The sequence below is a fragment of the Magnolia sinica genome, chromosome 10 (assembly GCF_029962835.1).
Source record: "Magnolia sinica isolate HGM2019 chromosome 10, MsV1, whole genome shotgun sequence".
Classification (NCBI taxonomy): Eukaryota; Viridiplantae; Streptophyta; class Magnoliopsida; order Magnoliales; family Magnoliaceae; genus Magnolia; species Magnolia sinica.
Window position 1 is genome coordinate 76839537 of NC_080582.1, and position 72089 is coordinate 76911625.

General features: G+C 40.8%; 3 protein-coding genes across 8 annotated transcripts; all 3 read left to right on the top strand.

Annotated features, from left to right (window-relative positions):
• The first annotated feature begins 11271 nt into the window (after positions 1-11271).
• LOC131217052 (DNA-directed RNA polymerase 3B, chloroplastic) lies at positions 11272-43237 on the top strand. 3 transcript variants are annotated; one of them, XM_058211757.1, is made up of 19 exons: positions 11273-12199; positions 13369-13578; positions 14040-14173; positions 14250-14319; positions 14659-14717; positions 15806-15923; positions 25767-25880; positions 26213-26344; positions 26829-27245; positions 34819-34869; positions 35093-35163; positions 36198-36282; positions 36415-36567; positions 36693-36767; positions 37313-37402; positions 39683-39730; positions 40426-40540; positions 41569-41672; positions 42189-43237. In XM_058211757.1, exons 1-19 carry the CDS (start codon positions 11705-11707, stop codon positions 42297-42299), a joined length of 2652 nt encoding a protein of 883 aa, XP_058067740.1. In that variant the 5' UTR covers positions 11273-11704; the 3' UTR covers positions 42300-43237. The 3 variants fall into 3 exon arrangements, with proteins under 3 accessions (XP_058067741.1, XP_058067742.1, XP_058067740.1); XM_058211758.1 differs by lacking the exon at positions 36693-36767 and having other exon boundaries at positions 11272-12199; XM_058211759.1 differs by lacking the exon at positions 26829-27245 and having other exon boundaries at positions 11272-12199.
• Positions 43238-46258: 3021 nt separating this feature from the next.
• Positions 46259-51873, top strand: LOC131217051 (pentatricopeptide repeat-containing protein At4g30825, chloroplastic). 4 transcript variants are annotated; one of them, XM_058211754.1, is made up of 4 exons: positions 46259-46333; positions 46502-46549; positions 48310-51529; positions 51652-51873. In XM_058211754.1, exon 3 carries the CDS (start codon positions 48505-48507, stop codon positions 51460-51462), a length of 2958 nt encoding a protein of 985 aa, XP_058067737.1. In that variant the 5' UTR covers positions 46259-46333; positions 46502-46549; positions 48310-48504; the 3' UTR covers positions 51463-51529; positions 51652-51873. The 4 variants fall into 4 exon arrangements, with proteins under 4 accessions (XP_058067737.1, XP_058067738.1, XP_058067736.1 ...); XM_058211755.1 differs by lacking the exon at positions 46502-46549 and having other exon boundaries at positions 46270-46333; XM_058211753.1 differs by lacking the exon at positions 46259-46333 and having other exon boundaries at positions 46376-46549.
• A 10280-nt stretch (positions 51874-62153) lies between these two features.
• On the top strand, positions 62154-67150 carry LOC131257547 (probable folate-biopterin transporter 6). Its single transcript, XM_058258342.1, has 5 exons — positions 62154-62622; positions 63493-63752; positions 63997-64095; positions 65164-65334; positions 66511-67150. Exons 1-5 carry the CDS (start codon positions 62232-62234, stop codon positions 67105-67107), a joined length of 1518 nt encoding a protein of 505 aa, XP_058114325.1. The 5' UTR covers positions 62154-62231; the 3' UTR covers positions 67108-67150.
• The last annotated feature ends 4939 nt before the right edge of the window (positions 67151-72089 follow it).

A 72089-nucleotide genomic window follows, 5' to 3' on the forward strand; every position in this document is an offset into this window, starting at 1 on the left:
TTGCAATGTGGACGTCAAACCAACATTGCTCCCAAGGCACGACTGTCATAAATCATGTTGGGATTGCACATTGCAATGGACCTTTGGTATATCCCATTGGGCCTTCAATACATCAAATGGGCCGTATCATATGGGCCTATAATCATTAAGCGGGCCGCACCAATGGGCCTTATGTACATTGCAATGGGCTATAACCCGTGGGCTTTAGAACGTATCAAATAGGCCTAAGCTTATGGGCCTTACATGTGTCAAATGGGCCTCGACAGTTGGGCTCCATATGTACATCAAATGGGCCTACTCACCTGGGCCTTATATGTATCAAATGGGCCTCGCCAATTGGGCCCCATATGCACATCAAATGGGCCTCAACTCATTGGCCCCATTACATCTTAATGGGCCTCGACCCATGGGCCCCTAATACATTAAATGGGCCTCGACCCATGGGCCTTATATATACATGAAAGTGGGCCTCAACCATGGGTCACAAGTACTGAGGTGGGCCTCCCACCATCAATAAATTATATATAATATAATATATATACACACATATATATATATATGTAACATATAATATTATATATAATATAATATTATATATATACATATAACATATAATATTATATTATATAATATTATATATATAATATAATATATATATACATATTATATTATATATTATATATACGCACACACACACACACACACCGTGGGCTCCACCGTCCAGGCGGACGGTGGAGATAAAACACATACATCTGTGTGGGCTCCATGTGGGGCCCACCATAATGTTTATATTCCATCCAAACCATTAATAAGGTCAAGCAGACCTAGATGAAGGGTGATAAAAATTTTCACCTTGATCCAAGACTTCTGTGGGCCCAAAAAGGGTTTCAAAGGTAAATGTTCAATCCCACTGTTTCATACGGTGTGGGCCACCTGAGTCTTGGATCAAGCTGATTTTTGGGGTGGGCCCACGTCAGGGGGTGGCCCACCCTATGAACGGTTTAGATGGTGTACAAACATCAAGGTGGGGCCCACAGCCACGGCCGTGGGTGGTTGGACGCACGTCCGTCCGCCCGGACGCTGGCGCAGGCAGCGCTGCCTGCTGCCGTCTGACATATTTTATTTTTTTATTGTTTTCTTATGGTTTTCACCGGTGGGGTCCACATCTAGGCAATCCGCTCCGTCCAACGGCCTTCTACGGCTCAACACGAGCAAAACAAGTCCAATATTGGACATATTTTGGCGTGTAAACGATCAGGGAAGGTTTCAATGGGGAAAACCACCATCTGCTATGGTATGGCCCGCCCGAAGGTCTGATTGATCCCATCTTTCGGGTCAACGCCTAAAAGAGGCTTGGGAAAGGGATGGATGGTGTGGATTTAACACATACCTTAAGGTGGGGCCTACATGAATGGACCACCCCCAAACCAAGCTTATATTTGCATTTCCCATGAAACGTCCAGCGTCCCTGGACGCTGGACTCTGTAAATACACTAGAGGTGGGCCTTGCTTATGTGGGCTACCTCATGGAGGATGGTGTGGATACTACACACAAAGTGGGCCCCACTTGTAGGTGATTTGGATGGAATACATACCCTATGGTGGGGTCCATTCAAGTGGGCCACACAACCTCATCATCATACAACAAAATAAAATAAAATAAAAATAAAATAAAAAGGTAGAGAGATAGAGGGTGAGACCCGCGTGATGGAGGGACCCCGGCACTATGGGCCCTCCTTGCACTAAATCATACATCAAGTGGGCCCCATTACATATGGGTCTATTAAAATTAGATCCAACGGTGGAGATCCCTTCTCCACTAAATTAAATGGTCTAGATGACCCTAAGCATGTAAAGAAATAAACATCATGATGGGGTCCATGGAGAATGGCCCCATCATGGAATGATCATGATGATCCAAGTGGGCCATCGGCCACATCTTAGGGTCCAAAGTGAGATCCAAACCATTGATCGGTTGGCCTCACTTGGCCCAACTTAAAAACATCAAAATCTACCCTATAAAAACACCCACCGCTTGATCTTCTTGCTCCCTTGGCTTCCTTAGCTCCTTGTGCTCCTCTTTGATGGAGGAAGATGAGAAATGGATGGTTGAGATGAGAGATGAAGGGGTAGGAAATGGGCCACACTTGAAACTTGGGAGAAATGGGAGAGGGTCTCATACGTATGGAATTGCTTAAGGGAGAGTTGAAATGAGAGAGAAAGACTTGTAAGGGAGAGAGAGAGAGAATGATGGGTGATGGAGTGATGGATGGGAGAGAGGGATGGGTGTAAGAGCTCTTTTTGACTTTTTTGGCAAAATGTGTAAGAGGAGTTATGGTTGTGTAAGAGCTTTTTGACTTTGGGGCTTGCTTGGGAAAGGGTGAAAAGTGATGTGTACTTGACATGATGGGATTGATGGGATTGATGTGACACCTTGTAGAGATTCTCTCGGGATTCACACGCGCGGCGTTTCCTCGCACCGAACGCTGGCCCACAACTCCCGACCAGAGCATCGCATCGGCGAGTCGCGGCAGATCGAATCGCGGCGACATGCGGTCGCTAAGGTATAAGTCCCGAGTCAATCGACTCGGGTTGTCGCATGAGAATCCGTGTCGCGCACAAATACCTAAGTAAGGGTCGAAGGTTGCCGAAATTCGACCGAAGACCGCTGAAGCCTATGGAATGGTCACTTCAGATACGGCTTACATGAAATGCACGAAAATGACCGTGAAGTGAAGGGGCATGACCGTGAAATGCGCCGAAATGACCGTGAATCAACACGGAATAGGCGGGAATGACCGTGGTATGCATGGAAATGACCGTGAAGTGAAGCGATTGACCGTGAAATGCATGGAAATGACTGTGAAGTGAAGGGAATTGACCGTGAAATGCATGAAAATGACCGTGAATCAAAACAGAATCGCTGGGATTGACCGTGAAATGCATGGAATTGATCGCGAAGTAAATGAAATGAATGAAATTGACTGTGAACTGATTGAAATTGACCGCGAAGTGAATAAAATGGATTTTCGACCATAGATTGGTTGGCTAAAGTAGCTTCTCCTACCCCAAAATCATATAGGGTACGTCAAGTAACTAATTTTGGTTTAGAAGATATTCTTGTTAAATGAATAGAGAAATAAATGAAAAAAAGAGAATTTTTTTTATATGCTTATATATACATATTTATATAAATATGTATTAGAGAAAATTGTAGGTAGAATAAATTTATCCATGTAAAAAATAAAAAATAGAAAATAAAAAATAAAAAAATAAAAAAATTTGCATAGACTTTTATGGCTATGGTTATAATCTATAGCTATTAGTCATATCACCTTTGATACATATCGAATACTCTTCGATATATATCGAAAATTGCAGGATTTTTGAGGCAAACTCGCTGGACAGTTCTGCACCTTTTTCGATTAATCGAAATACCTTCGATACATATAAAAGGACATATCGAAACGGCAGGGGCTACGGCTATGGCTACGGCTATAATCCGTAGCTATAGAAAACACCGTAGTCATAAGTTCCTGGCCTATTTATTTATTATTATTTTATTTTTTTACTGTTGTAATCCCCACCGCTTTTTGTGGGTCCTATTATGAGGCATGTGTTATATCCAAACCGTCCATATATTCGACAAATTCGTACTAACGCTTGGGAAGAAAAATAAGACAGATTTAGTTATCAAGTGGACCACACTGTAAAAGGCAGTGGAAGATTGAACGTCTACCATTGAAACCCTTTTAGGGGTCCCAGAAGTTTTGGATCATTACGAAATTTGTTTTTCCTCTTCATCCAGGTCTTTGTGACCTTATGAATAGATTGGATGGAAAATAAATGTTATGGTGGGCCCTACAAAATTTTTAACGGTGAAAATCAATTTTCCCGTTCCACTTTGTGGTGTGGTCCGGTTGATCTTTGGATATGATTTTTTTTTGATAATGCTCCCAAATGATCTCGAAATATGGATGAACGTTGTGGATATAATAAATATGTAACTGTGAGGCCCATGTAACTTTGATATCCTTTGAGCGGGGTAAACATAAAAACTGAGCAGGGCAAATTAGAAATTGAGTGGGACAAAGTAGAAATTGAGCAGGGCAAACACCAAGTTCCGATCCTAGGATGCTACAAGGAGGGTTTCAAATCATCAATTCAATTGTAATGAGCATAACCAAAAGCATAACCCACGAACAATAACTACAAGAACACCACCACAAAATCCACTATGATCAAAAACTTTTGAGTACAATGCGTCTGAAAGGGAAAATACAATGTAATGAAAGAAACAAAACTCCAGAAGCTCGGCTGCACGCTCCTGTTGCTACTATGCTATGGCTGTGTCCTGGCGTCACCTGCACGCATCAATCGTGCATAAGCTTATAGGAAGCTTAGAGGGTGGTGTAAGTGTGTGCGCAATATAAGCGTGCTCGAAATGCAATATCAGAGTAAGGAATCATCGTGATGAGTACATGAATGCAATCACCGTATCAAGGCTATGCGGTGCAAGATATGAATGCCATCACCATAACATGGCCATGCGATGCGAGATGCACCTCAAGCATGCCAATCCTCATCATATATCAAGACAGTTCCATTCTGGATAATCACCATGGTTTAGTACACTCCAAGAGGCACCGCCGCTCTCCAGCCGCACAGCCCAAATGAGCGTAAGAAACCTCACTATCCGCCCGGCCAATAGTCCGCTAATACCTATCCGATGTCGATAACGGACTCATTCACGAGCCGGTCAAACTCGGCCTAGTATTGCCCCCTACCCTCGGCGAGTAAGGCCACACTCCTTTCCAACCGACCACGACACGCTGGGAGACACGGCCTCCTGGTATTCGGCCCTCGTGCACTCATATATCCACTCGTTCTCGACGTTGGAGTCATCCTCTGCACTACCATCGGGTTTAGGGATTTTCACCCAGTGGACATCTATGGCGCCTATATGCTAGAATCAAATATTTTCAGATTCAATCCCGCCATCCACGATGTGTCTATGAGGCCATGACCCGATGTCGCTAGGGCATACAAGAACTACAATCACACAAATGCAAGTGCATGAGTCACACTATCACCATGCAACAATCCTGCGTGTACCATGCACTTATATGGGGCAACTCCGCCTATCGTGAGCCCATAAACAGTCTGCCCAAGGCATATGCTATGATCGGTCACTCCTCACATCGTGCATACATATGATGCGGATGATCATGAATCATGGATCTATACTAAACATGTATAAAGAGATGAGCCTAGACGGCCTACTTACCACAAGTATGGGCTTATCACCACAAGTATGGGCCTATCAGTGGGCCTCAGGGAGAGTTATAATATGGACATTTAACCAACATTATCAATGTGAACGTCAAACCAGTATTGCTCCCAAGGCGTGGCCCGTTATGAATGTCAATACATATGCTATGGTGGAGTCACACTACAAGGGACATTATGTACATCCTATTGGGCCTCGACCCATGGGCCTCTAATACATCAAATGGCCTCATACATGGGTCTCACATATACATATCAAGGTGGGCTTCAATGACGGGCCACAAATGCATCAACATGGGCCTAGTCACATGGGCCTTGCATACATCACAATGGGCCTCATAATATGGACCTTATACAAATCAAGGTGGGCCTTGTATGTATCAAGGTGGGCCTCAATGGACGGCCCACAAACATACCAAGATGGGCCTTATCACATGGCATAAAAATATTTTCCAAATGATTGGATGGTTTGGATGAAACACATGCATCATGGTGAGGCCCACCCTAATGGAGGGTGTGGATTACAATACATACTTAAGTGGGTCCCAAGTGGGCCTACCATAATATTTATTTTCCATCCATCCCATTAACAAGGTCACTCGGACCTGGGGCCCATTAAAATGTTTATTTTCCACTCAACTTGAACACATGCATCATGGTGGGGCCCATACTAATGGAGGGTGTGGATTACAATACATACTTAAGTGGGTCCCAAGTGGGCCTACCATAATGTTTATTTTCCATCCATCCCATTAACAAGGTCACTCGGACCCGGGCCCAACCTGGGCCCATTGAAATGTTTATTTTCCACTCAACTCGAGCCCACCGTAATGTTTATTTTCCATACAACCTGCTTGATAGGGTCACGTGACCAAGGGCCCACCGGAATTTTTATTTGCCATCTACACTGACCATAAGGTCACAGTGAGGGGCCCACCGTAATGTTTATTTTCCATCCAACCTGTTGGTGAGGTCACGTGGACCAGGCCCACGTAATGTTTATTTCGCCATTCAAATCAGCTGATGAGGCCACTCGAACTGGGCCCACCGTGATGTGGTCCATAGATCCAGCTCGCCCATTATGCGTGTCCCACTTGCATGGTCTGACTAAGTTTCAATCGCATCCAAATTTCAGGTAGGCCCACCAAGCGATTTTATATGTTTAAGCATGTCTTCACATGATTTTAAATGGTGTGGCCCACCGAGTTCTGATTCCTAACCGTACTGGGGTAGCCTCCCGGTCCGAGGGGACCCATCAAGTGCATAGGGTAGATGTTCAAACGCATCACGGTGGGGCCCATACCGGGCCGTGAGCCAGCCCGCCCCCCGTCCGTCACCGCAGTGCGCCGTAGCAGACCGACGCAAGATCCATTGCTCGAGTTTTTTTTATTTATGATTTTCTACAGTTTTTAGTAGATGGGGCCCGCATCAGCAAGATCCACTCCATCCATTGGTCACTGTGGCTCGATACAAACCCATGGAGTCCAATATTGAGCTGTTTTTGATATATAAGAGCATTAGGGAGTAAATTGAAGGTAGGAACACTGTTTCCTATACCATGGCCCGCCAGGAAACCAGATCAACCTCATTTTTCGGTTCAACGCTTAAAATGATCTAAGGAAGAGGATGGATGGCTTGGATTGTATAATAACATCAAGGTGGGGCCTGCATGAGTGGTCCACCACTCCCTCCTCTTCGCTGACTGCTAGTACACTCCCACGCCCGTTTACACTTCACTCGCCACAACGCCCGGCCCGTACGCTGGACGGCATACGTAAATGCATTATTGTGGTGGGTCCCACGTGGACATGGCCCACCAACATATACATATAATATATATCTTATATTATATATATACAATACATATTATATTATTATATATATATATTATATAAAATATAACATATAAAAAAAAGATGAATTGGGCCCATCCAAACAGTGGATGGTGTGGATCATCACCTACAATAGGATGGCCCACACCATCTAATGTAGATGGACGGGTAGATATAACACATATTGGTGGGATCCACACCATCACAAAGAAAGAGAGAGAGAGATAGAGAGAGAGAGAGATACAATGAGATAGAGGAACCCCGCCACTATCGGCCCTCTTGATTAAATCACATACATCCAAATGGGTCCCACCAACAAGTGGGCCCTAAAATTTAAAATAATGGTAAATCACCCACCTTATCTTCCTTCTTTTTGGTCCCTTAGACTCCAATGCTCCTTAGCTTCCCTTTTAATGGAGGTTGATGGGAGATTGATGGTGTGGATGAGAGATGAGAGGGTGGGCCACACTTGTGGTTTGGGAGAGAGGAAGCTTGGACGTGGGATGTTGCTTGGGAGATTTGAGAAATGAGAGAGAGAATGAGAGGATGGGAGTGATATGGATGGGTGAGGTGTGATGGGTGATGGGTGATGTAAGGAAGGTATGGGTTGGGTTGAAATTTTGAGAAAAGAGGAATGGGTGAAGAGAGAGAGAGAGAGAGAGTTGACTTTGTGGAGAAAGAGGGATGGGTTGTTGTACTTGGGTAAGGTGTGACTTGACTTGTACTTGACATTGATTGATTGGACATATCATAGAGATTCCCTCGATATTTGCAACGTGCGGCATTTCTTCAAAACAAACGCTGGCCTTCATCTCCTAGCCTGGGTATCGGTTCGGTACGCAAGTCACAGCGTTGGAACTGCGGCGACGACGCGGTCGCTATGATACAAGTTTCGGATCGAGCCGGTGTGCGGGACCTGGCTTAAGATCGCGGGCAAACGTCGGATACGGTGCGAAGGTTGCCGAAATTTGATCGGTAGGATCGCGGAAGCATACGCAACGGTACGGACTAGGACGCGAGTCTCACATCTTTTGAACCGTTCGTACAACTCGGAGCTCGAGGAGTGTCAACATTCGTCTTCGAGCACCACCGATCCGCTTGAAGGAAAAAGCAGGGGCATTTTCGACCTTTGGCAAGCCATCCGTACAGCTGGGGCTTATTTTTGCAAGGTAAAATAAGGTGGGCTTAGTCTCGTAAATGGGCCATAAATGGGTCGTACAGTCGCAAATTTAAGTTATTATATAAAAATCTCCCTCTTCGTTGTACTGGACGCGGTTTGGCTAGCGATCCAGCACCAAGCCACCAATTGGTGCCAAAACTGCTTGAGACTGTATTTAATCCATGTTGTCCATTATTTATTCAGGTGATTTTAGAATATGATCCTAAAAATAAAGTAGATCCTAATCAACGAGAACCACATCACAGGAAAACAGTTTTGATTGAACATCCACCATTAAAAACTTTCGAAGAACCATTGAAATATTTATTTTCCATTTAATCTATTGATAAGGCCACTCTGGCTTAAATGAATTGAAAACCAAATATCAGCTTGATCCAAAACTTTTATAGCCCAAAAAACTTTTCGTTATAAGTGCCCAATCTCCATTATTTCTTATGATATAGTCCACTTAAGAGTTAAATTTGATAATATAAAATGATTTTAAAAAATAGATAAATAATATAAATAAAACACATATCATAGTGGGGTCTGTGGAACTCTAAAAAATCATCTCATGAATAACATGGATACTTTGGCTGAGTATGACAATTGACAAAGTGCCATGTAAAAAGGAATCGGATTGTGTACTGACTAACTCAATACACTAAGGCCTACTAAGTTGATGTATCACGAGCTTATTGGCTCTAAGATGTGGGACCACTTCCCTCCTCCAAATGCTAAAACAAATGCCGTTAGCTTCTTTTTCCCTCTATCTTCCGTGCAAAGAGGAAACTTGGAAGGATCTGCAGCACCTCTATACCCAGCGAAAATTGGATTGCGCACCAAGTTACTCAGTACAGTTTTATCATACAGAGTAAACTTAGTTGAGCCCACCTTGAATGTAAGTGGTCTATCCACGCCATCCATTAGTTCTTACAGCTAATGTAAGGCTTTCAGCTCAAAACTTAAGCATATCCAGAGATCAAGTGAATCATACTATAGGAAATAGTGAGAGTAACGATTTCCACTGTTGAAACCTTAGTAGGCCTTATAGTGATTTTTATTTGTCATCTAACTTGTCCATGATATCATGAAGACATGGATGAAGGGAAAACACATATATAAGCTTGATCCAAAACTTCTGTGGCCCTAAGAAATTTTCAACAATAGACATTCAATTCACACTATTTCTATGGTGGCCCATTTGAACTTTATATATGATTCATTTTTGGGCTCAAGCGTTGAAATTATATGGTAAAATGGATGAACAAAGTGGATAAGACACATAAATCATGGTGAACGTCACGGAATTTAATCAGGACACAAAGTGTGCTGAGTTACCCAATATGCAATCCGCTTCCTCTCCAGCAGGAAAAAAAAAAAAAACCGACTACCTTTGGCTCTCTCCCATCAACCTCCTGTCTCCTTTCATGATCGACCTTCCTCTCTTTCAAATCTACATCAACCCATTTCTCATCTATCTTTATTGTGTCAAAAATTTAGTGATAAAAATGAAGAATTGAGTTTCATGAATTTCATAGTTATGGAATTATTTTTGGTTTAATTTGTAAACAAATTGTGTATTTTGGGGTTTTTGATAAAGCGTGATAAACTGTGCTGTTGATGGTAGATAAGCGAGGCTCCTTATTGTACACATGACATAAATAGCGAATCCAAACTGTGCAAATAGTGGGAAATGCTATTGATTTGTGGTGTACTCAAAATCTAGTTAATTGGACAATTCAAATCTCTGATTAGTGGACATGGGTACGTGGAATCATTTAATGCTGGGAAAAAAAAATATCAATGTTCTATCAAGAATTCTACGATAAAAATGAAGAATCGAGCTTTTGGCTTAATTCGTGAACAGATTGAAGTATTTTGGGGTTTTTGATAAAGCCTGATCAATTGTGCTGTCAATAGTAGATAAGTGAGGTTCCTTACTGTACACATGGCATGAATAGCAAATCCAAACTGTTCAAATAGTGGGAAACACTTTTGATTTGTTGTGTACTCAAAATTAGGTTGATTGGATAATCCAAACCTCTGATTAGTGAACATAGGTTTGTGGAATCTTTTCCATTGACTACTTTCTTTTACACTTTTGCAATGCATCATATGTCTGCCAATTGACCGGTTAAGAACATAGTTTAAGTGTAAATTTTGAGTGATAATCCATCTACAGTGGGTCCCACAATTGGATGATTGGGATTTGAATTACAAGTTATATTTATATCGGAGGGGAGCTTCAGCTGTATCCTCGCTACAGCTTAGTTGACTATATTATTTCAAAACCTTTAGTTTAGATAAAGAAAAATAATTAAATAAACTGAATTTCATATCATTATTATTATTTTTTCTTGCTAGGGAAAGAGGAGCAGTCCTTCTACGTTTTCTCCTTGCACACAAGAGAGACAAAGCGAGAGAACCTAATATTATTTGTTTTAACGTTTGAAGGAGGGATGCTGCCCCACATCTTAAATCCAATACACTCTTGACACGTCAACCGAGTCCATGTAAAAATAGTACACGTGGCATATATTTATCCAAAATAAATTGAGTAAATTATGAAAATCACGTTATCTATAAGTTAAATATAAAAATCACGGGAATTTTAACACCGGCTCAAGGGTTCGAGTACTCGGGTTGTGAAATATCATTAAATTATACGTGTAGGTGTGTGCGCATGATAAAAAAATTTAAATATAAAAATTAGATTGGTTTAACAATCCTAACCACTGATTCATGCACACTTGTTTAAAATTAGGCCATTGGTTTTCTTGATTTCTACCGTGCAATAAATTCTCGTAAATCTATTATTTATATATTAAGATAACAGTATTTTTCTGTTCACGGTACATTTAAATTTATATTCATGTTTCTAATGGTCAATTTGAATAAATAAATGTATGCCACGTAAGCAATTTATCGGAAATATCTAACTGCCAGAGTATCATACGACAAAATGCAGAGTATTTGTCATCTGTGTGTGAATAAAAGAGGAGAAAATATCAACATTCACAAAAATCCCATTTCATCCCAAAGCCCAATCCTCCGAAGGTTTAAGGGTGGTTTTCCAGCTCTCTCTCTCTCTCTCTCTCTCTCTCTCTCTCTCTAATCCAAACCTCTGGCTTCCACAACCACCTTCCTTCCAACTCCCAACCAATGGAAAAGAAGAAGAAGAAGAACACTGCCACCATCCAGTCCATCTCCATTTCAGCAGAAACCAATCCACCACCGTCGAATTCGCAGATGGGCGCCCTCCAATTCAATCCAGTCCTCTCCCTCTCCCTTCGGTTTCGACCCCCACCAGCCCACCCGTGCATTCCCGACGCCGTTTTCCCAGTTGTGTTCCCTCCAATTTCCACTCCTATCGGACCCAGCTCAAGAACCTCGCATCGGGACCCATGAAGACCTGTCGGATATGGCGTCCTGGATCCCTGGGCGTGTTTTCGGCGAAGACCAATCTTGGATTTCTAGCATTTTTCCGATCAGTACTGACGCCCAGAAGCCGTTCGAAGATTTGGGTCTGAAAAAGATTGAGAGAAGCAAGTACAACAGGCTGCGGAAGCGGCAGGTGAAGCTGGAGACAGAGGCGTGGGAGAAGGCGGCCGAGGAGTACAGAGAATTGGAGAGGGAGATGTGCGAGAAGAAGCTAGCGCCGAACTTGCCATACGTGAAGTCTCTGTTCTTGGGCTGGTTTGAGCCATTCAGAGATGCGATCGTGGAAGAGCAGAGACTGCAGGAAGTGAAGAAACAGAAGGCTGCTTATGCACCTTATATTGGGCTGTTGCCAGCGGATAAGATGGCGGTGATAGTCATGCATAAGATGATGGGGTTGTTGATGACTGGGCAGGATGATGGGTGTGTCCGGGTTGTGCAGGCTGCTATCCACATCGGCGAGGCCATCCAGCAGGAGGTGAGTGTTGCTGTTTTGTTTTCGTGGGTCTTGTTGGCTATTGAGGAGCTATACAATGCCGACCATGAACAGGCGTTATCTTGATTTTGACCAGCATTTTCTACTATGGCACTCACCATAAATCATGCGGGCCCTTCATTGCTGTAAAAATCACCCATGCTGTGTGATCCCAGCCATTTAATGTTTTACCTGCACATGGATAGCTAGAAATGAAATTTCTCTACAAAGAATGAGACTTTTGGTCCTTTATCATATTGAAGCCGGGTAGATGAATGATCTGTATAACTGAAAGATGGGCCACATCCACAAAGAATATCACTGACATGAAATAACATAATTTGGATTGAGAATTGAACAATACTTCACGATTCTATACATCCCATGTATCGCTTTGGAAGTAGCTGTCATTTACAGGCAGATGTGCAATGTGACATAACCAAAAATCAAAACAAAATCTTTCTACAAGCAATTTGGTAGTACACAATATCATATGGAACTCTGTAAAGCCACATAACGAGAACATAACACATCATATAATTAGAAAATTTCATACGTTCCACAGGTGGGAGATTTCACTTGAGGAAAGGCGGATCGGGATTCATGTAGCCAACCCTAATTACTTGGGATATGACTTAGATGATGATGAATGTGGTCATGAAGTTGATATTCCCCACCCTGTAGGTTGAGGGTTGTTCCATTGGGGAGATTTTTGGGGGCATGGTCAATATACAGCAGGGTCCACCAGATCAAAGGTCTGGATCAATGAACAATGGCCCCACTTTTACAAACTAAAAGGACACTTTATTTTGGATCAATTCCTGCTTGTAATGGTGAATACTGGAGCAAAACTGGTAATGCAAGCATGAGAAATACTTTCAACCTCTCTCAAACTGTTTTTATATCAGCATCATGGAATTCTTTATTGGAACCTGCAAGTGAGCTTTGGTCAAAGAGTCCTTTAAATGACTATTTTTGAGTTCATGCATCTTGACACGTGCTGAACAAGCCTTTCAAGGGGGAAAAAAGACACAAGTTGAACAAAGGGCATTGTAATCTTTTTGAAATGTTGTAGTTTTTCTCACCTCATTTCAATTCTTACTTCTGAATTTCCACGGGCATTGTAAGAGGTCTTTCTTCTTCTTCTCTCTCTCTCTTTTTTTTTTCCCCAGGTTAGAATTCATATTTTTCTGGAGAGAACCAAGAAATCTGGAAGAGGGAAAACAGTTGAAGGGGGTGAATGTGAAGCTTCATCTAGAGATGAGGATATCCTTCGGAAACGTGTCCAAAATCTAATGAAAAAGCAAAAACGGAAGGAGTTGCAGAAGCTGCTGAAAAAAAAGGATGACATGGAGTCTTGGGGTCGGGATGCCCATGCTAAGGTTTGTGACATTCTATGCAAGGACACTCAATTTTCTTAAAGATTGTTCTGTCTCGAACGCTGGTTTCAGATGAATTTCTTTGGGCACATGTTGACGCATCTGTGGAAAATATTGTAATTTATATGTTGTTCTGGTATTCTAGTGCTATTTATGTACTATCAATATGGTATCGTTCAAACTTTTCTGGTTATGTGCATGTCATTTATGGATGAACTAACTTTATAAAACAATACACTTTTGATTTTTTTTTTCTTGGTACTTTTATTGTACAGTCATGTTACAATGTTGATTGTTGAGTTTTATACGATCCCCTATCTTGTACTTGTTTCTGAGTCTGACAGATACTGCGTCCGTCCAAGTTACATGGACAACCTTTTATTTCCTCAATCTTAACTAGCTGAATGATGTTGCTGCTTCTCTCTACTAAAATTTGAAGAAGCTTTGTTTCTACAATTTTGCAGTTGGGAAGTCGTCTTATAGAATTGTTAACGGAATCAGCATGTGTACTACGTCAACCTGACCAGTTGGGCGATGGCCCACCTGAAATTCGACCTGCATTTAGGCACACGCTCAAAACTATCATAAAGGAAGCAGGGTATGATTGCAATCTCTGCATCACCCAACAATTTGCTTTTAGTGGTGATTCATAATTGTCTTTTGAATCCTTGCAGGAGGAGATGCGGAAAGAGGTGTGGGGTTATAGAGTGTGACCCACTGGTCCTTAAAGGGCTCGATAGAACTGTAAGTTAAATCTTCTCTTGTTTTTGCCGAGTAGACATGTTTGTGCTGTCCACATAATAGTTTAGATGCATTTTCCCATTTCTTTTTCATCATGACACACTGGCTATGTGAATTTGTTTGAACCTTGCAAGAGCAACTATCTTATAGTTGACTATATAGGTTTGTGTACATGCATGCACACACATGGGCACACGCGTATGTGCACCCCATGCACCATGCATGCACACAACCTACACGCGCAACCAACCATGCACACGCACACGCCAAAGCAACACCAACACCAACACACACGTGGCAGTTCCTGTTTTGCTTTTCACATAGACATTTGTGTGTTTGCAGGCTAGACATATGGTGATTCCTTACATGCCGATGTTGATACCGCCAAAAAAATGGAAAGGGTATGATCTTCAGACAAAATGAATTACAGTGATCTATGAAACTGCTACAGGAGAGATTGACCGCACCGATAAAAATAAAAAAGGAAATGTTGACCTTTCCAGAGAATTAAGTCCAATGTGTTTCTTTCATTGCTATTTAAGTATTACTGTACATGATAAGATCCAAGAAAGTCAAGAAATGATATCAAGGACTTCTGATGTAAAATAGACTTGATCCTGTTTCCCCCTTCTGGAAAGTGAAAAAACAGAGAGTAAAAAGGAGTAAACTTAATGGTTGTTTATTCTTTTATAGGTTTGCTAGGCACCATGGTTTTAATTATTGTTCAATATGACTTGGTATTGTTTGAGTTGTGTATTGGTTTTGGTGGGAACCGGTCCTAGTTGGACCACCTATGCTTTAAAATCTGTCGATTCAGTCTGAATTGGGGCGATTCAGACCAAATCAGACCAATGCGGAACGAGTCAGGCTAAGTCAACACTGATATAGACAGACCAATCTCATTTTAAAGTATTTTTCTTCATTTCATTCATGTGACTCATCTTGTATTGGGTGAGTTGTATCAGTATTGATGATACTACTTTCCCATACCAAAATGAGTCACACTCCAAAATGGAGATTTATAACCTTGCTGTGTATGCGGGTTCACACTCACCCCTTTCAACACTCTCCTTAGATGTTGCATGGTGATGTGCCACTCTGCCATTTGTTATGTACATCTGAGCCATGCATCAGGTGGGATCCATGACCTGGTTCAAAAATTAGGCCAACGAACTCATTAGGTGGGCCCCACATGTGCATTAATAATGGATGGTCTGCTGAGGGCCACATTCAATGTACATGTGTGGCCCACCTGGTGAGCTGACTAGCACGAGTTTTTTCTTGTTAAGGTATGTCTTGGATTGCAACTGGCTGCAGGTTTGTGCGAGCATGGCAAAACCCCTTATTTCTTTATGTGAAAGGAGCTCAATCCTCTCATGCTTCTGTGAGCATCTGTATGACATGCAGCACCTACTGAGCTGGATCCATATCTAATCAATGTTTTCTCATGTGTTTGTATTTTCATATGCCTAATTCTCTTCTTCTACAGTTATCATGATGGTGGGCACTTATTCATGCCTTCTTATGTCATGCGTACTCATGGAGCGAAGCAGCAGCAGGAAGCCATTAAGCGTGTTCCCAGGAAACAGCTACAGGATGTGTTTGAGGTAATACAAGTTTATCACTGATGCTTTTGCCATATTGTTTATGGTTATTGGATGAATCTTTCTTGATAAGTGGACAAAACTTTGTCGAGCGAGATTGCTAAGACCCCACACTGTTCCTTGCTCTTATTCAAAATGTTACTTTTGTGACTACTGATAAGATATATGCCATGGCTACTTGCGAGAGTAGGATTTCTCATCCTCCTCACCTTAAGTGGCATGTGTGTGAGATATAGGCTATTTATCAGGTGGGTCCTGCAGTCTATGTCTGTTGTCTAGAGACAGTCTTCAGGTGGGCATATGTATGAAGTGATGCTTATGGCACTTGATGTTTGTAAACATGTTAATCTTTGCCCCTTCAGTCTTTAACCCTGTTCAGTTAATCTAATGAGAACCGATTATGTTGATTTTGACATTTCTAATTTACTTAAGTCTGGTGTATGCTCACTTGGTAGTTGTATTACTTGTGGGTTAAGATCTGATTCATCCTTGTAGATGATGTTCCAGCCAGTACACTGCATATGTGCGGTGAATCAGTCTGTTTTCCAGTATAATTTGATGCATTAGTATCTTTCCCTCTTCGTACTGGTGGGCCCTGATGGTGACCGCTCAGTAGGAGTCTATCTATCAGGAACCTGCCCCAAAATCAGGATTAAATCTTCCATATTCTGGCTGGGTTCCCTCATGACAACTAGGGGCACAGCTCGGGCAGGTTGGGTCAGGTTGAGGGTTAACTTGACCACGACCCGACCTGAATTCCAACCTGAGGTTCCTAACATTGAACCCAACCCAGTTTCCTCTATACACAACCCTAAACTGACCCAACCTGACCCAACCCAAATGCATGTGATTATTCTCGACCCAACATAACCCAACTTGAATTTGTTCAACCTGAACCCAACCCGATTTCAAATCAGGTTGGAGTTTTCCAAACTTAACTCGACCTGAGGACCCTAACAACTTGACCCAACTTGACCTGAACTCGGGTTGGGTTGATCCACCCATTTGCAGAATAATGATGACAAACACCTGCGGAGCTCTGAAATACTATTTTGTCTTGATTTTCTCCTACTCAATGTGATGCAGGACATGAAAATTAAATATGATATGCGAGATTTCAGGCTTAAGATCACGTTAGTTCAGAAACAATTACACAAATTTCATATCCCACATAAAAGTCTAAACATTCAATTAAGGGGAATCTATGCGGGTCCAGGCCTACACATGATAGGGCTGGATCAATAAAAATTATGAACCAAACGATACTCAAAGATAAGAAATAATTACCCACACATGCATAGTAATCAGTCCTTAATCCAACGGATTCAGAAATTCTAATTCGGGGAACCTTAGGGTAAGAAAATTGGCAAAATAACTTAGGGAAAACGTAATCTAGGGCTAAGATTCATGAAAAAACGGCTATGAGAGGATAAGAGAGGATAAAAATCTGAGCCAAAAGACGATCCCGCATATAGACAGCGGGCCTGGGGCGCTCGCACGTGCGCAGGTACCTGGCCGCACATGCGAGGGTGCGTCAACTGCAGAAAAGCCTTCCTTGGCCCTAGTCGGCCAGGGGTATGCTCCAAAACCCCGAAGTTTCGGGTTGATCCGAGCTATGGCTTGTGCGTGGTGCTCCGCCGAAGTTTCAGCCCTCCTGCAGGCCGAAATCTGGAAACCTGCTGTAATGAAGAAAACTGATGCAACAAAGGACGAATTTTGAAGTACGGATGGTGGTGGAAGATGAAAAAGGAGATGGTGGATGATGGGGGGTGAATCGGGATCGATGTGGCTTCGCACCACGGTAGTTAGCCCTTCGAAAAGGGAGGGCTTCGCACCCACTTTTGAATTTTCCACAACTCACGAAGAGAGTAGAAAAATAAAGCAGGAATTTTTTATTAAACTTGAATGGAAAAAAGAACTACAAGGGGTGCCTATTTATAGGGAAAACCCTATACCCCAAAAACTCGCACCATGTGCCCAACCTATTACTTGGCGATGAAGTAAACTAAAATAAAAACCAAACAGAGAAATGTAAAGCGTTCACGATGTTCTAAATAATAATAATAAGCAAAACCTAAAATATGAACTCAATCTGACGAGTAGGCCACGATCATGAGATCCCATGATGGACTTTTCTTGACTATCGGGCCCACTTTTTGAATAAAAACTTGTCTTCTAGCTAGGAGGCCCTCCCTGGACGTCGTCATCGAGTCAGATCGATGGTGCGGTCCTTCTCCTACGTACGTACGTGCATAGGGGTGATGGTGTGCGGGTGTGCGTGTGCACGATGTCTTCATCAACTCTCCCTGGTTGCGAAGATTTTGCCACTGGCGAAATAAAACTCCTGAACTGCTGTAGGATTTCGGGATCCAATCTCTGAAGCTCCTCAGTGAGCCACGTGCTGTCTGAAGCTGGGCGTGACTTCCATTTAACTAGGTATTTCTGAAGCCCGCCATCCGACGTCGATACTATCTGATAGTCTAGAATATCCTCTGTCTCCTCTCTGGGTGTGAGAAGGGTAGGTATGGGAGGTAGAGGCTGGGAAGATGGGTCGGAAAGGGGCCATGGATCAAGGGAAAGGTCTGAAGAATCAGGATGGTTAGGTGAAAGGCTGAACAATGTATCGGTGGTCTCTTGAAATGCAAGTAGATCCTCCACATTGAATGTGGAACTAATTCCCATGGAAGGTGGAAGATCTACCTCATACGCATTGAGACCGTTTCGCTTTATAATTTTGAAGGGCCCAGCGCTATGCGCGTGTAACTTACGAACGGCCCTTGGAGGGTATCACTCGGGCCTGATGCGGACTATTACAGTCCCCAATATTAAATTCTTTGAAACGTTTATGTTGGTCTGTAGAAAATTTGTAATATTAATTACTAGTAGTGATCTTTCGCCTGATTTTTTGATGCAATGAATGTATGTGATGCACAAAAGACTCTGCAGACTCTGATGGCTTATGAGACAATGACATGGGGATAAGATCAATAGGCTTCTTAGGCTTGTAACCAGTAACGACTTCAAAAGAACTTAGACATGTGGACCTATTGACAGAACTATTGTATGCAAACTCAGCTATGGGTAGTACGACGTCCCATGCCCTGGTATGCTCCCCCACTAAACATCGAAGTAAACTCCCTAGGCTTCTATTAACCACCTCAGTTTGGTCATCCGTCTGAGGGTGGTAGGCAGAAGAAAATTGGAGCCTAATATTCATCATGTGCCATAGTGTCTTCCAAAAGTAACTCATGAATCTCACATCACGGTTAGACACTATGGTTTTTGGTAACCCATGCAGTTTGACAACCTCACTAAAGACAGCTTGGCAACATGAGATGTGTCGGAGGTCTTAGAACAAGGAATGAAGTAGGTCATTTTAGAGAAACGGTCCACGACAACAAATATGGAGTCATGCTTTCGAATAGTCTGGGAAGTCCAAGCACGAAGTCCATACTGATGTCCTGCCAAGGGATGAATGAGACTGACAAAGGTGTATATAATCCTGTATTCTGTTTTGTTTTGCCAGTTGACAAGTACGACATTGCCCTATAATTTTGGTCACGTCCCTCTTGAGGCTTGGCCAATGAAATCTATCCTCCACTAGGGTAATGGTCTTGTCACGACCAAAATGACCCGTGACCCCCCTGGATGTAACTCCCAGACAAGAAAATCGTGAAGGGAGGTGTGTGGTATACACAAGCGGTCACTCCTAAACCAATATCCGTCCAAAACCAAATACTCACTGTTAGCTCCTGACGAACTCTCTAATAAAGACGTATACACAACCCCCAAATCTGGACACTCAGAATACTCTTTTTTTGATGCGCTCAAGGCCTGTAACTTCAACGCTCATGGAGTTGAGTAATGTGACCTGACGACTCAACACGTCGGCAGACTTATTCTCTACACTGGCCTTGTGCTTAAGCACAAAAGTGTACTCTTGAAGGAATTGAACCCACTTAGCATGCCCGGGGCTTAATTTTTTCTGAGAGTTCAAGTATCTCAAGGCCTCGTGATCTGAGAACAAGACGAATTCTTGCGGTAACAGGTAATGTCGCCAATGGCGTAGTGATTGCACTACTGCGTAGAATTCCTTGTCGTAGGTGGAATATCTTTGCTTCGCTTCATTCAGTTTCTCACTAAAAAAGGCGACAGGGTGCCCTTCCTGGCTAAGTATTCCTCCTATGCGGACTCCTGACGTGTCACATGTGATTTCAAAAGCTTTTGAAAAAATCTGGAATTCGCGTGACTGGAGCTTCGGTCATCTTGACCTTTATTTCCTTGAAGGCCTTTGAGGCGGCCTTTGTCCATTGAAACTCTCTTTTTTTAATGCAGTTTATGATGGGAGCCACAATGGAACTGAAGCCTCGAATGAAAGCTATGCAACTCATGAATATTGCGGGGTTTAGGCCAATTAACAATGGCCTTGACCTTTTCGGGATCCGCCGATACGCCCTCAGCTGACACAATAAAACCTAAGAACACACTACTAAACAAGAACGCGCACTTCTTTAGGTTGGCGTACAACTTCTCGGCCCTAAGGATCCTACAAACCTGCCTCAAATGGTTGAGGTGTTGCTCCTTAGTCATGTTATAAATCAAGATATCATCAAAGTATATGACCAGGAACTTCCCCATAAAGGGTCTCAACACTTGGGTCATCACACGCATGAAAGTGCTTGGGGTATTAGTTAACCCAAAAGGCATAACTAGCCACTCATATAGCCCATCTTTCATCTTAAAGGCCGTCTTCCACTCATCACCAGGCATATACGGATTTGGTGATACCCACTTTTGAGGTCAATTTTTGAGAAGATAGTAGCATTGGCCATCATATCTAGCATGTCATTAAGATGCGGTATGGGAAACCGATACTTGACTGTAATTTTGTTGATGGCCCTACTATCAACACATATTCTCCATGTGCCATCCTTCTTAGGCATAAGAAGGGCGGGCACGACACACGGACTCACGCTCTCTCGAATGAAACCCTTCTCTAGGAGTTCATCAATCTGCCTCTTCAACTCAGCGTGCTCGTTTGAGTTCATTCTGTAATGCGGGAGGTTTGGTAGAGTTGCCCTGTGGATTAAATTAATGGCATGCTGTAGATCATTAGGAAAGACATAACGAAACTCATCTACTACCTGAATGGCCTCAGTGGGTAACTCTATGCTAGTCTCTGGTACACTTTCCCTAGCTACAAGAGCGTATATCATCGAGTCCGCCTCCGTCTCTTACTCAAAGTCTTTGGCATTCAAAATATGGAGTGGTTTGGACTTGGACTTCGACTCCTTCACTTCTTTTGGGCCGCTCACACCACTCTGTGGTGAACTCTTTTCCAGTTGTATTCTTTTGTATCAAAGGATTTATCTTGACCTTCTTGCCCTCAAACCAGAATGTACACACATTTGAATGACCAAATATGGTAAATCCCTGTCATAGAGCCACGGCCTACCCAGAATGATATGACCCACATTCATAGGAACAACATCACACCAAATTGTCTTTATATAATCCGTACTGAACAGGGACAAGACAGCGGTGCGAGACTGGAATGGATGTTTCATCAACCCAGGAGACTTTATAAGGCTGAGGATGAGTTTTCAGCTTCAAGCCCAAGCGACTCACAGTACTAGTTGATGCCACGTTGGCACAACTACCACTATCCACGATCATCTTACATCTCTTTTCCCCATATTTTGCATAAGTGTAGAAGATCGTGTTGCGGCGCCAGTCATCAGTGTTCTTGGCTTGAGACAGGGCGCAACGCACAATTGCGAGGGTCACAGACGCTTGTGCTCCCTCTTCTTTATCACTAGGGGTTTCGATTGGCTCATATTCCTCCTCCTCATTATTACTCTCTGCGGGCACTACTTCTACTTGCCCATTAATAAAGAGTACTTTGGTGCCCTCTCTCGTGCCGCACTGGTGAGCAAAATGACCAAACCCTTGACATCTAAAACACCTAGTGGCCCCACTTCCACGTGAACTAGACCCGACAATCTCTTTACCCTTATCATCTCTAGGTCTGGGCTGAACATTAGGGGAAGGTTTGTTTTGGAATCCCGTGTTAGGTCTAGCCCCAGAGGGATTGGCCTTAGCACTAGAATCGCAAAAATCAAACCGCATTCCCACAAACGCTTTGAGATATTGCTCGACGTCTAACACTACTTGATACAACTGTTCGATAATGTCTATGTCTTTGGCGAGCAATTCTCTCCTAATGTCAGGATGGAGGCCCGTTTTAAAACGAGCAAGGGTGAGTACGAGGTCCTCATCAACCTCACAGCGGGTCAAGTACTCTTCGAATTTCTCAATATAATCAGCAACACTCATGGAACCCTGTCGAAGAGATTGCCACTCCTCAATCAACCGCAGGCGATAAAAGAAAGGGAGGTACTTCTCTTTCAACATTTCTTTCATTTCTCCTCAATGGACTATTGGGAGTTCCCTCGCTCTTTCTTTCTTTCGCTCAACCGTCGCCCAAAACCTTTGCTTGACCCACGAGCTTCATCTTGCCGAATCGGACTCGTTGAGCATCCGACATATCATACCACTCAAAATAGTGGTCCATATCTGCTAGCCAATTTAGGAAGGCTTTAGGGTTCAAGTGGCCATCAAATGTAGGGGCATCTACCCTAACTCCCTTGAGGAGTTGTGCATCTGGGTCATATTGATATGATGTCCCTCACGGGGTGGGTGCACAGGTATGCACCCCATGACCAACTCCGTAGCCGCCTCCATTCCTTGGTCTAACCTCTTGACCAACTGCCTGAGATTAGGCATCCTCCCTGGTGGTGGGGTTTGCCCTGAAGGAGGACTCTATTTCTTCGAGGCGTTTATGTATGCGTTGTTTCAAATGCTTATTCAAGGACTCAACCTGCTGGGCTAACTTGGCCACTGTTTCTTGTAGTTGCTCCATGTTTAGTGTGGGGGTGTAAACCGAAACCACGACCCGTACGTGTGGGCATACATTGACTTGCTCAACCTAAGGACCTGCTACGACAACTATATGCGTCTAAAAACTAAATGACCCTACGAGACTCTATATGAAGGAGACTACACACTGTTACTAAAATTCAGCTATATATGATGAACTGAATGCATGAAAGACTCAAACAAACTAAACCCTAAATATGTGGTGAATTCCCCTACAAGAACCCTAGGCTTTGATACCAAATTTGATGCAGGACATGAAAATTAAATATGATATGCGAGATTTCAGGCTCAAGATCACGTTAGTTCAGAAACAATTACACAAATTCCATATCCCACATAAAAGTCCAAATATTCAATTAAGGGGAATCTATGCGGGTCCAAACCTACACATGATAGGGCTGGATCAATAAAAATTATGAACCAAACGATACTCAAAGATAAGAAATAATCACCCACACATGCATAGTAATCAGTCCCTAATCCAATGGATTCAGAAATTCCAATTTGGGGAACCCTAGGGTAAGAAAATTGGCAAAATAACTTAGGGAAAACGTAATCTAGGGCTAGGATTCATGAAAAAACAGCTATGAGAGGATAAAAAAAGATAAAAACCTGAGCTAAAAGACGATCCCGCGTATAGACAGCGGGCCTGGGGCGCTCGCACATGCGCAGGTACCTGGCCGCACGTGCGAGGGTGCGTCGACTGCAGAAAAACCTTCCTTGGCCCTGGTCGGCCAGGGGTATGCTCCAAAACCCCTAAGTTTCGGGTCGATCCGAGCTACGGCTTATGCGTGGTGCTCCGTCGAAGTTTCAGCTCTCCTGTGGGCCGAAATCTGGAAACCTGCTGTAATGAAGAAAACTGATGCAACAAAGGACGAATTTCGAAGTACGGATTGTGGTGGAAGATGAAAAAAGAGATGGAGGATGGGGGGTGAATCGGGATCGATGTGGCTTCGCACCACGGTAGTTAGTCCTTCGAAAAGGGAGGGCTTCGCACCCACTTTTGAATTTTTCACAACTCACGAAGAGAGCAGAAAAATAAAGCAGGAATTTCTTTTAGTAAACTTGAATGAAAAAAAGAACTACAAGGGGTGCCTATTTATAGGGAAAACCCAATACCCCAAAAACTCGTACCATGTGCGCAACCTATTACTTGGCGATCAAGTAAACTAAAATAAAAACCAAACAGAGAAATCTAAAGCGTTCATGATGTTCTAAATAATAACAATAAGCAAAGCCTAAAATACGACCTCAATCTGACGAGTGGGCCACGATCATGGGATCCCATGATGGACTTTTCTTGACTGTTAGGCCCACTTTTTTTAACCAAAACTTGTCTTCTAGCTAGGAGGCCCTCCCTGGACGTCGTCATCGAGCCAGATCGATGGTGGGGTCTTCCTCCTGCGTACGTACGTGCGTAGGGGTGGTGGTGTGCGGGCGTGCGTGTGCACAATGTCCTCATTACAATGTTACCTAAAACATGAAATCTCCCATGTTTTCCGTTCCAGATTGAGCAATCCGGATTATGGGTCACATGCGATTCAGAACACTATTTTTAGCGACCCGAAATTATGGCTCTATATTCTATTACGAATAATTTAATGCAATTTATATTTACAATGTAGAGATTTATACTCTTTTATTTAGTTGTGATATGACAATAAGCAAGCAAGGTCTATAATAATAATAGTCATAATTTCATTTATAAGTTACAATACGAGTTCCTATATAAAACTATATTGCATACACAACGTATGCATTGGAGTTACACATGAACCTACCCCTAGCGTACCGTGTATTGGAGGAAGTAGAGTATCGCATACCTATTCCTATACCCACGTACACAAGGACCCATGATCTAGGTAAACTGCTATCCATGATGAGATTATACAGAGATATCTTACTGAAGTAACTGAACGGCCCCTCATCCAAACAACAATGATGCAGGACAATTGACCACTTGCTCTAAAAGCTCGAACTGATAGATAGTGGCGAATCAATCCCTTTATCTCATAGCCCAGGCCCCACATGTCATGGATTAGGACCTTGGCTGACCCCCCTTGTGGGCCCCACTTCACATGGGTTTTGCTTCACACGAGGCTCCTCACACGGGCCACCCACCCTGAGTGTGTCCCCACATCCCACAGGCTACCCCACTCGAGCCCAGTGTGAAAATGCCCTTTCATTAAACAAACTCTAAGATGTTGCATTACATCACTTAATGCTTGGATTGGATTGGATTGGGCTGTCAATGAGCCTGAGCTTGACCCGAGCCCAATCCAAGCCTTCTTAGTAAAGAGCATAAGCCCGATAGAAATTGCTCAGGCCCAAGCCCTACCCGTCATGCAATTTTTAGTCATAATCTTTAGCCATATATATTAGTCATAAAGTTATGTGATTAAGATACATAACTATCATCATGGCTTATATCCAGCCCGGCCAGTTCCAAATGGAGCCAATTACCCTTAATCGGGCTGATCTTTAGACTCAGCCCGACCCATCAGTCATAGGAGTCGAGGTCCGTTCCTGGCCCAAAGGCCCAATGGGCTGGCGCTATCTTTTGACACTTCTTCAACGTTCTCGGTCCTTGCTCACATGAGGATAAAGCTCTTAATAGTTCTCTGCAGCGCTGATAGTTTGTGTAATTTTGCATGTGCAATAAAGAACTGACAATATTTTATGTTGTAGCGGGTAGTGTTTTTGTTGTTTCTGGTTTTATTTTGTAGCAGCAGCTTGCTGCGTCCTGTTTTCATGTATTGTTTATGTGTGATTTTGGCTGCCGGTCCGTTTTCTTGTATAAGCTTTCCTCCTATTCATTTGAATAAAGCTCTTCTGTTGTCCATAAAAGGAGAAAAAAGGTTAGTTAGACTCGGAGCTGCATTATGGTCTAATGCTGCACCCTTTCAGGCCCTAGATACACTTGGCAGAACCAAATGGAGGGTGAATAGAAGAGTACTTGATGTGATAGACAGTCTTTGGGCTAAAGGAGGCTGTGTTGCAGGCCTGGTTGATTGCAAAGATGTAAGCCTCTCCCAAACTTGTAACTCTCAACAGACTAGTTTTCTGTGCATGAATTATTTAAGGGTGTATTTGGAAGTTACACACTTTTTAACAGCTTGTCGAAATCATAAGTATTCCCTTTCTTACCACTTGCTATTGGAGTTAGAAAAATTGGGAAAATTTGATCCTTGATTACTGCAGTTATGTTTTCCATGCTGTCTGAAACACAAAGCTGATCAGTTGCTGTCGAGTTATGGAACCAATCTTGATTTGGTGATGCTTCCAAATGAGCCCTAATTTGTTGCGTGCATCATACATTATTTACTGAATTTTCACTTCCAATTGTCATGTAGATTCTGCTACCAGAGAAACCAGACTCAGAGGATGCAACGGAAATCCAAAAGTGGAGGTGGAGTGTCAGAAAAGCAAAAAAGTGCAATGCTGAGAGGCATGCTCAGCAATGTGATATAGAGCTCAAACTTTCTGTAAGACTTTCCACTGCCCCTGATCATAGAATGCACATTCTACTGTTTTGGTTTGCACCATTTTCTGTAATTCTTTCTAGACCAATGCAGAAGGGACTCGCTCGAGTGCACTTGTGGCTCAAACATTGGGTCCCAATGTTGTTGCACACATATGCAAAATCTAATCCACTCACCGGGTCAGCCCCACCATGTAGGTGCCCTCTCAAAGGGACAGGTTCTCTCATCTGGTGGGCCACAGTCACATGGTTTTTTTTTTTTTGGGTTCATTTCTTCCGCACACATTTGGGCCACCTGATAGGCAGACTGGGCTGATTTTCAGGCCAGGGCATCTAGATGCAGTTGCCAACCTGATCAGCAGATTGAATCTCAGGCAGGTGTGATGCAATGGCATTTGTGACTTGTGAGCCATTAGTACACTTGCATGACTTCCATTAACAGGCTCCTTTCTGTGCCATTAATGCTAACAACACTCATTTGGAAGCAGGTAGCAAGAAAAATGCAAGACGAGGAAGGATTTTACTATCCCCATAATCTAGATTTCCGTGGCCGTGCCTATCCCATGCACCCTCACTTAAATCATCTAAGTTCCGATCTTTGTCGAGGAGTTCTAGAATTCGCCGAAGGACGACCACTAGGAAAATCTGGGTTACGTTGGTTGAAGATACATTTAGCCAACCTGTATGCTGGGGGTGTTGAAAAGCTATCATATGATGGGCGTTTAATGTTCGTGGAGAATCATTTGCGCGATATATGCGATTCTGCTGAGCGACCTGTTGATGGAGAACGCTGGTGGTTAAATGCTGAAGATCCTTTCCAGTGTTTGGCAGCTTGCATGAATCTTTCTGAAGCCTTGAAGAGCTCATCACCACATTATGTAATCTCTCACCTGCCCGTTCATCAGGTGACTGCTTCATCATAAGCCTTAGTTCATCGAAGTAAAGCAGTTTGCTAGCTCCACACTCACCCCTCCAAACTCACCACTGGTGCCAATCTGGCAATCGTGTGGGGCATTGCAGGGTGCATAAGGTGGCTTCCACTGTGAACCATATGCACAAAACAGGCTGCTCAACTCATCATGAGGGCCACACATGCACGTTAACTGTGGACCACTGGAAATCTTTCTCTAGATTGTCTACTTTTTTCTTTTAGGGGTGGCCCACATGATTAATGGGCCAGCATGATACTTGCATGTGGTGTTCTTCATGGTGGTTGCCAGTGCCACCTAATGCACTGCTTGTGTAACACACTTAACTGTGCAAGCAGGTGCATGTGGAGCTACTAACCTCTAAAATAGGGAATGATATAAACACAATTTGCGTGTTCCTTGCTAGAATATATTGCGTAGTGACTCTTTATAGAGAAGGCTACTTGGAAGTTGCCATTGCTTCTTGAGGATGGTATTATATGAAGTCGTTATTGCTTCCATATATAAGAAACTAGGTGCATGTTTTGCCGTAAAACAACTATTTAAGGAAAAAGTTGCTTATAGATTGTTTAGCAGTGTATTATGTAAACCATTTCATAAAGCAATTTACTGGGAATAGATATCAAGAAACTGTAATTGTAGAGACTAAACGGATCCAGGAAAGAACAAAAATATCTTTATGCTCCTGAGCATTTTTCATGGCTTAGTCATAGTGATGCATGGTTCATGATGCTCAATTAATGCCTCAAAAAAACCGTTTGCTGCTCTTATATCCATTATGTCCATAGAGAAACTGAGATTTATCTGGAAACCAGTTTGGCTGATGATTGATAATTAAAATTTTCTTGTCTTTTTCTTTTTCTTCGTATGGTTTAAAATTGTGATTGATAAGAAACATGTCTTGGCTTTAGTTCAAATAATTTCACGGAAGTGATTCAAGGAAAGAACTAAAGATTATCCACTGATATTCTCTTGGGTCTTGTGCATAGTGGATATAATCCTAAACCCTAAACTCAGCCCGTCTAACCCAGTCAACCCGGTCAGCCTAACCTGATGTAGGACAATTAACCACTTGCTCTAAAAGCTCGAACTGTTAGAGTATGATGAATTAATCCCTTTATCTCATAGTCCAGGCCCCACATTGCATGGGTTAAGACCTTGGCCGAACCTCCTTCGTGGGCCCCAAATCACATGGGCCGCCCATCCCGAGTGTGTCCTCGCATCCCACGGGATACTCCACTCGAACTTGTTGTGAAATGCGCATTAATCACCCTCGGTGAGGAGTCTCGAACATGAGACCTCCGTGGGCCGCACCCACCCCGACTATGCCCCTGCATCCCACAAGCGATCCCATTCGAGCCTGGTGTGAAAATGCCCCTGCATTAATCACCCTCAGTGAGGAGTCTCGAACACGAGACCTCCTGCTCTGATACCAATTTGATGCAGGACAATTAACCACTTGCTCTAAAAGCTCGAACTGTTAGAGTATGACGAATTAATCCCTTTATTTCATAGCCCAGGCCCCACATCGCATGGGTTAGGACCTTGGCCGAACCCCCTTCGTGGGCCCCAAATCATATGGGCCGCCCACCCTGAGTGTGTCCCCGCATTTCACGGGCTACCCCACTCGAGCCTGGTGTGAAATGCGCATTAATCACCCCCGGTGAGGAGTCTCGAACATCAGACCTCTTCCGTAGGCTGCACCTATCTCGAGTGTGCCCCTGCATCTCACAAGCGACCCCACTCGAGCCCGGTGTGAAAATGCTCCTACATTATAACCCGAAACCCTAGGAACCCAAAACCCTGAAGCCTTAAGTCAGCTTGGTGAGTCAACTCACCTGGTTAGCTTACCCAATCCAACAACCCAGTCAACTCACCTAGTTAAGCCCAAAACCAAGCCCAACCAGACGTGTTTTCTTCTAATTTTCCAACAGTCTGCACCATATGGCATAGCTGATTGAATAGTTGCCTTTTAAAATTTCCCTCAAGTTTCGAATGGCATGTGATGATCACAGAAGTCCAAAGTGACATTTCAACTTCGTCTACTTAGTTCTAATAAGTGTTCTTAGTATCGATATCAACGGATGTATCGCATGCTTGGGATATGTAAACATATCGGGTATCAAATGGAAAATATCAGATGATTGTGTAATGTATCGTTGCTTTTGGTAGACATTGGGAAATTGATCAAATAATATTTCAATGAAACTTCTGGGGATGTTAAAAAAGACATCACTACACACTTAGAACTTAAAAGATTACAAAATCAAGTACACATAATCAAGTATAGGGTATTAAACTATGCGCTGTTAGATAGAAGTGATGCAACTGTATTAAAAATCAGTTCATAAAATAATAAATAAAGAAATTACTATTATTTCTATAATTCACATCATATTAGCACATTCATTGTACTAAATATTGACACTAAATATGTCCTACAATATGTGGTGCATTTATTTGAAAATATATTTTTAAATGATCTTTTATAAAAAAAAAATTAATTAAAAAAAATTGAAAATGAATAAACAAGTGTGGCTGATGCTAAGATCAGTATACACCCATAAATACAAAATATTGGGCATACATCACATTTAGTCAATCTAGTTATTTTCAAATAAAATTATTTTTAATTAATTTTCAACATTTTTTAATGAAAAACATATTTTTAAAAAAATTCAAAAAGTTCTGTCAATTTGTAAATAAGTCTTGAAGCACTATAATATGATTTTGTCTAGGAAATTTTGGAAATCTCCAATTTCCTTCAATTTTCCCAAATTTGAAGATCGAAGGTCAAAACCTTGATTGAGCATGCACAATCATGTAAAATCATAAATTATGAACTTCATTCTACTGATTCTAAGGATTTTAAACAACAAAAAAAATTGGTTCAAATTCATAAAAGCTCACCAATTTGGGTTCCGACATTGCACACTCTCTGATCTTGATTGCCACCACCAAATCCCATTTCCTCTCCGAAAAATTGACAAGGAGTGGTCGAAATTTCTTAGGGATGTAATGAAAGCAAAAAAATTCTAGAAGAAATAAACTTTTTGGGATTTTGGCTATTTTTCCAATATTTTCGTTAAGGGGATGACTTACTTAAGGGGGCTTTTGGTGCATGGTATTGGATGGGATTAGGTGGGATGGAATTGCATTTAGTCCCGGGCCAATTCCACTCAATGTTAGCAAGTTGTGTAGGTCCCACCATGATGTGTGGGCTATATCCACACCATCCACCTATTTTTCGAGATCATTTTAGAGCATGGGCCAAAAAATCAGGTAGATCTAAAGCTCAAGTGGACCCCACCATAGAAAGCAGCGGGGATTGAATACCTCTGTTGAAAACTTCTTTGGGGCCACATGAGTTTTGGATCTACCTCATTTTTAGGCCCATGCCATAAAATGAGGTTACAAAACAGATATAACACGTGTTATTCTCAATAGTTTCAAAAGATGGTGGGTATATCCATTTAATGTACCACCGTATTACAAATATAGCATGGAATTAAGCCTATCCCATGGTAACAGGGGACAATCCCTGCCATATGTAATAATTACGTTTTTGGAATCCCATCCTACCTAATCCTTCCCAATACAATGCGCCAAACACCCCCTAAGGTATCGTTGATACGTTGCGATACATAAGTATATAGTGTGATAAATTACGAATTTACGATACATAGCGATACATTGCGATGTATTGACCGATACTAGGGGAAGTTTCTGAACAAAAAGCCTAGTATCCTATCAGGATTGCACGGTGTCGATAAAATTGTCTAATATTGCTGATACTGCAACGATTGGCTCTAACTGTGGTGGAAACATCCTAAAAATCAAACTTCCCATCCTTTAGAATAGTAGCGCCAAGGTAATTAAATAGATCGCTTTGGGGATTCTTTTTTTTTTTTTTTTTGAGACGATAAGAAAGCTTTTATTGAAAAAGGCCAAAAGGCAAAGCATACAAAAGAAACAAAATAAAGCTACAATGTACAACTCTAGCCAGCTAGCTAGGAAATGATCAGAAGCTAGAATATTTGCTGCTTGTGCCCATTCATTTACATCCCTTATTACTTGATTAAACACTTCAAAGAACCATTCCCTTCGATTTTTAAAACAACGGTTATTTCTCTCCTACCAAATACTCCAAAGACCTGCTAACAATGTATTCTGTAACAGTAACGGTGGCTGTAACAGCCATCACTGTTACTTTTATGATACGAGTTGTAACAGCCATTACGGCTCCCGTAATGACCATTATGGTCTCTCTTTTTTATTGAACAAAAAACCTAAAAACCCGTATCGGCCCCATCAGGGACCATTACGGCCTTTACGAGGAGCGTAACGGGCAATTATGCTGGTTGTAATGGCCTTTATGGGTCATTTTTTCCGTAATGGCTACTATGGCCTTTACAATTGCGTAACGTGTAACAGTTGCCACCGTTACCGTTACGTAACGGCCTTTATGGCCCTGTAACGGCCATTACGGCACACCTTGCTTGCTAATAGGCACATATGCCATATTTGTTTCTTGATCTTGTTTTTTCCACCTCCATCCCGAACCAAAAAGAATTGATTTATTGATATTGGAAAAACCCATGAAACTTTGAACAAATTTAGGAAATCAGACCTCAACTTTTATGCCAAAAAAGCTATGAATAAATAGGTGATCAATCAACTCCTCATCGCTATAACATAAAAGAAGCATTTGGAATAATCATGCCCTACAATTGAAGATTATCAACTGTAAGTAGTCTTTTCCTCCCCACCAACCATGTGAATGCCGCCACCTTGGATGGAGCACCATAATGCCAAACATTGGTTGTATGGCACTCGACTTGCCCAACTTCATTGCCATCTAGTCTTTTATAAAAGGATTGTACTGAGAGTTTCCCAAATTTGTTGATGACCCACACCAAAGTGTCTTCCTCTGATGTGACTGGGACATCTTGATAGAAAATCCAACAAACCATATTAACTCATTCACGTCTTCATCGACCAAATTCCTTATACAAGGAGGAGCCAAATAACTTCTTCGCCGAGAATGGAGAAACACATATCAACCAAAATATTTGTATCTGAGGTGAGACATGCTAGCTGAGGATATAATGAACTCAAATTTTGATTTCCATCCCACAAATCATCCCAAAATTGTATCTTCTTGTCATTTCCTAATGAGAACCCCACACATTCCCAAACTTTGTTTTTTAATAGATTCACTGATTTCCATAATGATTATGCCCTTTACAAGGAAGAAGCTTCTATCCATCTACCTCCCTCCTTCACACCATATTTTCTACCCAACACTTCTCTCCATCAACGTTCGAAATATTGGTATTGCATTACGTATTGCGTCCTTGGGATACAGATACATATCGGATATTGCATGGGATATATCGTATGTATTGGGTAATTTATCACACTTTTTGGGAAACATGGGGAAACATTGGGAAAATGGTTGAATTTTTCAATGAAACTTTAGGATTTGCTAAAAAAAAAAAAAAAAAAAAACCCTTAATACACACTTTTAAATCATAACATCTCAAAAAAGAAGTGCACATAATAGGTTTCTTTGTATAGGGTCCTAAGTTATGCGCTATCTGACTGAACTAATGCAACCATATTCAAATTGAATGCATAACATTTAGAGTGTATGCGATGATCATTTCATCAAACACTCCTAAATACTTCGAAATTAGTCTCAATAGATGGTTGAATGGAAATTTCAAAAAAATAATAATATTTTAATCATTTTTTTATTTATTAATCTTTAATTAAAAAATTATTTTTATTTTCCAAAAATCGACTTAACAAATCAATAGATCAGCCCTTATACATGCTTGATTTCATGTTTGGAGTGCAACATTGCAAGCAATTTGGGAGAAATTAGAAAAAAAAAATTTATTTTCTCCAAATTGGACCACCTACACTCAAATTTCAAAATTACAGTGTATGTGTTGATCATTTCATCAAATACTCCTAAATACTTTGAAATTAGTCTTAATTGATAGCTGGTTGAAGGAAAATTTCGAAAAAAAACATAAAAAACATGAAGAACCAATGGATATCGAAATCAAAGCTCTAATTCCATGTTTTTTCATGCAAAACATGAAGAACCAATAGATTTATAACCATTTGACACTAATTTAATATAATTTCAATAAAAAAAAGGATCGAAAATTGAAAATTTCACCGGATCAAACATATGGGATATATTGGCACTACCCGTGCGTTTCGTATCGCACAGGTGGGATACAAGATATATCATGGGATATATTGGCCAATATCATCAATATTTAAAACATTGCTCTCCATAGACTTCCATCCTCAACCCCAAATCTCCACACTCATTTACCCAACAATGCCCTGTTCATGGTATCCAATTTGCGCAAACTCACTCCTCCCTAAGACATTGGTTTACACACTTCTTCCCATTTCACTAAATGGAATTTATGCTTTTCTTCCGATCATAGCCATAGAAAATCCCATTTAATCTTTTCTAATTTGGCTTCAACGGAGTTTGGACATTTAAAAATAGACATGAAATAAATCAGAAGATTAGCCAACTGACTTAATTAGAATCAACCTTCCACCCAAAGAAAGACACCTCCTCCTCCAAGATGATAATTTCCTTTCAAATCTTTCAATCACTTTATTCCATAAATACGTGGCTGGCTTCCCAATACATAATGGACGCCCTAAACTAGTGGAACACCTCTTCATCGACCAAATTGCGGCGTTGGGGGATCTCTTAATCATTGATTTTAACTAAATCCTTACCTCTGTAACTATTCTTATAAAGTTACATTCCAAATTCTCTGTTTTGGTTCTACTAGTTTGTAAGACTCTAGACTCCGGAGCCTTCCTCAAAACCTCCAATTCAGCATTTGTGCTCTCTCTAGTCTTGTCAACCGGCACCACACCATCCACAAAAAAGCATATTTGAAGGACCTCATCTTGTAAACTGGCAGTTAATTCATCCATAGCAAGTGTGTATGTAGTCAGTAACATAATGATGGTTCTATAAACCTGATTGATTTTAGCAAACAACACAATAAAACAATTCTAAAATCTTTGAACTGGCTGTAGGTCTTGGAATATGTAGTTTACTGTGTCTTGTACTGATATATAGTAATTTTATGGTACATGCACTTTAGTCTTGTTGGCATTCATATGAACCCATATGAACTCGAGGAGCTTTAAAACTTTCATCTTTTGTGCACAGAACTTCGCAGGCTTCATCTTACCTATGCTTTCCTAGTGCCATTTACCCTCTTATGCATTAGAGTTGATTAGGTTTCAAGCAATGGGTCTTGCTACTGTGGCAGATCCTGAAACTTGGCATCGTGCTTGTGTCATGAGTTAACTATCTCTATGAATCTATCATTTAATGTCTTGTTTAAACTATCATTAGTGAATCTAACTCATTACATATTTGTTATCTTCTGTTGGTGCTTTTCTTTTACCTCTTTAAACGTGCTTTAAATGGCATACTTAGCTCCCATATGAATTGTAGGAGATAATGCTAATGAAGGGTTTTCTCTCTTAGGATGGTTCATGCAATGGCTTGCAACACTATGCAGCACTGGGAAGAAACAGCGTACGTTGACCGTTTACTCTTTTTTATTACTTAATCTTTATATCTTGTCTTCCTTGTCTTCCATCATAGGCCTTGCCTTTCTTCTTTAAGTGCTTGAGATTGAAAAATATTCTTCCATATTTTGCACCTAAATACTGTCATCTAGTTAGCTAAAGCTTGAGTAAATTTATGGTTCTGTGTGCTCAACTTTCCGTGTTGTGGGTGTATATATATATATTAACAGTTGGAGGCAGCTGCTGTCAATTTAGTTGCCGGAGAAAAGCCTGCAGATGTTTATTCAGGAATAGCTGCTAGGTATGGTAGTGCCTTCTTTGATTTAAACTTCTTTGTTGCAGACTTGCAGTATATATTCTCTATCTTTTATCAGGCATGCACTTCTCCAGCTATAAAAATGGCATGTTGGGGTGTTCATTTGCTTATAAAAGGTGTTGTTTTTCTCTCGGAGTTCTCAAGTACTTACCATCATTTATAGGATGAATTATATGATTCCATGGTGTGGTGATTCAGATCATTGATCCTGACCCTTCTGTTCATGGCTTTCAAACAGATGGTTAAAGAAACAAATACAACAACAGTCCGCATTCAACCAAAACTAGGTGAAAGATTGGATGGATAGGGTTTGGGAGATTTTTGGGGCATGTCCACCCACAATGGGGCTCATCATATAAATGTCCTCGATCACTGAACCATTGACCCCACTTGCACAAACTGAAACCCCAATGATGCTATTATAGTTTTTTCCCCTTGAAAGATGCTCAAACTATATCAAAAAGATGAAGGCAATGCCGTGTTAGGCTAGGGATCTTTCTTTGAAGTTCACCCATCAAAAATTGAAACCTAGACCTCACTAGTAAGGTATTATATCCTTGGGTTGATAATCATATATACCTCCATTCTTTCATCTGCTAGTAACCTGTCACTTATTTATTTATTTTTTTATGATATGCAGATGCATTTATTGATCATTTATCCTTCTGGTTTAATGGACAATTATTACCATTCTGTTTCTACTTCAATAGATTGAATGTGTGTCGTGAACATCAGTTTTCAAAGATGACACTATCATCTTTACATGATGTGTTCTTAGAACATTAGTTTTTATCATATTCAACTGGGTTGTCAACAGGCCAGGTGTAGGGTTTGGCTTCAGGCTGGATTTTGAACTGTTTGGGACGGGCCTGTTCGAAATTTTGATTTTGTTTGGCCTGGGCCTGACCCATTGATGGCCCTATACTCAACTGTGTATTGGTGCTTTAGATTTGTGTCTCATGTAGCATCAATCACTTGCAAGTGTTGCTAATGAGGCACTCTATTCATGCTTCTTGAAGGGTTCGTGATATAATGGAAAGGGATTCGATGAAAGATCCTGCAACTGAACCAACAGCTTTACTAGCCAAAATTCTAGTTGATCAGGTCAATTTCTTTTCTTGAGCATGGAATTATAAAGTTTTCAATTGCCAAATGAAATTCTTGAAAGATGAATGGAAGAGGTACAATTTCTAAAATATTTTTGACTGATGATTTTTTGATGCTGATAGCATTCAGGTGGACCGGAAATTGGTGAAACAGACAGTAATGACATCTGTGTATGGTGTTACCTATGTTGGTGCTCGTGAGCAGATTAAAAGAAGATTGGAGGAGAAGGGCAACATTACTGATGATAGATTGCTGTTTAGAGCATCTTGCTATGCTGCTAAAGTAACTAATATTTCCCTATAATCGTGAAGCAATTCTATGTAGTGAATTTCACATTGGTGTTGTTAGTTATGTGAGAAGACCCTTTTTTCCCTTCCCTTTTTTTTTTTTTTTTTTTTTTGACATAGGTAACATTGACTGCCTTAGGGGAGATGTTCCAGGCTGCACGTGGTATTATGAAATGGCTTGGTGATTGTGCAAAGGTCTATTCGCTTACCACAACTTTTTCAGCCATTGAATACTATTGATCCATCTGGCTAAAACCTTAAAACTAGTAACTCAATAATCTTGAAGGTTTTGTTACAGTAATTAATCTATTTTGAAATGGAGTTTCTTATCATGATCAACTTAATAGATTTTAAATAGTGGGTAACCTACACATACCTTTACATGCAGCAGTAGTAACTGGCTAGTCTGTAGGGCATCTGAGTGGTGGATGAGGTGCCACTCACCATGAAGATGTATGTGAAAATAGGATGATTCACTATTCAGGCGGCCTACACTATTACATTGATGTGGACCATTGTCAAGTTTCATTAAGTTTCTTTGAACTGTCCACTCTTTCATAAAGGGGTGGGAAACCTGATGAGTGGCCCATCCTGGATTTTGGGTTCATCATCATGGTGGGCCACCGTATGCACCACTCAGATGTACCTCAGATTTATTGTGTTGGCGTGATTCCTGTGTGTGTGGGGCTAGTAACTTCTTGAAATAGTCCATGGTTTATGATTTTTTGGAACTTCAACAGGTGATTGCTTCAGAAAATCAACCTGTGAGATGGACGACTCCTCTTGGGCTCCCAGTTGTGCAGCCTTACAGGAAGTCTGAAAGACATCTTGTAAGTTTCTTAGACCAAAATTCATTATTGACCAATATACCTTCTTTCTGAATACAATAGCTTCTCTCTTTTACTGCCTTTATTTATACCTATCTTCTTTAACTTACAAACCCATAGTTAAGGTGACATTTGGGTGTGTGTGCCAAGTAGTGGGTGACAGGACTTCTGAACCAACCAGGTGGGATTTGCATTTGGGCTGCGGTGGAAAATGGAACCGGGCTTCCCTTTTCTTGCTCCCCTCCCCCCCCCCTTATTTATTTTTTTTTTTCCTGCTCCAAATCACAAACAAGTGAGATATGATGCAGGACATGAAAATTAAATATGATATGCAAGATCTTAGGCGTTAGATTATACTAATTTAGAAACAATCACATAAAATTCCACATCCCACACTAAAGTTCAAACATTCAAGCAAGGAGAATCTGTGCGGGTCCAGGCCTACACAGGCTAGGGCTGGATTGGTCAAATTATGGACCAAACGATACTCAAAGGGAAGTAAAAATCATCCACACATGCACAACAATCAGTCCCTAATCCAAGGGATTCACGAATTGCAATTCAGAAAACCTTAGGGTAAGGAAATGGGCAAACGAAGTAGAAATCACGCAATCTAGGTTTAGGGTTATGAAAAACTGGTGTGAAATGGGAAAATAGGAAGAAAATCTAAACCAAACGACAGCTCCCGCGTGCGGACTGCGGCCCGGGCCTGAAGCACATGTGCTGGGGGCTCGAATCCCAAAACGGTCTTCTAGGCTCTGGTCGGCCAGGTGGGGGACTACAAACCCTCCAAATCTCGTGGCGATCCGACGTGTGGTCTGGGCGCAGTGCTCCGTCGAAGTTTCGGCCCTCCTGCAGGGCCAGATTCTGGAAACTGGCTATAGGGAGAAGAACGACTACAAAATAGGCAGATTTGAAGTGAGGATGATTGTAGAATGGGAGAAATATGGATGATAGAAGATATGGGCGGATTGGGATAGACGTGGCTTCGCACCACGGTAGTTAGCTCTTTGAAAAGGGAGGGCTTTGCACCCACTTGAATTTTTCCACAACTCAGAAACTCAAACAGCAGAAAAACACGCAAGAATTGTTATTCAACTTCAATCAATTCAAAAAGCTACAAGGGTGCCTATTTATAATAAAACCCTATACCCTAAAACTCGCGCCATGTGCACAACCTATTACTTGGCGATGAAGTAAACCAAAATAAAAACTAATCAAAGAAATCTAAAGCGTCCATGATATTCTAAATAAGATTAATAAGCAAAACTTAAAATATGAGATTAATCAAACTAGTGGGTCACGATCATGAGATCCCATGATGAGCTTTACTTGACTATCGGGCCCACTCCAATGAACCAAAACTCTGTCTTCTAACTAGGAGGCCCTCCCTGGATGTCGTCATCGATCCAGATCGACGTCGGGGCCCTCCTCCTCCTTGCGTACGTACGTAGGGGGGCGGCGTGCGTGTGCGTGCGCGCATGATGTCCCCATCAAGATAGGTATAGGAAGATTGCCACCATATCTCATTGGTGCTTTGCAATTGATGAATCTTATTGACCATGGCTACCCTGAACTTCCATTCATACCCTAACCTAGTTGACAAACTAAAAGAAAGAAAGAAAGAAAGAAAGCGAAAAAAAAGCATCTATTTGTTGTTCGACTCCTCAACTCAGTGACTTCATTAACCTATTTGGCCATAAATGGCTATGATTTGTTGGTGATTGGTTTACGTGCAGAAAATTTAGTTTTGGCCTTGTGCCGATACAAATACCTTGGAATGTTGGAGATTTATGAATGCTTGTTTATAGGACTCAGCGACTTGGAACGACTTGTCTAGTCCTGAGTTGAGTTGCGACTCACCCGAGTCAGGGGAATCCTTTGGGTGACTCGTTGTATTGAAATCAGGTCCAACCGAGTTGTGTGGGATTCATCCGAGCTGACTCTTGCAGGTCACACATGGGACTCGTCCGAGTCTTAAATCCGTGGTTATATTGAATGACAACTTTTTAATCTTGTGTACTCCACCAATTTGAAGTTGCCCGTTTTTGTTGCAAATAGGTATCAGGTATTGTCAGCTTCAGTTGGTTTCAGTTTTACAGTTTTTTTTTTTTTTCCAGTAATTATGAAAACTAAGGTATTTCAAGAATTTCAGAGTCCACACTATCTTGAATTCTCATATTATTGCGGAAAATTTTTCATCAGCTCATATTAATGTTATTATATTTGTATTTGGTCCCATTCCAACACCTTATATGTGTTTCATCTAATTGCCTGTTGCAGATAAGAACATCCCTTCAAGTTTTGGCTTTACAGCGGGAGGGTAGTTTGGTAATCTCCCAATATTAATTTCTCATTTTGCTTCTGCTATATATATATATATATATATATATATATATATATATATATATATATATAGGGAAAAGGTACTATGCGCTCGACCTCACGATTAGCTCCCGTGAGGTCGAGCTGTGTGGGCCCCACCGTGATGCCTGTTGACCATCAACACCGTGCATTTGATGGGTACCCTCTAAATTATGGGATATCCCAAAAATCAGCCGTATACGGAACTCAGGTGGGCCATACCATCTAAAATCATGTGAAACACCGTTAAAACATATAAAAGCACTTGGTGGGGCCCACCTGAGTTTTGAATGCTGCTGAAACTTGGTCTGAACCCTCATGCAAGTGGGACACACATAATGGATGGGCTGGATTTGCAAACCACATTTCTGTGGGCCCAAAAAACTGATTATGAATGTTTTAATGGTGCACGGCCCCTCCCCACTTCTGTATGTGGTGTGGCCCACAAAAGTCACGGATTGACTTGATTTTTGAGACCTAGGCCCACAATGGAATGGTGCATCTGACTGATGGGTTAGATGTTCGAAACGCATCACTGTGGGGCCCACACAGCTCGACCTCATGGGACGGACTCGTGAGGTCGAGCGCATAGTACCTTTTCCCATATATATATATATATATATAGTTGTTATCCAAAACTTTTATGTATTTGCAAACTTCAGGTTGATGTTAAACGGCAAAGGACGGCATTCCCTCCTAATTTCGTACACTCCCTTGATGGTTCACACATGATGATGACAGCTATCGCCTGTGGGGATGCCGGTTTGCATTTTGCAGGTTTATCTCTATTGCTCATCTGTGTTGCCTAACCATCTCAACCCCTATTTAGTTATGAATCTTGGGTGTAAAACATAAATTCACACGGAATACACATTTTTCAAAGGCTTTGGGATGCTTATTGAAATTAGTAGCAACTGATAGAGAACTGTTTATTTGTTGTTTCGAGCTGTAAGCTAAGTTTAATTTAAACATGCTATGTGATATTGCTTTTCGGTTTTGAGGTAGTTTTAAAAAAGAGGGCTACTTGCCATGTGTGAATGATGTATGGTATAGCAAATCTCTATTGTACACATGGCACTAGTTTACTGTGATCGGGACTGTTGATTTGCTGATACACCATGGAGAGGGGCCATGTGCTGGAAGGCAGGGAATTGGATAGTGGCAGCCATCCAATTGATGGCCTGAAAAGGGGCCGATTAGCTGAAAATAGACGGTTGTCCACATTCAACAGGCAACACTCACAACAACTGGATGATTGGCGTTATCCAATGACTATGATTTGTGGCCTAGAGCCTGTCTACATGGTTGACCACCAGATCAACAACGCTGATCACAATGTTGGGCATGTGTTTGGTGAGGGGAACTGTGTCAAACTTCTATGATATTATACAAACATCCTCAGCTTTCTCTTCAACCCGTGTTCAGAAATTCGAAACTGGCTAGGAAGTCAACTTGATCCTGTAGGTGAGTCAACTCACTGAGTTCAACACAAATCTTAAATGAATCCAATAGATCTTTGAAAAGAACCTTAAAATAAAAGGTCCAAGCTAATCGTACACTTTCAATCTTTAAAACAATTGGAGTAATTTGCCAAGTCGAAAAAGGTCCAGGCTAATCATACATGTACAACTTTAAAACAATTGGAGTAATTTGCCAAGTCGAGTTGCAAATTCAGAAATGAAAGAACTCAATTGAGGGAAAATCAAATCTACTCGCAAGTTTTGTATTGTTTCTTTATGCTGTTTTCCTGTGGTTCTCTATATGACTTAAATCATCACACCCTCGACACATAAATCTGTTTGCAGGGGTGCATGACTCCTACTGGACCCACGCATGCGATGTCGACAAGATGAACGTCATCCTAAGACAAAAGTTCGTTGAGCTCTACAACATGCCAATACTAGAGAACGTAAGTAAATTCCAGCTTCCCCTCAACTTCTTTTTTCATGAATGGAAGCAGATCCAATGCATGTCGGTATCAACTATCAATCATATAATCGATACTATCGCAAAATGTGTCAATTTTCTAACTGTCCAATCGGCCACTTCATGGATGGGCCAACAGTAAAAATAAAATAAAAATGTTGCCTTTATTATCCTGGACACCACCCATACTGCATGGACAAGCGATGAACTGAGGGTAGAGGCTCTCGCCCTTCATGAAGGTTTGAGGCTCCTTGCAAAGGAGCATGAGGGTCCGGTCATTGTAGACATGATCGTCAATCTAAACTTTTGTTGACTGTCCAATAAATGGATAATGGATCGGATAGTATCGAACTTTTTTATTGGTGTCATTTTTATTCTATGGTTGATTTCGGAGGTGATTCACTAATTGGATGGTTGAGATTCATTGCCAGATCATTCTAAAGTTTTGTAGGGTTAATAGCATTTGCCCCATTCTAATTTTTGTTCTATGCTAACGCAGTTGCTCGAGAGCTTTCAAACATCCTTTCCGACTTTGAGTTTTCCTCCCCTCCCAAACCGAGGCAATTTTGACCTGGAAGAAGTTCTTGAATCTCCCTATTTTTTCAATTGATCTTGCAATTTCTGAGCAGTCTTCAGGTCCATGCCCTACCTGCTACTGCCCTCCATTTAAAGCATGCAGAAGCCTAAATTTGCTGACACCGGTGTCACGGATTGTAAATATTACTCCAGAAGGAAAGGATGGATGTGGAATTACAGAGAAAGTTTCAACAAAGCGAGTGCCAAAGGAAATCCTGAGGAAAGAGTCCGTGACAAATGTTGGCAAGAGCAGAGGATGTTGACAGATGTTAATAGCATCCTACTTTCTGCTCACAAGTTCTCTTGGTGGCATATGGAAGATGTGATTAAAATCTATTCCTCTCATTTGGTGGACTCCCGATCATGGGCTTCGGCCAGAAAATTAGGCAAATGGCAATCCCATCACTTGATTGGAGCACAGCCAAAACCAAGCAGCTGTTGATTTTTTCATCGCAGTAGTGATTAAGATTGTCTGACCAACCTGATTTTTGGGTCATGGTCTGAATATGGTGGGACCCACTTGGTAAACATCTTCCATGTGCCCCATGTGTGCCCATATACAATTAGCATTCCTCCGGGAAGTTTAATACCAGCACACGTCCTTAATGACGTGTCACAACTCACAATATGCAAGCATCATATACAAGAACATACAAAATGCAGTCTAAATAAGAAAACTCAGTTCTCAATTTTGGACGGCCGAAGCCTGTTGCCTAGTTGAAGATCAAAATAGCAAGTTGATGTTGATTTCTCTAACATGGCAGCAGAAGGAAGGCTTGGGTTTTGAGGTTATAATAGCCTCAATTATTTTTTCTAGTCTTGTATAGGATTCCAACCAGCTGTTGTTGTTGGGATTTTGGGCAGATTTCTCATTCTTTCGTAAGTGATGGAAGTAGAATTGTTTGTAACATTGCAATGTTATTTTGCATATTTTAGCATTTGTATTGCCTATAAATTTTCATTGATGGACAGCCTGCCACGATTTCTATGAATTGCCCAGGTGCTTCAATGTATGTATTGTACCATATCTCTGTTGGAACATAACGAGCGTCATTTCTTCGTTTCTACATGATCGGACATTGAAACATTTTTTTTTCTTTAACCCTGGTTTAATAAATTTATGTTATGGTCCATTCTTTCAGAATTTGTAATTTTGCAGCTGTTATTATGGTCACTGTGTGGTGTTAAAAGGAAAAAAGAAGAAAAAGAAAATTAAAAAGAGAGAACACTGGGACAGTTGGACAATCCAGTCAACTGATCTGGACTGTCCATTGGGTGCATACATTTCTTGGGTACCATGTGAAAATCACAATGAAGGGTCTGATCGATGCGTAGGTTGGCCTTCTTTTTTAGAGCCATTTACCAAGCAAGGGATTGATGGTTTTGATTGTATGATAAAAGTGATCCTCTGGGTTGAATTTATGAAATGTATGGTAGAGCTAATGGACAGTTTGGATCAATCGATTGGATTGTTCTAAGTGTCCAAATAGAGTCTTTATGACAACTTATTCTTACCCTTGATTTTTTATTTTTTATTTTTCTTTATTTATGTTTTGTTCATGGATTGAGCTGGCAGGTAGCCACTTTTAAGTGGTTTTTTTTTTTTTTACAACGTGAGTTGCAACTGGGTTGTCAGTGAACTGTGGTCAGCCTGGGTATGAATTTTATAGTCCTGATAACCAAGGATTAACGACTCGTCCGAGTTGACTCGGGCTGGGTCAATGGAGTGACTCGGGAAGTGCGAATAGACTCAGGACTGAAAGAGTTGGTCTGTGTAGCCACCTTTAGAGGTGTACACGAGTCAAACTGACTCGAGCTTGGCACAGCTCGACTCGGCTCGGCCACTAGCTGACCCCAGCTCGAACGCAGCTTGGTTCGGTCCTCAAGTCTGACTGGCCAGCTCGACTCGGTTCGGTCAGTAGCTTGGGTCAGTTCGAGCCAAAATCGAGCCTGTGCGGAATTTTCACAAACATATGGAGTGCACTTTCAATTTCTTACTGTATGTAAAACAACAGTAGTTGTTTAAAGGTATTTCATCAAACACCTTGTAGGCAACATCAAAATCAAGAAAAAAATGGTATTTGTTTCATGTACATACCTTCCTTGCCACCTGCCGACACTTTGCTGAGTCATTTCATTAAACACATGGTGAGCAACATCAATATCAAAGTAATCGAGTCACCGAACTGGTTCGATCCAAGTTCGATTCGAATTGGGGTTCGATCCGAGTCGAGTTGAGCTCGGGCAAGCTCGAACTTGGCTCGAAATTTTTTCGGTCAAAATATTAACTCGGCTCAGCTCGAACTCAGTTTCGAAGTGAGTCAAATTGAGCTTTTTCGGGTCGAGTCAAGCGAGCTAACTCGGTTCGTGTACAGCCCTAGTAGAAACGGAGGTTAAATGGATTTCTGACCATCGAGATCTGATGGAATATCGCAAATTCGGCGTGGGCAACCTTGTATTCTTTCTCATAATTAATTGGAATGGAGTGGGTTGCATGGCAAAGACCTGACAATAAGGCCGGACTTGCCCAACTTAAATCTTTAAAAATGTCGGTTGGGCCTTAGCTCACCAGCTAGACTGTAGCTGGATATGCCTGAAGATCAACATGTCTCAGAGATCCTTGGTTGGCGAATCTCCACCGTCAATCTTTTTTCTAGTTTGAGTGGCTGAGATGTGTGGGCTGCTGCTGCTGTGTGATAACTGGTCAATCTCTACCGTTGATCAATATTATATGGCTGCGATAGTTCCAAATTTGAATTCCTATGTAGCTGTCCATCAATTGGTCCCACATTGTATGACCACCTAAGCTGTGTGAGGCCAACCATGTATATTTTCACGTAGGGCCAATCATGAGGTGATCATCCTAACCGATTATATTTCCACATGGGCCCATCGTTAGGTTATTTGAACCATGTATTTTCACATGCAGCCCATTGTGAGACTATCACAACCACTTGTATTTTCTCATGGGCCATTGTAAGATGATCCTAACCATGAAAACCCATCATTAGTCAACCGAAACCATGTATATTTTCATGGGGCCGATCTTAACTTTGACCATGTTAGGGCTCTTGTTAGCCGATCCTGACTGTGCATTTCCATATAGGGCCCATCTTCAGATGATCTTAACCATACAGACTCATTAGCCTATCATAATCATGTGTATTTCCACATGGGACCACCGTTAAATGATCTAACCATGTGGGTCCATCGTTACTCGATCCTAACCATGTATAATCCATGTTGGGCATGTTACATGATCTTGACCATGTGAGGTCCATCGTTAGATTGCCGTATCTCGAAAACTGGAAGGCAACATCACCATGCGTCGGCTCAACACCACGCAGCTAGGTGGTGACCCAACACCACCCAACTAGGTGGTGGAAAAGCCCTCTTGGCCAACATGATGCATTTTGCCAGCTCATTTTAGGGCACGAGCAAAAAATGAGGTAGATCAGAGCTCAAGTATACCACACAACAGGAAACAATGGGAATTGAATGCCTACCTTTGAAAACTTCTTAGTAACTATAGAAGTTTTGAATCAAGCTGATATTTGTGTTTTCCCATCATTCATGTTTGTGTGACCTCATGAACGGGTTGGATGGCAAATAAACATTGCGGTGGGCTCCTAAGAACTTTTCAACTGCAAGTGTTCAATCTCCACCGTGTGGTCCACTTGAGCTTTGGATCTGCTTCATGTTTGGGCGAACACCCTAAAATGAGCTGGAAAAATGGATGGACATCATGGACAAAGCACATATATCATGGTGGGGCCCACAGAGCTTTTCCACCACCTGGCTGGTTGGTGTTGGGTCACCACTCAATCCTCTTCAGTAGCCCAACTGCCTATGTAGTCTGGAATTTTGGTATATGGACTGTGGATCAAACGAAAAACGGATCTGATCTCTTGCACGTGTTTAAGTTTTCACACGCGATGCGAGTACACTTTCAAAGTGCGCACCCGCGAGTACACTTCTCACTTCTCTCACTCTCTCCGCTGATATTCCACTCTCCCTCTCCCTCTCCCTCTCCCTCTCTTCTTATCTGAAAAAGAGAAAATATCAAAGGTACGGTCAAAACCATAGAATCAAAATCACTTGCATGTCATTCAAATCGCAATTGGATTCACTTTCACTTTCTCTGCTATCAGAACTCATCCAAACCCTGTCTTCTTTTAAATAAAATTTCTCATTCTTTTTTAATTATTATTATTTTTTTTCCGTAAAAAAATGCAGAAGTCGAGTCTACTCTGATTTCTTCTCATGCCTGGCTCCACGCGAATTGTAAGCTGTGAAGCTTTTATTGAATTTTTTCTTGTACTGACAGCTGTGTTTGGATGCTCAATTGAAACAAATTGCAATCACTCATATCGATAACGTCGAAATGGGCAATCTGGGTTTTCCCCAATACAGTCATAATGAGTGAATAGTCCCCCAAATTGGAGAGTTACTTGATACTACGGCAGAGTGTCACAGTTGATACTCAGGCGCTTGGAAGTTAAGTGGATGAAATTGTGAAGTCCACTGTCGTTAAATCATAGTCCTGAAATCAGATTATTTGGACAATCTGAACCAGTGATTTGCTGACACTTGTTTGTAGAAATAGGAAAATTAGATATTTTTCATTTTAACCATCCTATAAAATGTCACCAATCTGATTGTCATGTAGTCAAATATGCGTGATTTTTGGTTTGTTGTACATCTCAATGGGATACTGTAATTTGGAAAGTTTAATTTGAATCACTTGTATACCATCTATGCAATTTCTAAGTGCTCGTGTATGATCCATCACGCTCTGCGGGTGCGCACTTGCCATTACAGTCATTTGCTGTCTAACCTGTAATGCATGGAATTGCGATTAGGGGTTTGGTTGTCGCACTTGCTTTGATTTCTTCTCTATTGAATTGATTTATTTGCAATTCAGTTCAATTGAGAATCCAAATGCGTGGTTAGAGAACTTAGTAAAACGCTTCATTGGGTATGTAGTTTCTTGAATTTTGATCTTTGTGCTGCTTCAGCTTTTAGGCTGTGTTTGGATGGGCGAACGAATTGAATAGTGAACAATCTGTTTGATTGATTGCAAAATGAAAAAGTCTTCAGCTTTTAGGCTGCGTTTGGATGGGCGAGCAAATTGAATTGTGAACAATCTGTTTGATTGATTGCAAAATGAAGTAGCCTTCAAGTTGCAGTTACATTTCTGTCAACTCCAAATCGAAATTGATTGCAATTTGAATCCTAGACCATTGTTTTGGATGCTATGGAAGGAAATATGCTTTGGTGGTTTCCGCTTTATTGGACGAGTAATTTCAGTTCAGCTTAATAAATGCATCCAAACACACCCTCAATGTTTTATTTGATTTCTTAATTAAAGGAGAATGGGATATTTGCAAATGTAGTGTCGAATTTATAAATGATAAAGGGGTGTGAAATTTCTTTGATTTCTTTCTTTTCTTTCATGCATCAATTCATTTCTGGATAAAATGTCGCAATCTTCAAGATATACTGAAAATTAAAGTATTCAGTGCATCTCCCTTGCATTGCATTGTGATGTAAATTCGTCCTTTCGGGATGCACATTAGGTTGCCGATGGCCCAACAATTGCACTGGCTGGACAGTCCGAATTGTTCAATCAAGAACCTTTAAATGGATGGACAAGGACAAGGAGTTATGATTTTTCATAAATTCTCAAATATCACTGATCCACTACATTTCATTTGCACCATATTGTGAAACAATTCCGTCCTTGGTTGATCCTGCCTCAGACCAACTATGGTGCAAAAACAGTTCTGGTTGAACAATCTAACCATCCAATCTGGAATCTGCAAATGGACAATCAAAAGAATGTAGAAGCAACAGTCCACCCGCGACCAAGATCAATTTATCAGATGGTTTGGATTGTCTGTTCCAAGAAATTTGGGCAATTGGAAAACCAAGGTGGGGCTCACCAAGGATGCTGTTGCATCATAAAGTATGACATGATGGGGCATGCCTCATTCTCAACTTGTGTTCTGTATGTTTCTAATTTTTTTACAATACCATTGCAGGCAATCTGCTTCGCAACTGAGAATCTGCATTAAGCCTAGGATGTTTTACTCTTGAAGATATCATCGACTTGTCACATTTCAATCGGGACTTCTCATCCGGTCATTTTATTGAAATTTTTACACGTTCTCAAAACGGATTTCATGAAATTGTGAATGGACTGATATTGAAGGGAGCTCTGTGGGCCACTCAAAAGCATGGCCTCCTTGAAATTTTCTGCCACATCAGAACTAAACTTCTATCGACCCGATCGTAGTTTAGTTTGTGAGAGCACTTCCCTTTATGGCACAGAGGCGATCTGCTACAACTACAAGTTATGGCTATCACATGATAAAAGGAAGACAAGATCAGGGAAAATCATGAGAGATTATGGTTGCAATGTCGAGCGAATACTAGAGAAACCATCCAAAGATTTTCTTTTGCAAAAGCCATTTACCTCTTTTGCCAACTGTGTTCAGATCGCATTTGGGCATAATACTTACCCATTCAGTCGGCTGAAACGCATTAGGATCACTGGGTTGCAAGGCGCCACTGTACATGAGTCTTCAGAAGAATCTTCAAAAAGAAAGACCGTGATTTTGAAGAGCCCAAATTCTAATGTTGTCAAAAATGAAAATGCTGGGCTTCGTAACAATATGCCGAGGACAAGCAGAAGAAAACTGTGGAAGCGCTTTCCTGGTGTGAAGGAAGCCATACAAGGACAAGCTTTGAGGCCCAATTCTGGAAGCAAAGAACAGTCACTTGTACAGGAAAGAAATGGTAGCAGTTCAGTTTCTAATGTCAATGATGATGGCAATGAATTAGAGGCTGCTCTGTCTGCAATTGGGCCCACATCGAGTGTGGAGCATTGCAATTCTATTTTGAAACGGCTCGAAAGGAGTAGCGATGAGAAGACTCTGAATTTTTTTGAATGGATGAGAAGCAATGCAAAATTGAAAGGCAACGCAACCGCTTACAATTCGGTCCTCCGAGTGCTAGGAAGAAAGGAGGATTGGAATGCAGCTGAAATGTTGCTTCAAGAGATGACTGCCAACATCGATTGCGAGCTCAACTCTCAAGTGTTCAACACACTTATATACGCATGTTATAAGAGAGGCCTTGCTGAATGGGGCACGAAGTGGTTCCATTCAATGTTGGAAAATGGGGTCCAGCCTAATGTGGCTACCTACGGTATGCTCATGAACCTTTACCAAAAGGGTGGAAAACTTTCAGACGCCGAGTTTGCTTTTACCCATATGAGGAGCTGCAAACTGCACTGTAATGCTGCTTATTCAGCAATGATTACAATGTATACTCGTTTGGGTTTGTATGAGAAATCTGAAGAGATCATAAGCATCCTGAAAGAAGATGAGGTGCAGCCGAATTTGGAAAATTGGTTGGTTCAGCTAAATGCTTATAGCCAGCAAGGTAAGTTAGAAGAGGCTGAGTCAGTATTGAAGTTGATGCAAGCAGCAGGAATTTCCCCAAATATCATTGCGTACAATACTCTGATTACTGGATATGGTAAAGTGGCCAATATGGATGCTACTCAGCGTCTTTTCCAAAATCTTGAAAACATTGGTTTGGAGCCTGATGAAACGACTTACAGATCCTTGGTCGAAGGTTTTGGTAGAGCCGACAATTACAAAGAGGCGATGTGGTATTATAAGGAACTCAAGCGATCGGGATTTTATCCAAATTCTTCGAACTTCTACACGATGATAAACTTGCAAGCTAAGCACAAGGATGAAGAGGGTGCCATTCAAACTCTCAAAGATATGAGGGTAATGGGATGTCAGTATTCGTCGATCCTCAGTAGTCTTCTGCAAGCGTATGAGCGGGTTGGAAAGATGGATAAAGTTCTTTTCATCTTGAAAGCTTCCTTCTATCAAAACATATTGCTCGACCAGACGTCCTGTTCGATTTTGGCCATGGCCTGCGTGCAACACGGCTTGTTGGATGATGCTTTACAAGTTCTACACGACAAACAATGGACGGATCCCATTTATGAAGACAACTTATACCATTTGATGATTTGCTCATGCAAGGAGGCAGGCCGTCATGAAAATGCTATTAAGATTTTCACCCAAATGCCCAAATCCAGTACCAACCCAAATTTGCACATAACATGCACTATGATAGACATTTATAGTTCCATGGACCAATTTAATGATGCAGAGAATCTCTATCTGAAGCTAAAATCTTCAGGAATTGTATTGGATATGATTGCGTACAGCATAGTTGTGAGGATGTACATCAAAGGCAGATCTTTGAAAGATGCCTGCTCGGTTCTAGATGCAATGGAGAAACAGAAAAATATTGTTCCTGACACTTTCCTCTTCCGAGACATGCTCCGGATATATCAACAGTGCGGCATGCTAGAAAAACTGTCAGATGTTTACTATCAAATATTGAAGAGTGGAAGTACATGGGATGAAGAGATGTATAACTGCGTTATAAACTGTTGCGGCCATGCATTGCCTGTGGATGAGGTTTCTCGGCTTTTCAATGAGATGATTCGACGGGGGTTTTCAGCCAATACCATTACCTTCAATGTTATGCTTGACGTTTATGGGAAAGCACGCCTCTTTAAGAAGCTCCGAAAAGTGCTATGGATGGCTAAGAGGCAGGGCTTGGTCGATGCAATTACGTTCAATACTGTCATTGCAGCGTATGGCCAAAACAAGGATTATAAGAACATGAAATCCACTTTTCGGCATATGCGATTTTCCGGGTTTCCTGTTTCCCTCGAAGCCTACAACTCCATGTTGGATGCGTATGGGAAAGGAGATCGATTTAAGGCATTCAATGGCGTGTTGCAAAAGATGAAGGAAGCGAGTTGCGTTTCGGATCACTATACATACAATATCATGATCAATATTTATGCGAGGAAGGGCTGGATTGAAGAAGTTGCAGGCGTTCTTGCGGAATTGAGGGAACGTGGATTGGAGCCAGATTTGTGGAGTTACAATACTCTAATTAAGGCGTACGGGATTGCTGGTATGGTTGAAGAGGCCGTGAACATCGTGAAGGAAATGAGAGCAAAAGGGATTGAGCCGGATCAAGTAACATATATCAATCTTATCACTGCGCTGCAAAAGAACAACAATTTTCTAGAGGCTGTTAAGTGGTCGTTGTGGATGAAGCAGCTTGGAATGTCAAGTTCGAAATGCTGATTTAGAAGTAATGCTTCCAAGAAATTTCCACTTTGTTGAAGTCCGGGGGCGCTTTCTGTTGTATATGGTAAGACATCTAGCAAATGCTATTTGGACCAAATGCTCCATCTCCAAATCGTAATTAAATTTTGATATGACATGCATCCTAATGCACCTTCATGTAACTGAATAATGACCGACATGTTGCAGGAGCGGCCAAGTGGCAGTTCTCTGAAAATTCAAGAAGCAGGGGAGCCCTCAGATGTATCTGTACAGATGATATCAAAGAATTTCAAGTATGTATTTGATCCACTTGTTGCATTGGGCAATCTCTGCTCTTGTGATTGTGTTCTTGTATTGGTGGACTAGTTATTTCTTGTAATTAAATGAGTGTTTGTATTTATGGGAAATTCAAATTCGATATGCTTGCTAGATTCCTGCCAACCATCACTGTTGTTAAGGGGGCGTTTGGTTCATAAGTTACTTAGATAAGCTACTTATGCCTTAAGTAGCTTATCTTGGTTTCTACTCATTAAGCTGAAGTGATTAAGGGCCTGTTTGGATCGTAAGTTGCTTAAGATAAGTTAGTTATGCCACAAGTACTTTATCTTAGTTTCTACTTATTAAGAAGATAAGTATGTTTGGTAAAAACATACTTATCAGCTTCTGCTCTCTTTCGTCTCTCCTTTGCATCTCTTTAGCAACTTATAAAATGTAGAAAAGCTAAAAAATTTAACTGAAGTGATTAAGTACTTATAAGTTTATAACCAATCATGAACCAAACTTATCTGAAATAAATTACTTATCTACTGCTGTAAGTGGAAAAAGTAACTTATTCGGTGGAATCCAAACGGGCCCTAATTGACTTTTATAATTGATCTTAAACCAAACTTACTTATCTCAAATAAGTTGCTTATCTACTGCTGTAAGCAGAAAAAGTAACTTATTTGGTGGTATCTGAACGAGCCCTAAATGGAAGGAGATATGTGCACGCCGAACTCCCGGTGCGCACTGTTTATCTATACTTCTAAAAAAAAAGGTGAATTTCATGGACTTCTGAATTCCAATTTTATCCCCGTGGCTATGAAATGTATATACTGCTATTTCAAGTGTGTTTTAGGGGCTGTTTGATTTTTGATTTACCTTGGTAAATATAGGTAAGTAGGTAATAATGACTTCATCTATTTGCAAGAGATGAAAATTAACTAGGATTTTCACCTCAAAAACTGGTTTGGAAAGGACATTGTTAGTACTTAAATTTGTGGGCCACACCATGATGTATGTGACTTATCCATGCCGTCCACCTGTTTTACCAGCACATTTTTGGGCCCAAAAATGAGGCAGATCCGAAGCTCAAGTGGACCACAATTCAGGAAACAGTGGTCCTAAAGACGCCCACCGTTGAAAGCTACTACCTTTCTAGGAGCCACATTGATGTTTATCCATCATCCAACCTCTTCATAACGTCACACAATCATGGATCAAGGGAAAACACAAATATCAACTTCATCCAAAACTTTTGAGGCCTTAAGAAGTTTTCAACGGTGGGCGTTCAATTCCCATTGTTTCCTGTGGTTTGGTCTACTTGAGCTTTGGATTTGCCTCATTTTTCGACTCATGCCCTAAAATGAGCTGGTCGAAGGGTCAAATTTGTGGACTAATGCATGAACTAAATATCATGTGAGATCAAGTAACAAAATTAAGATAATTAATTAAAAAACACAAACCTTGCCATAATCATCACAAATACTACGAAAACCAAAAGAATATCATGCATAATCCTAGCCTAGGTTACCAACATCGCCACACAAGATTATTAAATAAAAGAAAACTAGGATTTAATGGATGTAGGGACATCCAATTAGCATATGGTAAAGTCTATTTCAAAATAAAAGGCCTGATACAACCTAGGGTAAAATAAGGGTTAGGGGAATTAGAGAAAATATAAATTATGGTTTATTGGATCAAATCGGGTGAAGGGATTAAATGGTTTATAGGTTAGGATGTGAGGATTAGGGTTTTGGATAGAAGGTGTGTAAGGATTTTGGGGGAATTGAAGAATGAGAAAAGTTAGGGCTTGGTAATTTGGGATATGAGGAAAGTTAGGGATTTTAGGTTTAGGGTTAGGGTTTGGATGTATAAGGGATGAAAATCGGGAAGATGTTGATGGCTTGGGATGAAGGTGAACAAAAATTGGAGAACGTGGAAGAATACCTCGATGGTTGATAAATGGATGAGAACGTAGAGATAGCTGGAGACATCGCACCTTCGTTGATGAAGATTAGCCTCACACCAATTTTCCTTCTAAATCACGTGGAAGTATCTTCAAATCTCATGAAGATGAAAGAAGAATGAACAAAAGATTCTTAGTTATTTTTTACAAATCTAATAAGGGAGAGAGTCGCACGCCCACCCTCTTTTATAGCTCCAAGAAATTTCAATAATTAAAATAGCTACCTTGTTTTGTGAATTTTAATGAAAATAACCCCGCTCTAAATAAAATCAACTAAAAACACTTATAATGGTGTCCAAACATAACATAAACAAAATTTAATCCTATAAGTTGATAAAGTCTAAGAAAAACTCAGTGTGGATGATCCACGATCAATGGCTCGATCATGTGATCCAACGGCCTAATCGTTACGTCCCCCCAATCCAACAATCTGAATCATTTCATAAAACAGCCTATGTGCGCTTCCTAATGTGGGGTTTTGCAGATGCTCGCACATGCACATGGGGTCTTCAGCACGATCACGGATACATGCCTAGCCATAAGGATATCAGTGCGGCCCGCCTCCTCCTTTGATATGTACGCAAAAGGTGTATGTGAAGTGATGTCCTCATTACAAATGATGTGGATGAGAGACATACATCATGGTGGAAATTCAATTCGATATGCTTGCTAGATTCCTGCCAACCATCACCATCATTAAATTCTTAATTTTACTCCACAAGTATTGGACAACTAAAATTAGAGTGAAAAATATCCAACAGTCTTATTTCAGCAAACAAGTGCCCACAATTCAGAGGCTACGATCGTTCAATCGATCTGATTTTTGCGGCTGTGACTCAGCAGCAGATCTCAATCCCACAATTTATTCAGTCTGATCTTAATAACTTGCTCCACATGTACAATTTTTGACTAGCCAGCGTGTCAAGTGCCTTATGCACAAGAGTATCAAATACCCCCTTCCACACCATTTCTCTTTGTCTCGGCATCAAAATCTTTCCACCATTTCATGATCCTCTATATATCACAAATCCCCTCTCTATTTCCCATCCCCTTTCTTTTCTTTCTACTTTAGTTACAACTACCCTCGCTTCATCTTCCTTTAACCCCTAACCTCACATCCAACAGCCCAAACATCTCAGTCAGGTCAGTCCTTGAGATCTCCTGGGTTTGTGCTTGTCCTGATCAAATCTGAGAGCACGTTCATTGCTTTTTTGCCGTGCGTTCATACCATTGGAGCAGCCCCGAGTAGTCGAACCATCATTGCAGTATTTGATTTCTTTTTGTTAGTTTCTAGCTTTAGGTGTTGGGGTGAATTATATTATTTGATTATCAGTGGTGTTGTCATATGCGATTGCACATGTCATTGCATATGCCATGTTGGATTAGCGGACCCCATATGCTATGGTGGCCCATGCAGTTCTTGTCCTATTGAGGCGGCTTATGCAATTGCACAGAGAAATATATGACCACACAAGCCATAGTTATGTAACTATTGGACTGCATGGATGAGCCCAAAAAACTTTAAAAATCAAAATTTTTATTAATTTTTTATTCAATTTTTTTTTTTCTTTTCCTTTGTACCATTTTGCTCATAAAATACGAAAAAAGGCTCTCCCCTATTAAAAATATCCTCAATTTTTATTTTTATTTTTTCTTTTGAGAAAGAGAGGAGATTTGGGGATTTTGATGTTCAAAAACCCAAACGAAGAAATCAAGGTATCTTTTTATACACAATGTAATTGAATACCATTTCTTTTAACATGATTTTACACAAGAAAGGTACAAAAGAATAATTTTTTTAAAGGACTCTTGTATGTCTTTTAAGGTAAAGTTTTTGAAAGACAACAAAAGAAAACAAAGGAAAAAGACAAGAATCCTTTGCTATCATGATATGTATACCATATACATTTTTTCGAATGATAATATCATGATTGGTACACGTTGATGGTAAATGGATAATTGATGAGTTTTTTGTCTTATCTGATTTACTTTTTATATCTTTTCATGTATTATATATATATATATAGAGAGAGAGAGAGAGAGAGAGAGAGAGAGAGATGCTCACACACAACTAGTTGGACTGTCCAACTAGTTGGATTAATTAATTAGCTCGCTGGCTTTGAAGCCATGCTGAAAAACTACCGAGCGCGCTAGCGCGTTTACTTAATAGTCATAATCATTTTGAAGCTTTGTCAGCTGGCTGAAAAGCCGCTAGTCAGTAGTTTTTCAGCTGGGTCCACGATCCACGATCTACTGGGGTTTGCAGGGAATTAAACCTGCAAGACCAAAGACAGAGAGAGAAATGCTCACACACAACTAGTTGGACCGTCCGACTAGTTGGATTAATTAATGCTAATTAATGTTGAGACAGAGATAGGACTTTGTTTCACAGTACCTTTTAAATGGTCTTTCAAAATGGTTATTCGCTTGGGTGGGCCCTATTGCGGTGTTAATGTAAAATCCACCCAACCATCACGTGTGTCAACCAATGTTAGACTTATGGACTGAAAATCAACCCCATTGGTGATTCAGGAGGACCACATAATTGGAAATAGTGTGCTGAAAAATCTCACCCTCCAAAATGATTCATTTGGTGAGGCCCACTTGAATCACGTGTGGATCTTATTTTTCGGTCCCATACCTAGAATTTTCTGTCGTATCTAATGGTTGAAGTGAATTTCACATATTCATAATATGAGTCTTGTAAAAATCAAAGGTGGACGCCTCTACCTCAAATGTTTTATTGGTGTGGCGCACTTGAATTACGAGTCTACCTTATATTTCGACTCTAGACCTACGATGAGGTCGCACATCTGATGGTCAGAGTGGATCTTATATATATATATATATATATATATATATATATATATATATATATATATATATATATATATATATATATATATATAAATCAAAGTCCGCTTTTTCTTCGGTTGTTAAACTTCTTCGTATTCTGAGAGAGAAGGTGCACATTCCCAAAAAAAGTGAGAGGGGATTAGGTGCAGCCTGTCCTCACGCAGTAGTGTGCATCCCTAACTCCCGGGCCTACCATATATACTTATTGTATATCCATTCCCTACATCCATATTTTCAGCTCATGATAGGACATGATTCGAAAAATGAAGTAGATAAAATTCTTAGGTGAACCACACCACAAAAACTGTGGTGATCATTAAAAATTTTTTGTGGGCCAACAGTTTTGAATCAAGCTGAAATTTGTTTTTTATTTTTAATTTACTTCATCAAGGTCTTTGTGAACTTATCAATGAGTTGGTTGGCAGGTAAAAAATTACAGTGGGCCGTAGGAAAATTTTAATGATAAGAGTTCAATATCCACTGTTTCCTATGGTGTGGACCACTTGAGATTTATAACTGCTTCGTTTTTTGGATTTATGTTCTGAAATGAGCTGAAGAAACCAATGAACAGCGTGGATATACAATACCTACATCAATGTGGGTGGCATGATCAGGGACAAACTGCGTTGCATGAGTAAGGGGCCGTACTTAGTCCACTCTTTTTAAAAAAGAAATATAATCGGCATTTTTCTCTGCAATGGCACTGAAGAAGCTTAACGACGTAACAGGAACGCCTAGCCTTATTTTTATTGGGTCCATCGTGATATAGTGATGTGCATGTGACATCCAATCCGACCGTCATATGTGTCATCTCATTCTACGTCTTGGTACCGAATATCAAACTGACTTTTGATTCAGGTAGGCCACACCGATAGAACAGTAGAGGGAGAGATGTCAACCTCTGATTTTAATAAGACTCACAATCATGAGTAAATGAAATCAACTCCAACCATTAAATGTCACACCAAAAGTTAGATGAAGAACTCAAAAATTAGGGCTATACTTGATTTAAGTGTGCCTCATCCAAGGAATTATTTTGAAAGGTAAGCCTTTTTGCACACTATTTTTAATTGCGCGGTCCACTTGAACCATGGATGGAGTTAATTTTTGGTTCCTATGTATAACATAGGTTGACATACATGATGGTTAGGGCAGATTTTCCATTAACACCACAGTGGAGCCAATTGAAGCTAGGGATCATTCTCAAAAAAAACCTTTTGAAAAGAGGAGGCAAGCAAACGCCCCCTCTCAACATTAAATGCCAAGCTAGTTGGACCAAAACGCCGTGTCCAACTAGTTGTGTGTGAGCATTTCTCATATATATATATATATAGAGAGAGAGAGAGAGAGGAGAGAGAGAGAGAGAGAGAGAGAGTCATGCTCAGGTGGGCACATGCGTACCTTTGCACATGTGTCATGGGCGTCTAATCCAAATGGTCCATGTGATACAGAATCCCATGAAACCCTAAGGTAAAAATTTTCCCCTGATCTAAAATTCTGGTAGACCATAGCAAAGAAAAATTCAAATCAAGGGAGGAAACTGTTTTCATTTTTCATGCCCCACTAAAGTTTTGAATCAAAGTAAAAATTGAGCCCAGGGGATTTCATGAGGTGCGATTAACTTCACGTGGACCGTTCAAATTTTGGAATCACATCACATATGATGAGTTCTCTAAAATATTTATACGAGTTTCATGTGAGTTAGTGCGCATATGAGCATTCGGGTATATATATATATATTGTAAATAAAAAATCTTAAATCGAAACCCACTTAAACCGATAATGACATTGCCATCATGTATATAGTATGCAATGTCATGACCTCCCAGTGGTTAGATTGATGACTATTGGTTTTTTTTTTTTTTTTTTTGTTTTTTCCATTACTTTTTGCCACAACTCTCTCTCTCTCTTTCTCTCCCTACTCTCTCGGATTCATCTGAGTAGCTGTTAGTTGACTTGGTATAATCTAGTAGTCTAACGAAACTATAAAAAGAAATTCCCCACACTTGTATTCTTTTTACATATTTCTTCACACACACATTTCATTTTTCCTTAAAATTTCTGTTTTTTGTTTTTTCTTTTCAAAAATTAATAATTGTTTAGGGGGCTGTACATTGCATAGGAGCACAGCCCCCATTGGGTCGCATGGGTCCACTTATGCCATTTGACGACATTGATTATCAACACCATGAATCTGAGGCCGGTGGAGACAGCTTTCCGTGTTAGATGCCTAAAATTTTTTAAGTTCCAAGTGATTCACACGTGAAAAGAGTGTAAGGAGAGTTAGGGGTAGCTGAGAGGGAGGGAAGGACATAAAATTAGTAGTTTGGATCTTCCATTTTAATATGTTTTTGGCGGATTCGGATTTTGGGTAGTGATCCCTCCACCATCCAAGTCAGTGGTGGCAAAGCTCTGGGGGCTCTACCATGATGTATGTGTTTTATCCACACCATCCATCCATTTTACCAGCTCATTATGTGCATGAGCCTAAAAAAATGAGGCAAATCCAAAGCTCAAGTGGACTAAACACTGCAGGAAATGGTGGGGATTAAATGCTTACATTTGTAAACTTCTTGGGTGCCACAGAAGTTTTGGATCAAGCTGATATTTGTGTTATCTCTTCATCCAAGTTTATGTGACTTCATGAACAGATTGGATGGCAAATAAACATTGCCTTCCTCCCCCAAGAAGTTTTCAACAAGGCGTCAATCCCCTTCCCATTGTCTACTATGATGTGGTCCACTTGAGCTTTGGATCTACCTCATTTTTGGGCTCATGCCTTAAAATGAGGCATACATCATGATGGTCCACAGGGCATTTCCACCACCGACTTAGGCAGCAGAGGGATCACTATCCAATCTGATTCCATTTTTGGCACGAGAGAGGAGTCATGAAATTATCTACTATAATCTTCATATCTAATATGTTTTCAGCACAACAAGACGGAACAAACCAATAGTTTGCATTACCAAACCATGAGTTTATAATTAAAATCCTAACTATATATGCTTTGGAAATCGACAGCTTGAGGTACAGATAATTCCTGCACTGCGTAAGCCTACCTTAGATCTTATTAAGCCATTTCTGTCCAGAAAATGACTGTAGTTTTAAATATATATTCAACCCAAGAATAGTGTTATCCGGGCACTCTGGTCAACTAAATCCTCCTCTCCCTTGATTCACCATCACAGGAAAGAAAGTCTTAATTTAAGCATTTTGACTTATCACATCAAAGAAAACAAATCCATTAAAGAATAATAAATGTACTATTCCATTGATATTATTTCCCATGGTCCAAGCTCCCCCTACAGTTCAAAACCAAGGAACCGTTGGAGTTGATATGGGCAAGTCGTTTTTAGGTGGGACCCCTACACTTAGCCAATGAGAGTGCACATGCTACTTTTATTTTTTTAATAGGTTATGAAGGTTTATAAATAAAAAGTTTTAAATGGTCAATCACCACTGTTTCCTATGGTATGGTCCACCTCAGATTTGGATCTGCGTTGTTTTTGGGCTCATGCCTGGCAAGACGGATGGACAGTGTGGATATAGAATACATACATCAAGGTGGGCCCCACTGTCCCGGCTGCACCTAATCCGCTCCGGTGGTGGTGCCGGGGCGGATCGAGTACTACCCCCACCGGGACGTAGCTAGAGATGGATGGTCCTGTTAGGGGCCGTGGAGTCCACCATGATGCATGTATTTGATCCATTCCGTCAATCCATTTTGAAAGATCATTTTAGGGCATAAGCCTAAAAGAGATAGATTGAAGGCTCGAGTGGAACCCACGACAGGAAGAAGGGAAGATTGAAATCTACCGTTGAAAACTTCTTGCAGACCACAGAAGTTTTGGATCAAGTTGATATTAAGGTTTTCCATTCATACAGGTCTATGTGGCCTTACGAACAGATTGGATGGAAAATAAACATCATGTTAGGCCCTAGGAAGTTTTCGACGGTGGGAGTCCAATCCTCACTACTTCATGTGGTGTGTTCTACTTGAGCTTTCTATATGACTCCTTTTTGGACTCATCCCATAAAATGATATCTAAAAATAGATGGACAGCGTGGATAAAATATATACATCACAGTGGGCACCCAGAGCCCTTGACATGACCGTCCATTTCTAGCTAGTTCCTGGTGGGGTAGTACTCCACACCTGATGTCAGGTTTTTATAGGGCCCACCGTGGTGTATGTGTTTTATCCACGCAATCCATTTTAGGGCATGAGCCCAAAATTGAATCATATTCAAAGCTCAAGTGGACCACACCATAGGAAACAGTGTGGATTGAATGCCTACCGTTGAATGGCATTCTCTTGCGCGTGTGGTCTCTTACGACCACAGAAGGCACGTGCTAATATGCACACGTATAGAGATTTCCATCAGGTGGGTTAAAGTGCTCGGATCTTCGGCCTAAAAAATCAGGCTGTTTCACTTCTCAGGTGGGCCATAGTGTAAGGAACAAATGATTCATCAGTTTATTTTGTACACCCTTGGCTGACTGAAACTGATTGGTTTTTTGGACGGAAGATCTAGTTATAGTGGGGCCCATCTGATGGCAGGATTGGATCTTACACATATACACAATGTTGGCACGTGTACAAGCGTATGGATGGGCAGGGCTCTACATGGGCTTGGCAAAGCTCAAGTCCAAAAACAGACAAACATGTACCCAACAGCTATTGTAGAATAAGCCTATTCTACAACTACGTGTGTGGGTCCCACCACGATATAGGACAAACATCCACTCCGTCCATTTCAACCACATGCCAAAATCAGACAATCCAAAACGCAAGTGAGTCACACCACAGGGAACATTTCGAATGGGGACGGCCACCAAGAAAAACTTCCAGATTCTGTGTGGGCCACCCATGATTTATATATTCCATCCAATCCATTCATAAGACGATTCCCATCAGGATGAATGGACCCCTCTAAAATCAGACCATTCCAAAACTCATTTGAGCCACACCACGTGATTTGGGTGATCCTAGGTATGACTTTACATAGCATGGCCTACCTGAGTTTTAGATCTAGCTAATTTTTAGCATCCAAGGGGAAGACGAGGGAACTCACATGATGGACGGAGTAGATGTCATCTACACATCACATTGGCTCCACGCACGTAGATATAGAAAAAGCTTATTCTACAAGCGTTGTTGAGGAACGGACCTTTATTTATTGCACCGACGTGTGGGATTCGTAAGTTCAGACACGCATGTACAAAGCATATCATTCACATGACTCCAACTATGCCAACATGCTGCACAAGCATAAGATCCAAGCCGTCTATCAGCTAGTTTACATTGTTCTGATGCTCTGTCACAAAATCTAGACTGACTATATTCTCAGGTGGACCACAATTTAAAAAATAATTAACGGTTGAAAAACTTTGGTTAAGCTTTTCTAATTAACTGAGTAGACGATCAACCTGATTTCTGGGCCAAGGATATAAATTGTGGGACCAACGCGATGGACGTCTTGGATCATGTTCATCTGCCGCACTGGCACATATGGTGGAGCGTACAGTACATGAAGTATATTATTATTCAACTCTTCCCAACGTCTACAAGTGGGAATTGAAAATTCACTTGTTTTAACTACAAAGCAGTCTCCCAAGCTTTGTCAACTCATGATGCATCCCCCTCTCCATTCCATCCCAAACAATATCTCTCTCATGCTTCATAATCAAACAAGACATGGCCCACTCTCAGGCCTATGATCTAATCGAAAAACCGCCCGTCGGGACACCGATCTCTAAAGACACCGGTCCACCACCGGTCCTCGCAAACGCCCTCATCGTCCTATCCGAACCGTTCCAATGGCTCAAAATGCTCTCCAAGGAGCTAAACCCAAGTTTCGTTTTCGGGGTGTTTTTAGTTTATGGCCTAAGTCAAGGGTTTTCGGGTTCGCTATTTCGGGTCGTTTCGGACTACTATTGGAAGGATGTGCAACGCTTGCAACCGTCTGTCGTACAATTATACAGCGGGTTTTACTACATCCCTTGGATAATGAAACCTATCTGGGGGCTATTGACGGACGTCTTTCCGATCTACGGTTATAGACGTCGACCTTACTTCATACTCGCAGGTGATTCCAATAGCTGATCTAATTGTATTAGTGTCTATAATTGTTTTTTATTTTATTTTTTATTAAATGTAATTCATTGGGTTGTACTTCATTGATACTAAACCCGCCTGAAGGCTATTGACCGAATTTATTTATTTATTTATTTTTAATCTATGGTTAAATATACCGATCATATTTCATACTCGCAAGTGATTCTGGAGCTGATTTGATGGTATTAGTGTCTATAATTGATTTCTTCTGTGTAATTCATTAGGTTGTACTTCATCGATGCTAAACCCGCCTGAAGGCTATTGACCGAATTTTTTTATATCTATGGTTAAATACACTGATCATACTTCACACTCAGCAAGTGATCAATCTGGAGCTGGTTTGATTGTATTAGTGTCTATAATTGATTTCTTCTATGTAATTCATTGGGTTGTACTTCATCGATACTAAACTCGTCTGAAGGCTATTGACTGAATTTTTAGTTTTTTTTATCTATGGTTAAATACGCCGATCATACTTCATACTCGCAAGTGATTCTGGAGCTGGTCTGATTGTATTAGTGTCTATAATTGATTTTTTCCTGTGTAATACATTAAGTTTTGTATCAATGTCTATAATTGATTTCTTCTGTATAATTCATTGGGTTGTACGTCATCGATACTAAACCCGCTTGAAGGCTATTGACCAATAATTATTATTTTTATCTATGGTTAAACGCACCGGTCATACATAATACTCACAAGTGATTCTAGAGCTGATATGATTGTATTAGTGTCTATAATTGATTTCTTCCGTGTAATTCTAATTGATGGGATGCTCTACATTGGAAGTGGCTCGAAATGTATAAAAATATAAATGTTATGTTTATGTGGCATTGGCTAGGTGTTTTGGGAGTTATATCGGCGTTGATCGTTTCGATCCATGCTAGATTGCCAGTGATCTTTGCATTGGTTTGCCTTGTTGGGCTCACGGCAGGAGTCGCCATTTCTGATGTGACCATCGATGCATGCATTGCTAGAAATAGCATCGAGAAGGCGTTTCTGGCACCGGATATGCAGAGCCTTAGTGGGTTTTGCTCGTCGGTCGGCGCTCTCCTTGGGTACGCTTCGAGTGGCATGTTTGTTCATGTTCTAGGAGCACAGGTATGTATTACGAGACTGCGGGCTAGTGCGGCATATGTGTATGAGATGTGAGTATTTCATCAGGTGGGGTCCACTATGAAGCCATTCCTTCTTCATGTGGCCCACGGTAAGGGATGTTCACTATGTAATCCACCTGATGAATGGCTCATATTGCATACACATGACACAATGGCACCTGTGGAGAAGTTGGCCCATCTCTCTCTTAATGATTTTTATTTTTATTTTTTTTAATTTTTATTTTTAGGGAGCTTTGGGGATTTTGGCTGTCCCACCAGCACTGCTTGTAGTGCTAGGATTTGTCTTCTACGAATTGAAAACGAACCAAGGCGTGGAAAAGAAAAAGGTTAAGTCTCCTTAGCTTTCAGTTTCGGATAATATTTAGAACTAGGATTGGGACCTTCATTGGCATTTTTACAGCAAGCTTAGGCCCATAGCTACTGGATTGAGACGATTAAGACTAACTTAGGCGCTGGGCCCACTAAATAGTGACGGCCCAAAATTCAGGCCTAATTAATGAACTGGCTGTATCGGGGCTTGAATCTCATAACTAACTCGGTTCGATGATGCAGTTTCTATCCATTCCCACATCTTTGAGCATGTGAATTTTTTAACCATAATTTATGGATTCGACAGTATACAGCCTACTGCACCTTAACAAAATGGGCCCACACATTGCAGTAAGGCCCATTGCAGGCCCAGGCCTATTTTGAGGCCCAGATGATTAATGGGCAGATGTTGGCCTATTTTGTTAAATTTTCACGGTTAAACCCAGAACAATCTAGTCAGTGATAAAGGCTGGAAATGGGCCGTGTATGGTCCAGCCAGCCTATACCCGTCAGAGCCAGGCCCAAACCTGGCATGGGCTAGAACAGCAGGCCTAATTTTGGTTGGGCCCTTGTGCAATGCAGCTTGGACCAGAAACTAAAATTTCTAATTCCCACTTGAATGTTTCTAGTCAATCCGTTGATCAAGTGGGCCACATGTACACTAAGATATAGACAATTAAGAGAACAAATCAACGGTCTATATTCAAGATGCATGGGTTGCTTAATCAAGGATTAGAATGGCATATTTGTAGGACGGCCCGGAAATTGATCCGGCAATGGACCAAGCTAATTTGTCGAACTGTGTAGAAAGCTGAGTTGGACTCTCAGCTTGGCCCATTACTACCTTTATTGGTGATGGGAAGATTGGGCCTGAAATGGAAGACCCACTTATACATGGGCTCAGGTGTGGGCCTGATTGAGTGCTGATTAAAAATAGGCAATTTAAAGCCTGAAACAAACCAACCCAGCCAGGCCCATTTCCCACCACATGAAATGGGACCAGTAGGATCGTCGTATCGGATTTGATCTGCACCACTGTGCAAACAAAATGGGCCGCTTGTTACTGATTTTGATTGCTGGGGCAGGCGTTCGAGAAGGTGAGTGGAGCCACAAGGAGCATGTACACAGCCATCAAGTGCCCCCAAGTGTGGAAGCCTTCTCTCTACATGTATCTCTCCCTAGCCCTCAGCATTAGTACTCATGAGGGACAGTTCTACTGGTACACTGACCCTACAGCCGGCCCAGCATTCTCTCAGGTCAGCTCTCTCTCTCTCTCTCTCTCTCTCTCTCTCTCAAATGGCTGGGCTTTCGTGTGGACCCTTTAGATATGGTTGAGCAACAGCCTGCCAACATGTCACACGTGTAGAATATCCAATCCATGCAAAAGGTTGGTGCAGGGAGGGACGTGATGAGGTCGTTCACCGTCTTCCTCAGGGAATAACTACAAATCCACTGAGCTTTATGAACTCATAAAGTTTCTTTGAATCCACGGGAAATAAAAGCAGAAATAATTCCTAATAAATTCAAAATAATTTGATTTCTCATTAAAAAAGAAGAAGAAGAAATTACAACTCTTTTAAGTAACTCAAACTTAGGACAGAGTTTTAGACTTAGACTTAACTCAAACACCCTAAAAAAGTCACTTACTATAAATAGTAAAGTTCCTATTTATAGACACATCGATCCATTTCTAATTAGACTTCATGGTATTCGGCCAAAAATAGTTAAGTGTCCAATTTGGCCCAACCACGTTATTCTCTTAACTTTTCTACGCCCTTCATGTTAGACATGACTTCTATAACTCGAAGGATGAAAAGATGTTGGACACTACCTCTACAACTAAAAGGATCAAAAGTTATATTCGAACTAACACTATTTATAGTAAAAACAAAATAAATGGAACTTCTATAACTCAAAGGATCAAAAGATGTTGGACACTACCTCTACAACTCAAAGGATCAAAAGTTATACTCGAACTAACACTACTATTTATAGTAAGAACAAAATAAATGGAACTTTTGACTGTGGATCTGATGGAATATCACAAATCCGGTATGGGCAACCAGGCATATTAGGGTTGGTTGGCATAAGTAGGTTCTCCTACCCCAAAGTCTCATCCTGGGGTTTGCAAGATACGATTAATTTAAGGTTCTGATGGTCCAGATCATTTACGCGTCCTATCAGGCCTTCTTTGTTGCATCTTTGCTGTCTGCGACCCGCTCTACATCAAAGGTAGGTTGCACCATGCTCATTGCCTGACATAGAAAATCAGGCTGCTCATTGGGTGGGCCACACAAGACATGTTAGCCGGAAAAAGTTGGTTGTATCATAACTAATGATGCTACTATATTTGATAATTTCTCTCCTAACTCTAATCTTTTGTTGGGACAATCTACGCCATTGGTCGGCTGATCCAATCTTTTTAAATGCAGGAATTTGTTGGGATGATCTACGCCATTGGTGCAATGGCCTCCATTGCAGGTGTCCTCATATATCACAAAATCCTAAAGGACTACCAATTCAGGAACTTACTCTTCTTCGCCCAGCTCTTGTACAGCCTATCTGGGACACTCGATCTCATCTTCGTCCTTCGCTGGAACTTGAAACTGGGAATTCCTGACTCTCTCTTCGTCGTCATGGAGGAGAGCTCCTCACGTATCATAAGCAAGATTAGATGGATGCCCATGATGGTCCTTAGCACGAAGCTGTGCCCATTGGGCATTGAAGGGACGTTCTTCGCACTTCTCATGTGTATTGATAGTCTTGGTGGTCTATCTTCCAAGTTGGGTGGGGGGGTTGTTCTTCATTTGTTACATGTTACACGGACTGACTTCACTAACCTATGGTTAGTGGTCCTTATAAGGAATTTACTAAGAATTTCAACTTTAGGTTTGATTTTTCTCGTGCCTAGAGCAGATCAATCAGATATTTTGCTTCCGGCAGATTTAATGACAGAGAATCCGGCAGCGACGGGTGTAGATGAGGAAAACATGCAGCTAGTGGCAATGAATCATAAGACAGCAGTGTAAGCGAATATGTGAACTGTTAACCCAAATGTTTCAAATGATTTTATGAATATTTTCAATAGTTGATCTATGTTTATCCATTAACTTGTTTTCATTACACTTATTCGTAATTCTGATGGTTAAGGATATTGAATTGAGGATGGATGACCATGTTCGGTAGAGAGATGTAGTTAATTTGGATACATGATTTAACAAGATTATGGACTTTAAATATAGTAAGAATATTAAAGTCCATAAGATGATAGAGCACTGTACTGATATCTCTCTCAAAAACACCTAACTCCTTACAAATAATATCCTATCTTAAAGGGAGATGACTAACATTAGAGAGAGCCTTCGATGCCCAAGGCTCCTAACGCGTTACTACTTAGAGAGAGAGAGAGAGAGAGAGAGAGAGAGAGAGAGAGATTGTTCCTGTGTGGCTTTGCGTCCACACGTGTGGCTTTGCACATTGCTCATGCAAATGTGGCCTGTGAGAGATAGGTAATGTTGCTTTCGGGCGAGCTTCCGTTCTCATGGACTCTCATGAAGGCATCTTATATCCTTAGCTGAGTTGTCGTATCCCAACCTGGTCAGCATAAGGCCCAAGATTAGCTTTTTTGTCGCAGTCGTATTAACTTCTAGGGATTGTCCATGGCTATGTTAATCTCTATATTAAGTAGAAATGGATCAGTGTCTATTCATATTGTTTCTTTTTTCCTCCTCAAGGAATTAAACAATCCCTGGTCAATGTTACTTTGGATGACATTCCTCAAAACGACACATTTGTTAGTGAAATGGGAATGAATTCCATGCCATTTGCAATATTCAGTTTTTTTCAACTTTTCGACCATCGGTATTTTATGGTTGACAGGAATTTTAATAAATTTCCTAACTCATCAGCCCAAGTAATATCAAATGTATATATCCTTTGAGTTTTATATGTGGTCAGAGCGGTGGCTTTTGCTTTAACCAACATTGAACAGACGAATGGCTGCTTGGCCACTACTTCGGCTGCTATCACCTTGTAGTTGTGATCATATTAGTATGTCTCAACCGACAAGTTCTTTTACTTTGTTTTCTCCTGAAGAAGAGCTTCATACCGGGATACCTTTTTAGTTAAATCATATAAATCTATAAACTCCGTTCTGATAAACTTTTTATGGAATTTGTATTCCAATTCATTCTAGGCGAGTTGTACAAATTCGTCCTCAATCGTGACTATTTTGCATCGACTTTTCACCCTCTTAAATTAAGCAACATAGTCCTCGGCCGATTCACCAGGTAACTTTCGGAATCATGCAAGCTCAGCTATAGAAATTTCCCTGTCCTTATAGAAGAACTAGGCATAGAATTTCTCATTCATTTCTTACATGTTTGGATGGAATTTGGCAACAAATTAGAGTACTAACTGAAAGCCATTACAGTTAAAGAATGACCAAATAGTTGCAGTTTGTAATAATCATTGTTGATTAGTTCTCCATACTGCACGGTAAATCGATTTATATGTTCTATGGTCAATTGACCAGTGTCACCTATGAATAGAGTAAAATTGGTTCGGTAATTTATTGGCAATGGATATTGCCGATCATCCATTCATGATAAGGTTTATGATAGATGAAAGTAGTAGTACGGTCGAGAACTTGGTCTGTCAACTCTTGGACCAGTTGTAAAATTTGTTCGCAGTCTAAATGGCGATCGAAGTTCGACCATTAGAATGTGGTTCAGGACCTAACGGATATCGTTCTCCATTAACAGTCGAGATCCGTCAGCCAATTTGTGACATAGCCATTTTCTACCGGCCGATCTGTGAAACGATCAATAATAATTAGCCAATCCATATAACGGTTGGTAACCACCTGCCATTTGTCGTAACATTTGTTATCTATCGACCAATTGGTATAACAGTCAATATCCATGAGCATCACTTGCAATACGATGTGCATATGTGAAGTATAAAGTGTGCCACTAGCGTCTCTATATCCAAACTACCTACACCCGTGACCGCATGTGCTAGTGGGCATGTGTCCGTTCTAGTAACACACAAGCCAACCTTCTTCTCTCTTCATTTTCCAAGTACGAATACTAAAGAACTCAAAACTTATAAACTTGACCTTATGATTCTTTCTCTCTAAGCAATATGGAACCGAAGATTTTTTTAAATCACTTTTTAAACAAGTTTTTTGGAGGTAAAATGAAATTTAAATATATTCTGAATTTTAACAAAAGTAAAAGTGCAAGATTCTAACATTTCTATTATTCTATTTAACCAACCCAAATGAGATAAAATTCCAACAAAATCATGATCAATACTATTGATCTGATAGGCAATAATGTAGACAGGTTATTGGCCATAAATCATAGTCATTGGACAAACCCAATCACCCTAATATTGTTGTAAGCATTGAATGTGGACAGCCATATATTTTAAGTATATGATTCATCGCATTGAAAAAGATAGGGTCCTGTTGAGTCTTAGTCAATGAGTGACATGGGACTCATCCGTGTCTTAAAACAGTTGACTCGACTGAGTCAACTCAGTTTTAGATAATATTTATAACTAGGATTGGGACCTCCATTAGCATCTTTACAACAAGATGAGGCCCATAGTTGCTGGATTAAGACGATTGAGACTAACTTAGGTCCATGGCCCACTAAACAAGTGACAACCCAAAATGCAGGCCCAATAAATAAACTTGCCATAGCGGGGCCTGAATCTTATACCTAATTAAATAATGGGCGTGGCTCACCCATTCCCACATTTTTTAGCATGTGAACTTGTGAACCATAAGTTACGGATTTGACATAATGCAGCCTACTGCACCTTGACAAGGCGTGGGCCTGGGGTGGGCCATGTCCATTGGATGTTACAAAGCATAAGGAGTCAGTGTTGTAGAAAACCATGATCGAGCACGCAACGTTGACAGTGTGATGTTGGAGCCTATACTATTGGATTGTTACAAAGCATAAGGAGTCATTGTGTTGTAAAAAACCATGATTGAGCATGCAACGTTGACAGTGTGATGCTGGAGCCCAACCGGCTATATTGCCCAAGCATGTGTGGCACAAGAACCATCATTTCCTACGTAAGTACATTTAAAATACACAATTTTCAAAATAAGTTATTTGGTTGTTATAGTACATCATTTCTTTCACACCTATATTTTATATAGTTGTTTGGTTATACCTGCCTAGCTGTGACTTGTGTGTTTAATGAGCTTCATTTTTGTCTACAATTGAGGAGAGAAAAAGGAATTATTTCTTATTGCTCATAGAGAATAAAATGTACTTGAGATCAGGGGTATTTAGAATTACAAATCATAGGATGCTTTGGAGCATCATACAGTTGGATTTACAGTTCATAGACTCAGTGGATAGGTTTGCCCAGATGACATGGTAGGGGTGGGTGATGTCAAAGAAAGTGGAGAGTTATGATCGGCCATCAAATTTATTAGATAAATTACACTGAGAGGTCCGCGGAATGCCTCGACCAGAATCATGTGAATTACATTGTAGAATTTTTGTGTGCCGTCGGGGATGTCAGGGATGGAATCTGATGAAAAGTTTCCATATGAGTTGGTGGCACCAATGATGAAGATTACCTCCTTATAATTGTAATAAGAATTAGCTTCTTTGAGCTTCTTTGCATTGGAACCTACACAGTAGACAAAACAATTCTTTAATAAAAGAGAAGAATTCTTAAACCGGCATTTTAAGAGGTTGTTTGCACCAAGGATTTGGGGATTTGAAGGTATTCCGAATTTTTTTGTTGTTTGGTAAGTTCAATTAGAGGGTATTCCAAATCCAAGGGATTTCAAATCTTCACTTTTTGTGAGTCTTGAAATCCCTCCCTTTTGCTTGGATTTCAAATCCCCTCATTTTTGCTCATTTTTAAAAGTAGGAGAGTCGCATGTGTAACATATGTGTTACTAGGCTACTAATCTATTAGGCATGTGACCCACTGATGAAGGCCCAAAACCAGCAAATTATCAACTGCATCACTAAAATTACTTCAATAGGAAGATATGAGCAATCCAAACATTATCCATGTAAATCAACAGTTAAAAATCATTAGTTAGTTGAGTCCCTGTCATGCCTCAATGGTAGACTCACAAGAGTTTCAACACAGAGTTCATGGGTTCGAGCACCCATTGTTGGGTGTGTGGGTGTGAGTGTGCCCGTAAAAAAAAAAAAAAAAATCGTTGGTTAGTTGTTGGGTTGTGATTCTATGCTTGTTGCCAACCTAGGCTTAGAATTTCATCATTTTCAATTAAAGTATATATTTCAATGAGCTTATTATAATTATTGTATCAAACATTACATATAAAACTAATTATGGATATTAAACTTGTTTGTTAATTAAATACAGGATCTAGTAAATTTATTGCATAATTTAAATGCATAACCAATTTTGGATCACAGGGAATTTTGAATTTAGGGTGCCAAACACAACCAGAGGATTCCAACTCTCGCGTATTTCAAATTCAGGGGATTTCTGATATGAGCATTTTGAATCTACAGTAGCAAACAAGGCATCTTTATCACTTGGGAGTGGATTAGGTGCGGCCCTTACTGTGGGGCCTGCCTTTATTCATGTATTTTGTATTAATAACTCCATCAATCAGTTTCTCCATATCATTTTTAGGACATGATCCAAAAAATATAGCAGATCCAAATCTCAAGCGGACTATACCATAAGAATTAGTAATTAACAATTAAAATCTTAGGGTTTTTATTTTTTATTTTTTCCATATAAAGGCTATTTTTAGGTAATTTCTCAAAAAAACGTTGTACTTAAAGCAAACCGCTTATGTTTAATTTCCACCATTAGACATCAGGATGGATGGCTGATGTAATATTCCTTTCTGGTTATAAAAAGTTCTCTAGGGTTGTCAATGGCTAGGGTTTTAAAGCTAGGTGAGGCTTACCAGGTGTTTGTGAGAAATCCACCCGGTCCATACATTTTGCCGTATCATTTTAGGGTATGAACCCATATATATACAGAT

Bases quoted from the DNA above. Each gene is read 5' to 3' on its own strand.
- LOC131217052 (XM_058211757.1), top strand. From the start codon at position 11,705: ATGGCGTCCTGGATCCCTGGGCGTGTTTTCGGCGAAGACCAATCTTGG. The intron at 37,403-39,682 runs GTAAGTTTCTTA...TGCCTGTTGCAG, and splicing joins GGAAGTCTGAAAGACATCTT to ATAAGAACATCCCTTCAAGT. The intron at 41,673-42,188 runs GTAAGTAAATTC...ATGCTAACGCAG, and splicing joins ACATGCCAATACTAGAGAAC to TTGCTCGAGAGCTTTCAAAC.
- LOC131217051 (XM_058211754.1), top strand. From the start codon at position 48,505: ATGGCCTCCTTGAAATTTTCTGCCACATCAGAACTAAACTTCTATCGA.
- LOC131257547 (XM_058258342.1), top strand. From the start codon at position 62,232: ATGGCCCACTCTCAGGCCTATGATCTAATCGAAAAACCGCCCGTCGGG. The intron at 63,753-63,996 runs GTATGTATTACG...TTTTATTTTTAG, and splicing joins TTCATGTTCTAGGAGCACAG to GGAGCTTTGGGGATTTTGGC. The intron at 65,335-66,510 runs GTCAGCTCTCTC...TTTTAAATGCAG, and splicing joins CCGGCCCAGCATTCTCTCAG to GAATTTGTTGGGATGATCTA.